The sequence below is a fragment of the Andrographis paniculata genome, unplaced genomic scaffold (genome assembly GCF_009805555.1).
Source record: "Andrographis paniculata isolate CXL003 unplaced genomic scaffold, ASM980555v1 Contig98END, whole genome shotgun sequence".
Classification (NCBI taxonomy): domain Eukaryota; kingdom Viridiplantae; phylum Streptophyta; class Magnoliopsida; order Lamiales; family Acanthaceae; genus Andrographis; species Andrographis paniculata.
In genome coordinates, this window is record NW_026137637.1 from 2,845,774 (window position 1) to 2,917,862 (window position 72,089).

Genomic DNA, 72,089 nt, shown 5'->3' on the forward strand with positions numbered 1-72,089 from the left:
GAACTTCAAAGAGTTACGCATGTCGAAACATCAACTGATGTTTGGTTCTTGGATAACGGAGCCAGCAATCACATGACTGGTGACAAAAATAAATTCTTGGAATTGGATGAAACAATTACCGGGAAGGTTAGGTTCGGTGATGGCTGAACAGTTCAAATTCAATTTTCTAATGCAAAATGGCGACAAGCGGCTACTCGAAGAAGTGTATTATATTCCTCAATTACGAAGTAATATGGTTAGTCTCGGACAACTTATTGAGAAAGGTCACCGGGTGGTGATGGATGAAGAGGAGCTTGAAGTATTTTCCAAAACTCTGTTTCTTATCACGAAGGTGAGACGAACACAAAATCGAGTTTATCAAATCAAGCTCAAATTGGTGACACCGGTTAGCTTTTTGGCTAACCTTGAAGATCCAGCATGGCTTTGGCATGCCCGTCTCGGGCATGTTAATTTTAAGTCTATAAAGTCCCTTGTGAATAAAAGAATGACTGTTGGTGTTCCACAAATCTCATATCCGGAAAAGCTTTGCCGAACATGTCTAATGGCAAAACAGGCGAGTCAACCATTTTCGTCAGTGGCTAAGTTTCTAGCAAAGAATGTGCTGGAACTACTACATATTGACTTATGTGGTCTGATTACGCCAACCACACCGGGAGGTAACTGGTATTTCATATTGATTGTTGATGATTACTCTAGGTGGATGTGGTTCCATTTATTGAAAACGAAGGACGAGGCATGTTCTATGTTCAAGAAGACAAAACAACTGGTAGAGAATGCGACTGGTCTTTGCATCAAAGTTCGAGGAGGGGAATTTCTTTCAAAGGAGTTCGCAGTGCTGTGTGAACAAGAAGGGATTGAATGACATTTCACTGCACCATATTCTCCACAACAAAATAATGTGGTGGAAAGGCGCAACCAAACAATAATGGCGATGGTTCGATCATTACTCAAGAGCATGAATATCCCTACCAAGTATTGGGGGGAGGCCGTTTGTCATGCAGTCTATCTTCTGAATTGATTTCCGATCAAAGCTGTTCGAGATGTGACCCCGTTTGAAGTATGGACTTGAAAGAAGCCACACTTAGCACACCTTCGTGTGTTTGGGTGTGTTGCACATGCTAAGGTGACTAATCCTTACCTAAGAAGCTTGACGATTGAAGCCAGTCATTTGTATACTTGGGCGTCAAAGAATGGAGCAAGGGCTCATTGTTTACTAGAACCATTTCGTGGTAAAATACATGTGAGTTGTGATGTTGTTTTTGAAGAGAATGTGTCATGAAATTGGCTGGATGGAGAAGGAGATCAGCCCTTCGATGTTCTCAAAGAGACTAGTCACGAGGAGACAACGGGGGAGCAGGTCGCAACAGAGGTGATCGAACAGTCTGTTACGAATACACCAAAAATTGAACCAGCTGTTGAAAAAGTTGACAAAAGTGATTGCTTGCTCACTCCATGGTCAGGCGGACTTGTTGAGAGTGACAATGAACCTGTCCGATACAGAAACATGGTTGACATATTGGCAGATTCGCCTCAAGTGACACTTGATTTTGAAGAGGCGATGCTAGCAGAGACGAGGAGCCGTCTTGCTATCCGGAAGCTGTTGACAGCCGCTATGGGAAGAAGCAATGGCCAAAGAAATTGAATCCATCGAGAAGAATGAAACGTGGTCCCTAGTACCATTACCAGTCGGACATAAAACTATCGGACTCAAATGGGTTTTGAAGCTCAAGAAAAACTCAAATGGAGAGGTCATCCAGCTAAGGCCCGTTTGGTTGTGAAGGGCTATGTGCAGCGACAAGGAATTGACTTTGAGGAAGTCTTCGCACCAGTTGCTTGAATGGATACTGTTTGAGTGATTCTTGCCTTGGCAGCAAATCGAAGGTAGGCCTATATATCATCTCGATGTCAAGTCAGCTTTTTGGAATGGCGAACTCGAAGAAGATGTGTATGTATCACAACCGGAGGGATTTAAAATTGCAGGGAATGAACAGATGGTGCTCAAGTTAAAGAAAGCACTCTACAGACTTCGACAAGCTCCTCGATCATGGAACTTAAAGCTCGACAAAAGCCTGAAGCTGATGGGTTTCATAAGGTGTTCACAAGAGCAAGCTGTCTATACAAAAAGGAATGTCTGGTTTCGTGGAACTCACAGAAACAGAAAACAGTGGCTTTTTCTTCTTGCGAATCAGAGTTCATGGCGGCAGCAGTGGCAGCATGTCAAGCACTTTGGTTGAAAGCATTATTATTTGAGATAGGAAGTTCAAGACCGAAAACAGTGAAGCTCTGCATTGATAATAAATCTGCACTTGCGCTCATGAAGAACACGGTGTTTCATGGTCGTAGTAAACATATTTACACGAAGTATCATTTTGTTACGGAATATGTCGAAAGTGGTCAAATCGAAGTAGAGTTTGTTCGAACGGATGAGCAGAAGGCCGACATACTTACAAAAGCTTTACCAGCGGAAAAAGTAGCCACAATCTGACACCTTCTTGGACTAAGGGGGAGAATGTTGTGGACTTACTCCTGGCTTCGGTTACAATATTTACAAAATGAAAGGTTTTGTCAGTTTCGGAGAGTTTAAAGTGATTGAATGATTAGAATTAATTTGGAGTTAATGGTTAGTTAATCATCCTCTCTGGTTCTATAAATTGATGTAATTTGGTGACGTTTACAAGAGCAATTGTGTGAGAGAATTGTGCAGCTGGTTTATAAGAGCAATGGGGTGTGAGAGAATTGTGCAGCTGGTTTTATTTTTAAGAAATTAAATTCCAGTTTCTTCCCCTAAGTGTCGATCACATTTTCTTTGCTTTGTACTTACTTTGTGTGTGATTATAGCTTTGGGACTAACAGATATTCACCCGTCACTTCAATGACTTCGAATTGCTTCACTCCTTGGAACAATTTCATTGAACACATATTTATCTCTTACTTCATTCACTTAATTCGCTTCTTCAATCATTTGAACATTATCTTCTTCATTTACTTCATTAGCTTGTTCAATTATTTGAACACTATCTTTGGCCACATGCCCTTCGCCCACTTCATTGACCAGTTTATTTTCTGTATTTCTATTGGTTTTGATTAATTTATTACGGACATTTTTTATTGCTTTTATTTTTATTTTTATTTTACGAACAATCTTAACTCATAGCATTAATAATGAAACAATAACCTACCTAATTACATAACAAAAACAAATGACTTACAAAAATAATCAAATGTGCTACTGTTCCTATCATTTTTTTATGCCAAGGAAATTAAAATAAACTAGAATAAAATCATCTAAAAAATGATATATCACTATTCTATAAAAACTACTTTGCGCACACAATACGTTCCTAAGTTGCTGCCAATTTTTGTATATTGATACTCAAATTTAATTGGCACCAAAAGCAGTAATAATATATTAAAACTGATAGTAACTTGACACAGAATATCATCGGCACAAAAACAAAAAAAAAGAACTTTTAAAGTAATGTACGAGATGTATAGATAAAAAAGTTGCAAGAATTCTAAAGGCGTTCTTGATGTCTAAACAACATAAAAGATACGCATCATAATTGTAATTCAAAGATAGGTTTGGAATTCCCTAGCTTCTTATACGATAAATGAGTTTACCGAATCATTAGTTATAAAATCTCCAATTTAGCCTCGAATCTGATTGGCACGAACAACAGTAACATGAATGGCTAGTTTGTCTTCTCCCTCCATGAGCTCGCAAATACATCTATCATCTTTCTCTATATTGTTGAAGGTGCATACTTTTCTCCATCCTCCGGATATTGATATCCTTCCGTCTTTCCATTGTTTACATCTTGCCATGAATCTCCTTCCGGTGGGATCTTGAAATGAGCCTTTTTTGAAAAATCTATATCATTATCTTGGATTACATCCCTGGGAACAAACTAAAACAAGAAAAGAAAGATCATGTTGTGCATATGACAATTTCTGAGTATTGAAACAATATTTTAAACATTATTAGGAAGACGAACATTTTGAAACAAAAAAAAACCCTGCAACAATGAAATATTATTCACAAATAATAATAACTAGCTCTTACATGAAATAAATACTTCAATTAAAATGAGATCAATATGCCAAAATAAAATAAATACAAATAAAATAAATAGTTTGTTCTTTTATCTTTCTGACCATTCGTAATAAAAAAAATACCCAAAAGATTCAATAAAGCTACAATCTTTTCTCACAATATATCTAAAAAATAATACAAATTACTTCCCTAAACAATATCAGAATTAACCGAAAAGTTTCCACAATTTTCAATAAAAAGCAACAAAGATCTCAGTATCTATAAAATACTACAAAACACTACCAAATAACTTTAGAGTTAGTAGTATACCGTGCTATATATACATGCCATTGTTCAACTAAATGTATAACAAGTAGTTATAATTAGGTATTGCCTCCCACGACTAGTTTTTCTTAATAAGATTCGTAATGAAAAAAATAGTAACCAACAAACTACCGATCAACTAATAGAAGTATTTTCTTACGATCCAAAGCTCGTCCTATATTTGCTATAAACCGTTGTATGTATCAAAACACAACAATCGGAAATATTATGGCAATCCAAATATTGAAGAACTTCTTAAGTAGAGATACTTACATAAGAAATTGTTTAGAGTATCAAATCTTACCAAATTGCCCTTTCGTTTGTCTATTACACCCGTGATGAAGTATGGGTTTCGAGGTTGTGGAGCTAGACCAGTCCTGAATTAAACAAATATGGGTATTCTTTGAACATCTTTTGTTCTACTTCCCACGTGGCCTCTTCTATTCCATGCCGGGACTACATTACTTTCACCATACGAATATCTTGGTTCCTCATGGTTCAAACCTTTGTTTCCATGATTCAAAGAGGCATTTCCTCATACGAAAGATCCTCATTTAGCTCTAACTCATCCGGAGTTAGGATCTGCGACATACCTATGAAGCTGTGATACATGGAACACATTATGAATTCGTTCAATTGAATTTGGAAGTTCTAACCGATAAGCCTAATCCCCAACTCCATCGATGATTTCATAGGGTCCAACATAACTCGAACTCAATTTTCCTTTAATTCCAAAACTTCTAACACCTTTCATTGGAGATACTTTCACCAGGACGAAATCTCCACTTTGAAATTGAGCCTCACGTCGGGCTTTATCGCCATAACCTTTTTGGCGATCTTGAGTTGTCTTCATCTTCTCTCTGAAAACTCGAATCTTATTTATAGAATCTATCTTGATCAATCTTTTTGGGATGAACACTGCTGACTTGATCAATCTATCTATAATCACCCAAATTGCATTTGTTCCTGACTTCGCCCTTGGAAGTCCTGTCACAAAATCCATTGCAATAGAATCCCATTTCTAGAGTGGAACTTTTAAAGGTTGTAGCAACCCCATTGGTCTATGATGTTCTGCTTTCACCTTTTGGCAGTTTAAACATTGTGCAACAAATTTGGTTACATCCTTCTTCATGCCCTTCCACGAAAAATGCTGACGTAAGTCTTGATACATTTTAATCCCTATTGGATGCACTAAATATGGTGTATTATGAGCCTCACTCATAATTTGCTCCTTCAAATTGCTTCGGTCCTTTGGGATACACCACCTTCCATGGAATCAAAGACTCCCATATGAAGCAATATAAATGTTTTGAGTCTGACCGCACTGAACTTTTATAGCCAACTTGACCATCTTATTATCTTTCATTTGAGCCGCTGTAATGTGATCATAAATTTCAGGCTCAACTTGCATCATTTGAAAATATCCCCGCATCATGCCCCGTCCAAGTATTTCAATTTCCATCCGTACTAAATTTTGACACAGTTCATTGGCAACTGACATAGAACCCAACTTATGTCTTGGTTTTCGACTCAAGGCATCAACTACAACATTTGCTTTGCCTTCATGATACACAATTTCGAGATCATAATCCTTCACCAATTATAACCATCTTCTTTGTCTTAAATTTAATTCTCTTTGGGTCAATATATATTTCAGACGCTGATGGTCAGTAAACATTCTACAATGGGCACCATAAAGATAGTGCCTCCAAATCTTCAAAGCAAACACAACTGCTGCCATCTCCAAGTCATGTGTAGGATAATTCTCTTCGTGAGGTTTTAGTTGTCGTGAAGTATAAAAAATAACTCTTTGATTATGCATTAAGACGCATCCCAATCCTTTTTTCGAAGCATTACTATAAACTTCAAAATCCTCACCCTCTACTGGTAAAGCCAAGACTGGTGCTGAAGTTAATCGATGTTTCAATTCTACAAAAGAGGACTTACACTTATGATCCCAATTAATCATTGTGTTCTTCTTCAGCAAATTAGTTAATGGCTTCGCAACCTTCAAAAAATCAAAAACGAATCTTCGGTAATACCCTGCCAAACCCAAAAAGCTTCTTACTTATGATTGATTGGTAGGTCTTGGCGAATCTGAGATTGCCGCAACTTTAGAAGGATCTAGTGAGATACCCTTACTAGAAACTACATGCCCCAAGAAAACAACATTTTTCAACCAAAACTCACATTTGGATAACTTGGCATATAACTTCCTCCCACGCAGTGTATATAGTGTCACACACAAATGTTTTGCATGTGTCTTTTTATCTGGAGAATATACCAAGATAACATCGCTAAATACCTCCACAAACTGATCGAGGTATGGTTGAAAAATTTGATCCATCAATTCCATAAACGCAGCCGGGGCGTTGGCCAAAGGACATAACCATAAATTCATAATGATCGTATCTAGTACGAAAAGCTGTCTTAGGAATATCATGCTTTGCAATCCTTAGTTGATGATATCCAAACCTCAAGTCAGTCTTTGAGAATATACCTGCACCTCTTAGTTGATCAAATAGATCATCAATCCTCGGAAGATGATATTTATTCTTTATTGTGACTTTATTCAGCCCACAGTAGTCAATACACAACCTCAAACTTCCATCTTTCTTTTTTCACAATAAAACTGTACCTTACATCCAATGTGACATACTTGGATAAATATATCCATTGTCTAACGATTCATGAAATGACAACTTAACCATTGGGAACTCAATGGTACCCTCTGATGTGGGGTTCTTATCACTCCACCACCCTCGAAATTGAATGTCTAAATCTTTTTCTATCTTTTTTTTCTTCCTTATTTCTTCTTCTGTTTTCTCCCTGCATTTTTTATTCTGCTTTCCTTCGCAAGTAAGGTTTGCTTCTTTCTTCCTTAATATATATATATTTATAATATATTATTATTATTATTATTATTATTATTATTATTATTATTAATGTTATTATTATTATAAACATTATCTTCATCGTCATCACCTTTAATATTATTATTATATTTATTATATTTTATATCTATCCTTATCGATATTTATCCGTTTAACAGTCTCTATAATTATAACTACTAAACAAAATAGGAATAAAATTTATTTTAGATATTAATTTCTTGATCTCAAAATATTTATTTTCTATAATAATATTATTTTATACACACAGAAATCGAGGCATTTCATCTTACCTTTGATTTCTACAGTCTTCATTGGCATCTTGCCAAGGGCATGCGTCTTCCAGTAAGCTCCAACCACTTCAAACTAAAGGTCTTTTAGGTCTAGGTTGTATTGAGTCTTTTAATTGTGTCGACTGTAAACTTGGCAAAAAGCTTGCTCTAGTTTTTCAGAGAGTTCATCTGCTGCTATTGAACCTTTTTATTTAGTATATTATGATATTTGAGATCTTTCTCATGTTGCGTCCGTCAGTCGTTTTCAGTATTCTCTTATAGTTATTGATAATTTTTCACGATTTACTTGGATTTATTTTTTCAAAAATCATTATGAATTACCTTGTATATGCTCAGTTTGCTCAGATGATTCACACTCAATTCTCTTGTCCTATTAAAGTCCTTCGTATTGATAATGCTTGTGAGTATAATACGTCATCATTTTTGCAGTTTCTATGTAGTCAAGGTACCTTGGTACAACATTCCTATCCTTATACGTCCCAACATAATGGGCAGAACAGCCTTGACTGCTATTTATAGCATTAATTGTTTACCCACGTCAATTCTCTATGATGTCAGTTCCTTCGAGCATCTATTTGTTTAGTCCCATGATTATAGTTTGTTCCATCCATTTGGTTGTGTGTGCTCTGTCCTCCTCCCTTCCCATGAATGGACATAGTTTCAACCTCAAGCTCGTTTATGTTGTTTTTTGGGTTAGGTCGTCGAATACAAGGGTTATAGATGTTGGGATCCTATCTCTAATTGATTGCGCATATCTCATCATGTCACCTTTTGGGAACGCACCTATTTCTCCACCTTATCTAGGTTTAGCACACCCTCTCACTCATCTTCTCCCTTCTTTTCATCTTCTCTCTCCGGTCTCCTCCCAGACACCTCTTCCTCTTCTTCGCCACAGCTTATTGATTAATCTTTCTTGTCACCGTCTCCTAGAGTTGATTCGTTTGCGCCTCCTGAGCCGACGCCTCCTCTTGCGCCTCTCCCTGTTTATCGTTGCTCCACTCATGTAAGTAAACCTCATTCTCACGTAAATGATTACCAATGTTACTCTGTCATTTTATCTCATCATTAACCTAGGTTCTTTGGTGAGGCAAATGTTGATCCATTATGGTAGCAAGCTATGACTGAGGAATTGTAGGCTCTGGAAACGACTTACACTTGGGATTTAGCGAATTTGATCTTTGGCAAAACCCCTATTGGGTGCAAATGGATTTTTAAAATTAAGACACACTTTGATGGTTCCATTGAGCGCTACAAGGCTCGTCTAGTGGCCAAAGGTTATTCCCAGGAGTTTGGAGTTGACTATGCGGAGATCTCTGCTCCCGTTGCTCGTCTCACTACAATTCGTTGTCTTCTTGCCGTTGCTGTTGTTCGTCAGTGGTCATTTCTTCAGTTAGATGTCAAGAATGCCTTTTAACATGGAACACTCTAAAAAATGTTGTATGACCCCTCCTCAAGGTTTCTCGTATTTTGGAAAATTTTGTCGCTTACGCCGTGCTTTATATGGGTTGAAGCAGGCTCTTTGGGCTTGGTATGCCATATTTAGCACTGCACTATTATATTTTGGTTTTACCACATGTGCTTACGATTCTGTTTTTTTCTTCGTCGTTCTTCATCTCGGATAGTTATACTCTTACTTTATATTGATATATGATCATCATGGGAGATGATGCATGTGGCATTTTTGATCTACAGGCATATCTTAGCCAGCAATTTTAGATGAAGAGCGTGGGTCCCGTTCGTTACTTTTTGGGACTTGAAGTTTCTCATTCTCCCGATGGTTTCTTTCTGTCCCAGGCTAAGTATGCCTCCGTTCTTCTTGCTCCAGCTGGTCTCACAGACTATCAGGTAGCCTTCACAGCACTTGCCTACGACGTTCGACTTACCTCTCATGATGACTCTCTTCTTGATGATCCCACCCTCTATCATCAGCTTGTTGGGAGCTTGATCTATTTGACTGTCACTCAACCAGATATCGCTCATGCGGTCCATATTGTGAGTCAGTTCATGGCAGCTCCGAGGACCTCTCACCACTCTGCCATCTTACATATTCTTTGTTATGTGAAAGGTACTCCTATGCATGGCTTACACTTCTCCTCTCACTCGTCCTTGATTCTCAACGGTTACTCTGATGCTGATTGTACTGGTTTCTGCTTCTTCTTGGGCTTGCTCGATGCCGAGTCAGAGTATCTTGCTCTTGCTGACTCTACTTCAGAACTTTTATGGCTTCAACGACTACTTACTGATCATGGTGCCCCTCAGCCATCTTCTACGGCTCTTAACTGCGATAGTTAGAGTGTTGTGAAAATGGCCCATAATGATACCTTCCATGAGTGCACCAAGCATATTGAACTTGACTGTCAGTTTATTCGACATCATGTTGTCAATAAGGGAGTTCATCTCGTTCCAATATCCTATCCAGATTAGACAACAAATATCTTCACCAGGTCTCTTCTTCCAGACCGTTTCCGATTACTCTTGGACAAACTCAAGTTGGTCTCTACTACCCAATCTTGAGTTTGAAGGGAATGTTCGATTTAGATATTTCTTTGATATTATTTTGTTAGATTTAGATATTTCTTTGATATTATTTTGTTAGATTTAGATATTTTCTTCATGTTATTCTGATAGTTTAGGTCTGAGTCCATTACTATATATATCTTGTAAACTCGAGATATAAAATTTCATAATTTTGTAAACTCGAGATATAAAATTTCATAATTTTCCCCCAAATTCTAACAAATTATTATGTACATTTTTTATTGCTTGTGTTTTTATTTATCTTAACTCATAACATTAATAATGAAATAATAACAGTATCACCAAAACCAAATTTGACTACCTTCTAAAGGATAACCATATTTCGGTCGTAGCACAATCATAAAATCCCGACGCTTAATGCAAAAGCTTATTACAAATGCCATAGCTTGTTCGTACATCAAGTAGAAATTTGTATCGCTTGTAGAAATGCCGGCCAAAAAGGCTTCAAGGAGGGCCATCTTTGGCTGGCCAAAAAACCCGAAATGAAGGTAGATACCGAACCATTCTTTGTACTAATTAATTAATACTGTTGGAGTGCGACCAGGGGTGTCCCTAAGATCTGCTCCAGCTACCGGCAGCAAGGTTAACAAATCTGTGCCGAGGAAAACAGTCTTTGAAAGGCTTGGCCAGACAACAAAAGCTCCTAAGAAACTTTCAGTTTGGGATAGCTTAGCACCCAATAATACTGTGGGCGAAGTTAGCTTCGAAAAGAATTGGAGAGGTATGGCATGTAACTTCAGTAGATCAGATGGTTATTATACCACAACCTACATGCTGACATGGGAAAGCACCCGAAGATGGTTATTTTTACATACCACCTATGAAGTCCAAAAGAGGAGCAGGCAGTGTTGGCCTAGAGTCGAAATGCTTAATTAAGTGGAGATCAAAGCATGTATCCTCGAAAGTAGTGGCGGAGCTAGTGGGGGCCTAAGAGTGTTCGGCCTCTATAATTATTTGAGTTTTGTATTTTTATTATATAGTATTTGTATAGTTTGTAAAATTCAAGTAATTGACCATCCCTATAAATTTAATAAAAATATTTTTATTACATATATTTAACTCAAACATCTAAAAAATTTTATTCAAAACACTCCAAATATATATTTTAAAATTAAAAAGTTGTTTGTATATATATACTTTTTTAGTTTCTATTATATTATATAATTTTAAAATTATTATATATTATTTATATAAAAAAATATCTGCCTGCGCAAAAGGTGACCATTTTTCTGAACAAAGGCCTTCCCAAGAGCTTCGCACTGGCTGCAATTCCTGGGGATGCACCTATCTATGATTGGAGCTCTAGATGACGATGAAGAGTCTGAGGCTAGTCTTGATATTATAGTTGATGACCAAGATTTGGAACTGGCTCTGCTGTATCATAATGATTTCTGAATCAATACCATTGGTTTGTTGCTAAAGGAATTTGGAGCTCCACAGATGCAACCTTCTTATTTACAAGGAGACGTGGCGATAGAAGAAATGATCTGGTTCATTGCTATGAGATCGCCGAAGAAAGTACATGACATTTGAAGACATTGTTATTGACTGTAGCATTGGACAGACGGACAATAAGTAAGGTATTAGTGGATGAAAGTGCTTCCGTCAATATTATAAAATACAGGGAAATTGGAAAGAACATAAACGATCTGGTCGCTACTGAAGACTTCGGACTTCACGGGTCACCCTTTTCTCAATATCAGATGCTCTTTCTATCATCCAAATTTATGTCATATTTTTTTGTAATCCAAAAATATTTTTGTTTTCTTTTTTAGTAAATAGAAAAATCTCTTCTTTTTTTTTCACTTTTTTTCTACTATAAAAGGATTTTTTTTTCTATTTTTACCAAAATTTTTAATATATGTGCGAATCAAATGGACGTAAGTTTAGATGACGGAGGTAGTAACAAAAATAATTGACTTACATTAACAATCAAATGTGTACCTTTTCTTATCACTTTTCTATGCTAAAGAAATTAAAATAAAATAGAATAAAAGCAGCTCAAGAATAATAGTATATCACTTTTTTAGTAAATAGAAAAATCTCTTTTTTTTACTTTTTTTTCTACTATGAAAGGATTTTTTTTTTCTATTTTTACCAAAATTTTTAATATATGTGCGAATCAAATGGACGTAAGTTTAGATGATGAAGGTAGTAACAAAAATAATTGACTTACATTAACAATCAAATGTGTACCTTTTCTTATCACTTTTCTATGCTAAAGAAATTAAAATAAAATAGAATAAAAGCAGCTCAAGAATAATAGTATATCACTATTCTATAAAAACTATTTTGTCGCGTGCTAAGTTAAGTTGCTGCTAATTTAGTATATTTACTTACTTTTTCACACCACAACTTTAATTGACATTAAAAGCTGTGTCAATATACTAAAATCGATATGACACAATATCTTCCGCACAAAACTAACTTTTATAGGTTAATGTATGAGATGTAATCCAAATCCGCCATGACCGAAAAGAATCAAGATTGTCATAACATATATGAAAAGTTTCAAGAATTCTAAAGGAGTTCTTGACGTCTAAAGAAAATAAAACTTACGCATCATAATTATTTTGGCATGCCATAAATGAGTTCGGTGAATCATCGATTATAACATCTCCAACTTAGCCTTGAATGTCATTGCCACGAACAACAGTAACATGGATGGCAAGTTCGTCATCTCCCTCAACCAGCTCGCAAATGCATTTATCATCTTTCTTGATATAGTTGAAGGTGCATACTTTTCTCCATCCACCGGATATTACGATCCTTCCATCCTTCCATTGTTTACATCTTGCCATGAATCTCCTTCCGGTGGGATCTATGAAATGAGCTTTTTTCGAAAAATCTATAACATTATCTTTCACAACATTTTTGGGAACAAACTGAAACAAGAAACGGAATATCATGTTATGTATACAACAACAATATTGAGTACTAAAACAATAATTTAAACATAATACTGATTTATGTACTGAAATATAGGAAAAGATGAACATTTCGAGAAAAAACAAACCATGCAACAATGTAATATTATTCACAAACAATAATAACTAGCTCTTACATAAAATAAATACATAAATTAAAATGAGATCAATATGTCCAAATAAAATAAAAACACAAGTAAAATAAATAGTTTGTTCTTTTATCTTTATCACCATATATTCCTAATAAAAAAAATACCCAAAATTTTCAGTAAACTACAATATTTTTTCACAATATATTTTAAAAAAATAATAAAATTTACTTCACAAAAACAATATCACAATTACCTGAAACTTTTTCACAATTTTCAATGAAAACAATAAAAATCTCACTATTTGTAAAATACTAAAAAAACACAAGCAAATAACTTTAGAGCTAGTAGTATATCGTGCTATATATATGCGATTGTTTGACAAATGTAACAAGTAGTTATCGTTAGGCATCGCCGCCCACGACTAGTTTTTCCTAATAAGATTCAAAATGAAACAGTAATAATCATACAAACTACTATCAACTAGTAGAAGTATTTTTTTACAATCAACATATCGTTTTATATCACTATAAACCATTATATGTATAAAAACAAAACAGTCGAAAATATTATGGCCATCTATATATTGAAGAACTTAATTAATAAGTATATACTTACATAAGAAATTGTTTCGAATATCAAATCTTACCAAATTACCCTGTCGTCTATCCATTACTCCAGTGACAAAGTAAGGGTTACGAGGTTGTGGAGCTAGACCGGCCCTGAAAATGTCTATTCCGTTGCGCTGTACAAGCCGGTCTCTCGACCGTCTTTCTGAATCTTCTTGATCTCTTGCTGCTAGATTTATTTCTAAATTCTCTCCGCCGATACCATCTATGAAACAAGATATATACCATAAATCATGAAATTGTGAATTCATTATAGCAAACATATAGGTTTCTCATATTTCAAAACATAATATATGTAGTGTATAGTTCTCATTATTAATCAACATATTTTGTAGAAATTCATAAATTACACCATAATAAATTCTATGAAACACATAAACAAAATTATGCAAAAAATCTTCGTAACTTGTAAATTACATTCTAAGGACCATTTAAAAATAAAATTAAATTAAAAATCGAATCAATTATTTGTCGTTATAAGAGAGAATATTTTAAAATGATGAAGAAATTTTAACATCACTCAAGAGGTTAGTTTACATGAAAATAGTCAATATTTATTGTAAAATAAAAGGTTTAAATAGCCATGTTTATAACGAAGGATTTTGTTGATAGAATTATTTAATCGCTAAATATTTGAAAAAAATAGCATATAGGACGTACTGATGTTTATCAGCTCAACTTCTTGATTGTTTTGAACATGATTATCTTCATTTGCTTCATGAATTTCTTCAGTCATTTCAACACTATTGATGGGCACAGATTCATTGATCACTTCAACATTATCGATGGACACATATTCATCGGCTCCTTCAACGACTTCATGAACTTCTTTGGTAGCCTGAACAAATCCATTGTACAAATATTCATTGCCTACTTCATTGACTTCATTAGCATCTTCAATCATTAGAATACTATCTTCAGGTACATGCTCCTCGTCCCCTTCATTGATTTCATGACCTTCTCCGTTCACTTGAACATTATTATCCCTTATGACTTGCTCAGGAACTCTTTCTGCCTCGTCTTCATCATAGTTGTTCAAATTTCTTACATTTTTATTATTGTCACATCCATCAGCAACCTTATTGTCCTTATCAGTAATATCCGATAAATCTTTTTCTTTAACCCTTTCCTTTCCAGAAGAGTCGAATGCTTTCACATCAAAAAACCCTTTAATAAAATATTCAAACAACAAAAAGTCTCCGTCTTCAATCTTCATGCCCTCCACAAATTTACTCCATCCTTCAGCAAAACACCACTTATCCTCCTTGTTTCGCACAGACGCAATCCATGGCATATTGTAGTGACCAAGAAGATATACTGCCTTCGCCAGTGGTTGATTCAACTGTTTTATAAATTCATCCGGAATCACCTGTTGCAACATATATGTTCCATGTTAGATTATGCAACTAATCTCTATTTTTTTGTTTTTTGTTTTTTGTTTTTTTGTTAATGCTAGTTCAAAGCAATTTTATGAAATTTATTTTCTTTAAAAGAAAGAATTGTGAAACAGGCTTTTTCCAAATGACCCGAACAATTATGGTAATTCTTTTTTTTTTTAGAAAAGCACAAACAGTATAATAAGTTGAAAAAAAGAAAAAGACCCAAGGAAGATATATACAACTTTGGAAGATATATTTCCCCTGTGTTAATATTAAGTAGATTTAGTTGGGAACAAATACTAAAAAATAATGATATTTTAATATTAAAGTAAGGTAGGTAAAAGTAAAATTAATGTTTCATAGAAATTTTATTAAATGATCGAAAAAATACTTGGTTGAGTAGAAAATTTAATGACAATTTAATTATTATTTGTTAAAGTAAGCGTAATAAAATTATGAGTTATTGAAGTTATTTAGCGGACATCTAAAAAAAATAGTAGCAAAATTTTAATTGACCGATAATATATATATGTATATGTATACATATTTGAAGCTATGGAGTATATATATATGTAGAGGTATAGGTGAAGAAATAAAGGGTTTTAAGGTCATTTTTCCAAAATTATATTGAGAATGTTAAATAAGATTTACATTCACTTACAAAGAAATTTATCTTAAATATCCTTGCTGTTGAAAAGAATGAACGAAAAAAAGAAATAAAATGGGACAAAGGGTTTTATTGTCATTTTGTGAAATAAAATATATCATTTTAAAATAATGTATATTTTCACTAAAGGACAAAATACAGTTGGCATACGAATACCAAAATTTATCTCACTCCAAATAGCATTGACAGTATACATTGAATCTTAAATTCATAGATCTATAGCTTGCTCGCAATAAAAAATAATATATACATTAAAAAAAAAAACAAAATACAGTTGGTATATAGGCTTTTGTAGTCAATTTTTTTTTAATTAAAACATAGTATTTCAAAATAATATATATATTCAATAAAGAACAAAATACAGTTGGTACTCAAAGAGAAAATAAAAGGAGAAAAAGGAAAAAAAATAAGAAAAGAAAGTGACTTAGAAAGTTCTTTCTTGCACAAGGATTGACACAAAAATTATATTTTGAAGGTTAAATTTATGGCGAAAATAATGAAAAGATCCAAATAATAAAAAATAAAACAAAAAAAATATTAACTTCAACAACCAAACAAACGTCAAAACCCTAACTTCATTGAAAAAAATTTCTAGATGCCTAGGTTGAATCTTAGACTCATAGATCTAAAACTTGTTGGGAACAAACAAAATTGAATGAAATAAAATGAGAAATAAACATACCAGTTCCCTATAATTGATTCTCTTATAATAATACTTGAAAAAGGTGGGGTACTTTCTTTTGGTAGACATGGACAAAATTCTCTTATTTCCGCGGGAAGAACAATAAAGAATGTCGAAAACTTCCAAATAAATCGATGGAAACTCAGATTTTCTTAATGTATAACAATTTTAACGAATATTGTTATAGATCTTTTTTATAGGTATGAATACTACTTATATATATATTAAGACAGAAAGTTGCATCTTATATACGGAAGGAAAAAAAATATTACTTTAATTTGATAAAACCAATGTTATTTTTATAAGAAAAAAATATTTATTTAGAAAGTCATATTTTATTTGAAAAGAAAATGCAAATCCAGCCAAATCCAGCCATTAGCATTAAATGAAAAATTCAAATAAGTAAACTTTCAAACTATATTAAAAAAATTGCTACTTACCAATCATTATTTTAACAATAGTACGCAAAATTTGAATATTTATTTTTCTTAAAAAAAAATTTACCCACTTACCAATTATTATTGTTATTTTAAAAATAAATAATTATTATAGAGTAAATTTTGAATATATATTATTAAAAAAATGTTGTTACCAACTATGAATGGATATATTTAATTTAGGTGTATTTTATAATAGAGATGGGTTATTGCGCTGATGATATAAAAATAATATTTTGTATTGATTATTTTTTTTTATTAGTGTATACATATACTTCAGTTTCAACTTAAAATACCTTTTTTATTTTCTATTTATTTTTGTTTGTCCCAATCATAAGTATATTTTTTTATTTTTGTAAAAATAATCATACATTAATATCAAAATACCCTCAATTTTTTTTTAAAATTACAAACATAGCATTACACGTATAATTACTTTGTAAAAATTTCAAAACTTCTTACACACTTTCACTAGCCAATAAAATACAATAGTAATATGTAATACATCTGATTGAAAATATACTCCAATTTAGGATGCTTTAAATTATTATTATGATTAATTTTCCAATTTTAAATTTAATATATATGTCTTTATAATATTTCTGAAATTTAATACATTAATGTAATCATTATAATTTATATAATATTGTTATGATAATATGTAAATAATTAACTATAATTTTATTTATTTAACTTTTATAATTATAAATTATAATAACCATTTTTGATGTTACTTTTCTTAAACAATAATAATTGGATATCCTATGAGATCGAGGTTGAGATTTATTTGGTGTGTTTGTTTGGGAGTTTGAAATTTTGAGTTTGAGATTTAAATAATAAGAATTTTAAATTGAAAAAGCTGCATGATGTGATATAAAAATATATTAATGTGATATTTTAAATGTAAAATTGAATTTTATTATAATATAAAAAATAAAAAATGAGTATTTGATTTAATATTTTTTAGAGAAAAAATCTGGTAAATAGTAGAAATATGAGAAAATCTCCCAAAAAAATACAATCTTCGAAAACTATTTCGGTGTATTAATTTGTAATGATTGTTGGATATGATACAATATATCAAACATATAGACTTCTCAATTTCAAAGCATAATATAAATGCAACATATACTTCTCATTGTTAATAAAAAGTCTCTGTATCTTGTAAATTACTTTCTAAAGACCATTTAAAAAGCAAATCAAATTAAAAATTGAACCAATTATTTTTAGTTATAATAAAAAATAAATAAAAATTTAAAAGATCAAGAAACTATAACATCTCTCAGTAGGTTGGTTGACATGAAAATAGGTACTCTTTATTGAAAAATAAAAGGTCTAAATAGCCATGTTTATTAAGAACGATTATGTAGATAGAATTATTCAATTGCTAAATATTTGAAAAAAAAAAAAACAAATATTGAGTGTACCGATGTTTATCAGCCTAATTTGTTGATTGTTTTAGAAACGATTATCTTCGCTATGCTTTATGAATTTCTTTTGTCATTTCAACATTATTGATGGGCAGATATTCACCGGTCCCTTCAACATTATGAATGGACATATATTCATCAGTCTCATCAAAGACTTCATGAATTGCTTCACTCCCTGGAACGATTTCATTAAACACATATTCATTGCTTACTTCATTCACTTGATTCGGTTCTTCAATCATTTGAACATTATTTTTTTCATTGACTTCATTAGCTTGTTCAATCATTTAAACACTATCTTTGAGCACACGCCCCTCATCCACTTCATCGATCAATTTATTTTCGTATTTCTGTTGGTTTTGATTAATTTATTATGTACATTTTTTATTGCTGCTATTTTTAATTTTTTTTATTTTACGACCAATTTTAGCTCATAGCATTAATAAAGAAACAATAACCTACTAATTAAATAACAAAAACCAATTGGCTTACATTACCAATCAAATGTGTGACTTTTCCTATCTTTTTTCTATTGACGCTCAACTTTAATTGGCACCAAAAACCATAGTAATATATACTAAATTTGATATTAACTTGACATAGAATATTATCCGCACAAAAAAAAAATAAATTAAAACCTATTATACGTTAATGTATGAGATGTAAACTATAGATTTTCAATGAACGAAAAGAAGCAAGATTGTCACAATATAGATAAAAAAAAGTTGTTAGAATTCTAAAGGCATTCGTGTCGTCTAAACAACATAAAACACACACATCATAATTGTAATTCAAAGATAGTTTTGGAATCCTGTAGCTTCTTATACGATAAATGAGTTTGCTGAATCATTAGTTTTAACATCTCCAATTTAGCCTCGAATCTGATTGGCACGGACAACAGTAACATGGATGGCTAGTTTGTCTTTTCCCTCGACAAGCTCTTATATCGTTGAAGGTGCATACTTTACTCCATCATCAGGATATGGCGATCCTTCCATCCCTACATTCTTTACATTTTGCCATGAATCTCCTTCCGGTGGGATCTATGAAATGAGCCTTTTTTGAAAAATCTATAATTATCTTGTACTACATCCCTGGGAACAAACTGAAAAAAGAAAAGAAAGATCATGTTGTGTATATACAACAATACGGAGTATTGAAACAATAATATATACATTATATGTAGTAAAATATAGGAAAAAGATGAACATTTCTAAACAAACAAACCACGCAATAATATAATATTATTCACAAACAATAATAACTAGCTCTTAATAAAATAAATACATATATTAAAATGAAATCAATATGACAAAATAAAATAGAAACACAACCAAAATAAATAGTTTCGTCCTTAATCTTTCTCACCATTCCTAATAAAAAAATACCCAAAATTTTCGTTAAAACTACAATCTTTTCTCACAATATATCTAAAAAATAATAAAAATTACTTCCCTAAAAATATCACAATTACCCGAAACTTTTTCACAATTTTTAATAAAAAACAAAAGAGTTATCAGTATATATAGAATACTAAAAAAACACTACCAAATAACTTTAGAGTTACTAGTATATAGTGCTATACATATGCCATTGTTCAACTAAAGTGTAACAAGCAGTTATAGTTAGGTATCGCCTCCCGCGACATGTTTTTCCTAATAAGATTCGTTATGAAAAAAATTAGTAATCAACAAATTACCTATCAACTAATAGAAGTATTTTCTTACAATCTAAAGCTCATTCTATATTTGCTGTAAACCATTGTATGTATCAAAACACAACAATCGAATATATTGTGGCCTTCCAAATATTGAAGAACTTATAAAGTAGATACTTACATAAGAAATTGTTTTGAATATCAAATCTTACCAAATTACCCTTTCGTTTATCAAATTACTCCAATGAAAAAGCATGGGTATCGAGGTTTTGGAGCTAGACCAACCCTTAAAATGTCTATTTTGTAGTGTTGTTCAATCCGGCCTCTCGACCGTCTCTCTGAATCTTGTTGATCTCTTTTTCCTAGTGTTCTTTCTAAATTCTCACCATCAATATCATCTATGAAATAAGATATATACCATAAATCATGAAATTGTCAATTGTTAATATCAAACATATAGGCTTCTGATATTTCAAAACATAATATAAATGCAACATATATTCTCATTGTTAATCAACATATTTTGGAGAAATTGACAAAGTTCACCATAAGAAATTCTATGAAACAAGGAAAAAGAATTATGCAAAAGATCTTCGTATCTTGTAAATTACCTTCTCTGGACCATTTAAAAAGCAAATCCAATCAAAAATCAAATAAATTATTTGTAGTTATAGCAGCGCCTTATCCTCATTATCTATCTTGGCATCAATATTTTTCAAATCCATAATAATCGAATCAAAGTAATTAAGATAAGAAAGTAATGATGTACCTTCCACCATTTGCAGCATATAAAGGCTTTGTTTTACGTATATACGATTCTCAATAGATTTTTTCATGTACAAAACCTCAAGCTTATCCCACATTGCCTTAACCGAAGTCCTCGTAGCAACCTCCCGCAAATCTTTATCAGAGAGATTTAAGATAATGCTCGAATGTGCTTTCTTATCCATCTCCAAAAATTTGTGCGTCTCCATATCCTTGGGCATTTTTTTCAATACCATGGATAGCCAAATCAACTTCATCTTGTACCAAAACGGCCTCCATCTCGAGCTGCCACATCCCATAGTTGACCTTTCTGTTAAATTTCGCCACTACCATCCTTGTGATTTGTCATTATGTGGTAACAAAGGATTCCCACAAATATAACAAAGACTCTGATACCAATTTCTTAGGAAGATTTGCAGAACCTTAACAATGACAAAAGTAAGAACGAGAAATTTAAAGGACACAAGAATATACATGGTTCAGTCAAGATGACCTACATATACGGGCGAAGGTGAAGCAAACTTTCAGTATTAAGAGAAAATACAAAATAGACTCGAATAGAAATTCTAATGTCCACAATTCTCAATCTCCTAAAAGGTCTCAAAGCAAAACAAATAAGCCACAACTATATATGAAAATGCTACTTGTCTAATTATTTGTGTATACTATAACTCAACCCAAAATCACCAATTTACAGGAAGAGGCTTACGGTTAATTGGCACCACAAGCAATTCGGGACAATGTTGTTGTTCAATTTTTAAAACACTTCAATGTGGAACTAAGCCACATAACAAGTAGTTCAAGTATAATATACTTGTTATCCAAGTATGAGTCAGGAAAGAGATGAATGGCTCGATGTGTGCAAAATTAAAGCACGACATAAGATAGAACATAATTGAATTAATATTCCATTTCAACCTGATGAAACAACTGTCATGCCAGAATTCACCATATTGATAGAAGTGTCATTACTTTATGACTCAGAAGGTATTTCTTAATGTGATTTATTATAATTGATTAGTTAATATGTTGGCTAACTGTATTCTATATTTTATGACTCTAGACGAGATTCAAATGAAATGATTGACAATAAAGAAAATAAAGATAGTAATGTTCTTCGTATGATGACGCTAATGATGATGATGATTATTATTAATGTGACTTTTAATCATGTGCATTAAATGATATTTGCTTGTTGAGGTGATTGACTTTTTTTTTTTTTTTTTTTATTGTTGAAGACATTGTATTGTGAACTTATCTTGATTAGTGGAATTGTTATTGATGCTGTCTATGGATGTAGGAATTTATCCCGAACTAGTAAATATATATTTTTAATTTTTCATATTATTTTTATATTAAAATATCATTATATTTTGTTCTCCAATTTCACAAATATTTAAAATTCTTGTAATGTTTATGTATATAAATATGTAATTTAAAAGTCCATGTATTAAATTAGATGGAATAATATATATATATATATTATAATATTACATGTCATAAAATATATCATACATATCAAATTTATTTTATCTATATTATAAATCTGGAAAATATTTATATGATAATATTTATTTCTATATTTAATAATGACTATTAATATCATTGGATAAAAATAACTATCACAATTTAAATTATTCTTTAACTATATATATTGTTTTTCTTTTAGTTCTTTAATTAATTACATTTATCATAATATATAATTTTACGTTTTGGCACATCATGTATTTATAACTATATATTGATATATTAATAATATTGGTTTTTATGGCTCATTAAGAATAATTTTATCACATAAAATTGTTTTTGCCACAATATTTGGCATGAATATATATATATATGTTTTGATTATCAATATATATATATATATATAACTAAAAGTAAGACAAATTTGGCATAGAAGTATTTTCCAACTAATTTGCTTCAATATTTTTTATGGAAAAAATTTTATTTCTATTTTTGCTATGAAAATAGTTATGGATAAATATATTTTAATGTTGTTTGGTCCCATGATTTTTGTACCAGACTCCTTATCTGTGAGTACCTAACATTTTGACCCATATATTTTATGTATTTTTATTGGTTTTGATTAATCTAATACATACATTTTTAGTTGCTTGTATTTTTATTTGTATTTTAAAATATACCTTAACTCATAACATTAATAATGAAACAATAACCTGCATAATTAGATAACAAAAATAATTGACTTACATTAACAATCAAATGCGTGACTTTTCCTGTCATTTTTCTATGCCAAAGAAATTAAAATAAAATTGAAAAAAAAAAAAACAGCATCTCAAGAATAATATATAACTATTCTATAAAAGTACTTTGTGCATAATATGCCTTGCTAAGTTGCTACCAATTTTAGTATATTTATGCTCCTTTTCACGCCATAACTATAATTGGCATCAAAAGCGGTCGCAATATATTAAAAATGATACTAACTTCACAATAAATATCTTGCGCAAAAAAATAACTTTTATAGGATAATGTACGAGATGTAATCTAAATTTTCGAGGGACAAAGCAAAATCGTCACAATGTAGATATAAAAGTTGTCAGAATTTTAAAGGAGTTCATGATGTCTAAACAAAAAAAACTTACCTATAATAGTTTTGTTTATTCAAAGATTGTTTTGGCGTCCCCTAGATTTTAATACCATAAATGAGTTCACTGAATCTTAATTCTAACATCTCCAACTTAGAGTCGGATATCATTGCCACGAACAACAGTAACATTGATGGTTAGTCCGTCTTCTTCCTCCAGGAGCTCGCAAATGCATCTATCATCTTTCTCTATATAGTTGCAGCTGGAAACGTTTCTCCATACTCCGGATATTGAGATCCTTCAATTCTTCCATTGTTTACATCTTGCCATGAATTTCCTTCCGGTGGGATTTATGAAATGAGCCTTTTTCGAAAAATCTACAACATTATCTTTCACAACATCTTTGGGAACAAATTTAAATAAGAAAAAAAAGATGTTATTCATATAACAATGTCAAGAGTACTCAAACAATAATATAAATACAATATTGATTAATGTACTAATATATATATGAACGATGAACATTTCAAAATTAAACAAACCATGCAACATTAAATTATTCTTGACCAATAAAAATCTTACAAAAAATATATACATAAATTAAACTGAGATAAAAAAACCAAAATAAAATAGAATTTCCAAGTAAAACAAAAGGGTTACTATTCAACCCACCCAAAAGCCGCCAGGGGTATCGCCATCAAGAATACAAGCAAATTTTGCAGGGCCATCATATGTGAACAGCACATTTCCAAGCGCCACAACCTTCAACCGAACAGATAGGGGAAAGACTCCTCTGACTTTCCCAAATAATGTTCCTTTGGGACCAAGGGTTGAAGATGTGCAACCGAACATTGCAAGAGAGGAAAGGCCAAGGGGACATGTGCAGGATCCCATTCTTATTCCTGTGCAAAATCCCATTGATGTTCCTGATCATCAACATTTTTGTTTGGGTGATGAAATTGCTCACGTATTGAGGGTTCAGTTTGGTCTAAATCCTTAGATGGTCAACCAACCTGCTTATCAAAGACCTTTTCCAAAAAGGATTATTAATAAATATCCTCTCTCAAAGAATTACAGGCCACTAGATTTTCATGTTTTTTCTGTGGAGTACCCGAATCAGTGCCTTGAGTAATCAAGTTCCTTCGGGTGTTCGTTAGAGGGGTCGCCCCTAATGTTATTGCAGGTGGGGGAAGAATGATGCCCATCAGGCGATCCTTGTCAGGAGCAATCAAGGCCCAAGTAACCGACCACCACTCGCGAAAGGATTCAACTGAAGTTGGAGAAGATTTGTAAGGAATGTAAGAGTTGGAAGTTATGTAATTTGTGAGTTGGGATATGTACGGGGCGATCGCATCAGGAATAGCTCTCCCATCCGGACTTTGAATTATTAAATGGGGATGAGCAATGGGGCTGGGTAAGCCTTGTTGTTGTTGTTGTTGTGTTAATTTCACAATCATGTACCAAATACGTAAGTAACCATAATATGCTTCTCTATCTTAAACTTTCATTTGAATGTCTTACGTATGAAATTTAAAATTAGGTTAAAAAACCCAAGGTAAAAAGAAAAATGGGCCTAGCAATCGAGTTGATCGAACTGGCCGAGGGGCACCATGGGAAACTCAGGTAAAATAGATATATTTTTAAGGAAATAGCAGGTCGGAAGGTCCTCAGGTCGGGAGGTCCGTAGGTCGGAAGGTCCTCAGGTCGGGAGGTCCGCAGGTCAAAAAGTCCTCAAAGATGGAAAGTGCACAGGTCGGAAGGTCCTCAGGTCTCATGGTCCGCAGGTCGGAAAGTCCGCAGGTCGGAAAGTCCTCAGGTCGGGAGGTCCTCAGGTCGGAAAGTCCTCAGGACGGAAGGTCTGCAGGTCGGAAAGTCTGTAGTTCAGAAGGTCCTCAGGTCGGGAGGTCTGCGGCTGGACTAACAAGTCGGATGGTCTGTAGGTCGGGAGGTCTACGGCTGGACCAATAAGTCGGAGGGTCTTTAAGTCGGGAGGTCTGCGGCTGGACTAACAAGTCGGATGGTCTGTAGGTCGGGAGGTCTGCGGTTGGAGTAACAAGTCGGATGGTCTGTAGGTCGTGAGGTTTGTGACTGGACCAAATAAGTCGGGTGGTCTGCAAGTCGGGAGGCTTGCAATCGGATCAATAAGGCGGAAGATCTGCGGTCGGGCCAAAGGGGCGGAAGGTCTGTGGTCGGTCCAGGGAGTCAGATACTGTTGAGAGTAAGTGAGAATGATACTGTGGTCGGTTGAGGGCACGTGTCAGCAGGAGAAGGGTTAGCAGACGGTTGAAAAAAGAGACGTTGTAACTGTTCGGGCGACGGTTTCCAGTACTGTTTCTCAACGGATATTTAAGGATTTGAATTTTTCTGGAAAGATTATCTTCAATCAACTTCAACAAAGCAAACTCAGATTCGGGGATCACCACTTTAAATTTTCAGCATTTTAATTTCCAGTTAATTTTCTTATGTACCGTACAGTGTTTAGAGATTTCTAATCTCATACGCTAATTAATCAAATTTAAAGATATTTTCCATATTTTTGAATTTTACTTTTTGTTTGTTGAAAAAATGCATCAACAGAATGTCACGTGTTTGATAATATAATGAAAAAACATAATATGAAATATTGAAAATAAGATGAAATAGAAAATTCTTTATCTTGATTCGAAAGATGTAATTTTGAAATTTCCACTGTAATGTATAAGGTTTACTAAAATTTCTCTCTCATATTGATTTGATATATATATATGAATAAATAGTAAGCATTTTTAAATTTTATATTTATTTCTATTTATAATTTCTTAAAATAGTGTGAACGAAGCATTTTCTTTTTAATGGGTTTAGGGTGAATTTTGTAATATGTATCGTTCTATTTTGACAAATCTTGCGTATCAGTCATTGAATTTTAATTATTATTATACACATTCGTTTGATAGATGTCGTATAGTAATATAATCTCTCATTAGAACTTCGTGTAGGGGACCCTATATAATCTCCCATTAGATTCTTCGTGTAGGGGACCCTATCTCTCCTACATTATACATTACATATTATATATATTCATATATTTTTCACTTATAGGATGTTATTTCTCTTTGAAAGAACCTCATCTTTCTTACATATTTCTCCTTTCGTCCACATTGAAATTAGTCCAATTGGGGCTGACACAGAGATTAGAAAAATAAATATTTTATTGAAAAATGATAAAAGTAAAAAGTTAGTTGAGGGTATTTTTGAAAATCTAATTAGAAATTAAAGTAAATGAAGAGGAATAATATAATAAAGTTAGTGGTATTTTTTATAAATAAGTGTTGAAATCTAGTTAGAAATCTTCGTGTATGACTTGTAGTAAGATGGCTGTCATTTTATTTTTTTTTTCCCCTTGAAGTATTTGATTACTATTAACCATTCATACCTCATTGTCATGCAGCACAATCATAAATCAATGGATACTACATCAAGGCTCGAGGAGAAGGACTACTCCACACTGAATGATGACGGAGAAATCGAAAGACATGTTTCTTTTGATGATAAAGTGCCAATAGATTAAGAAAGTTCAGAAAATGAGTTCAATAATTCAATTAGTTCCCACAATTAGATATCGAATGCCTGCTATGAACAATTTATTCAGTAAATATGCATTCGTAATCTTGTATTAAATACTCAAATTGAACTTTCATGGTCTGCAAGTCGATGAAGAGCTTGAAACAGCTCAAACTGAAGGATGCACACCGGAACCATAACATGTCCTGTATGGAGCATCTGAGGAATCGAGCAGATAGTTATACTCAATTATTTGACCCAGAATTGACAGTCCCTGAACTAGACGGCCACTCCTATGGGTACATTGCCGACGTCCCCTCCAGTACGATAGCTCCCGAAAAAGAGTGCGAAGAAGTTGCTCGTTTGAATGGGGATTTGCGGGATAATGTCTGCAAAGGAAATGCCGATGATGGTATTTGGCTACCAAGTGACAATTCTGCCGGGATTGCAGATCGGATTCGATCTCTGAGTAGGACCAATAAATGCCAGTCATAGGAGTTGAGTGACTTTTCTGGCAATGAAATTGGGAGCTCCATGGATGATGAAGACTTCACTATGAGTAGGACACATAAACTGAAGAATCAGAAAAGAATTGAAACTGCAAAGGACAGCACGCCAGTGAAGGCTTCAGGGCAGCGCTGCAATCAAATGCCGAAAAGAAAGGTGGCAGTGAATGTTCCTCAAAGGAAGACAAAGCAGAGGAGGGTCTCGGAAATCTGTGAGGGCTAAGAACACGGTTTGGAGAGGGAGGGTAGCAATGATGTTGTGCGAACAGTCAAGGCAAGGGCGTACGTAGTCTCAGTCTCAAATGCCCAGCGTCGGAAAGACACACGGATTTGCAAAAATGGTGGTGATGGAAAAGACATGCCGTATTGGCTTAAGGAGATGACAAAGTTTATGATGGGGGATAAAGCAAAGAAGCTGAAGCCTAAAATATTTGACATCTCCAAGCTGAGCGGGCGAAGGAGGTGGATGACTTGTTTGAAGAGTTCAAGTTTAGCTGTGCAGTACTTGAGGAAATTGGAACGACTGCCAGCCGTGAGGTAAGTAAATCAGTTCCAGCACTTGTGTAGAATAATTCTATGTTCAACCAATAGACAAGAACTGATTTGACATGGATTGAGAATTAAATTTGCACTATTATTATAATTATTCAGAAACAGATATGATAATTAATGATTAATTCACTACCAAAAAAATGACTACTTCTAGCGGAAGGAAATCCGCTACAAATGACCATTTTTCGTGGCAAAAGGCTATTTGTGACGATTTTGTTGCTGATTTTGGCCGGTATGTTTACTCGAGTAAGAAAGAGCCTGCACTGCCACAAATGTTGTAACAAAAGCCTAGTGGTCAACGCCTGTGGGATGAATTTTTGTTACGATTTTTTGTACGCGACAAAAAGAAAAATTCTTTTTTTAACAACTCATGTCCGTAAAAAACGATGCGGTACAAAAGTTTTCTGACAACTACAATATATTTTTCTATCGATTTTTGTTACAAGTACCTATTCGTGACAAAAATTAAAACTCTATTTGTAACAAGGTGAAGTCGTAACAAATAATGTGTTGCGAATGTTTTATGACATGCACAATAACTTTTAGTAACAGTTTTTGTAACAACTTTTTGTGGCAAAAAATTAATCACCTGTCCATTAGTAAAACATTTTGAAACGACCTAAAGAGACAATATTTAACGATTTTGGTAACAACATCAATTTCGCGACAATTTACATATAAGATTTTTTACCATAATTCCTACAAAAAATGGATCACATGTCCATTATAATAACCTTTTTTTCTACACAATACAAGACTACATAAAGGACAAACAAGCAAAAATTACATACTTATGCGCAACATGATCATCTAATAAGCCGTAGAGAGGTGATAGTTCTACACAATAGTGTTCAATCCATTATATTAAAATATATAAGGCATCAATCCAAGTTCAACACATAAACGTGGAGGGCGGATGCTCATACAACGAAAAAAGTACGGCGGAAGAACTCAGGTGTGGGGAACCAACTGTAATGAATAAGTAGGTTATATGAGTATTTAATTGCAAAAACATAAATTACTACATCAAATAAATTTTCAAAGATAAAATACATACATCTTTGTATGTCCACACGATAGGTTCGACATGGACTACCTCACCGAGGGTAAGTGCTCCAGCAATTGTTGGCAGAATAAGTACAGTCTCTGGAACCGTGGCAGCAGTTACATAGACCTTAACAATTCCTAGTATATCACCTATATATAAATAAACCTTTCTTTCATGAAAATAATATATGATTTCAACGAGTAGTTTACAGAAAAAAAAAAACTAATAATAAGACAAATCATCGACAATATTTTATACATAACGAAGATAGTCGAATATGTTTTTAAAATGCTGGGAAAGGAGAAGATTTTTCATTTACTTAATAAGTACTACAGGTCAAATCATATGAAAGAAAACACAACTACAAGCTAGACAAAAAAGAAAAACCATCAAATATATGTCCAAATAATCTACTAAACGTGCATGTAGTTAACTATGTAACAAAATCGGAAGAGTTCATTGCACTGGTCACCCGCAGTAATCCATTCTAAGTTTTCCTAGGAATAAAATATCTAATAATAATCCAAGACTCACCGAAGTCTCGGATCTTTAGAATAATAATATCGAACCCATGACAGATATATAGAATACGTACAATGAAAATGAAGATGCATTCACGAACATGTTCAATATCAATGACAGCCAAGGTCCACCAACAAGAGTGCCTAGGAAACAATATATAACAACCAAAAGCACTGCATATCCTCTGCATTGAAAATACATTGAATTATGTTTAAAATCCCAACGCAGCCTACTGAACGGATAAATTCTCAATGAAACAAATATTATGGACACAAAAACACAACAATCCTAATAAAACAAGCTAAAATCACCCACAAGAACAAATGGTAACAAAAAAAATTACCTCTCACATCATAACTATGTCAGTCCCCACATTTATATATACTAGAAACGCACCTTAAATATTGCTCAAACTCTTATAAATTCAGAGTCATCACATATTAAATAGCGATAACAAACCTGGAAGGGGGTGAACAACATGATCCCTTCCGAGTTACATGAGAGTATTTGCAACTATCAAGAAAATTGCTAACAAAGTATAAGAAAAATATGATGCCATTTCTAATCTCCTATAAAAGAACTAATGGCACAAACCTGTGAACACAACCATTCAACCAGTCCTTTCGAAACATCATCAATAGTTATGATCTTCTTCTTTGAACCTAATGGCACATTAGCAATGTCATCATCCTGAGCTTTAGGTCTTCCATTGGAAATGGATAAACAAGAATGGTATGTAAGCGATATCTAAAACTAAGTGTTACTAATAAGATATAAAAAGAGGAGCATACCTCACTATCTAAGAAAGTATTTTATCGCTCTTTTCTTGTATAAAACAATTACCTTCAGAGAGCTATCTGCAAAGTAAAAAAGGATGATCATGCAATTGTTATTATATGAAGCAACCGTCTATCCAAGTCGTATGACTCAGGCATTGGAACAAGCCGTAGGCTGTCCTTAAAAGAGGGAGGACCTATGGTTGTTTTATGAGAATAATCTATCTAGAGGATAGAGAAATGTATATTGATTTAATATTTTCTTCTTATCGTATTTTGTTAAACCATCAGCATTGACAAATGACACTAATAAATCCAATTCATCCATAAATCCTTATATCACATACTAATAAAGCATAAATATGATTCGCAATTGCACTACAATACATATAGCATTTGATTGGATTGAACAGAATTAGTAATTCCACACAAAACAAAGAGAAACATTACGTACCAAACTTGATTTAATCTTGCATTCAAGAATGTGTGTATCAGTTAGGATTCAGGTACAGTGGATGCACCAAAATTCAACTCACAAGAACTTAATGATTAATGATTAGATTGAACCCAATGTTATTATTATTACAACAGACTCAGAAAATTATTACATTGCTGAAGTAGATAACCACACACACATGAATGCAAATACAAGATTGATAATTAGTAATATATGTATAAAGAGGTAAATCTTGCAATCACCAAGAAGTTATATTTCATTAAATCTGAAGCTTCCAAACTATCCATGTAATAATAATGTAAGCAAGAAAAGTGTGTACCAATAGGTATAGGTAGAGGAGATGACCTCAGATTTCCTGTCTCTAAAACCCTTTTATATATAATAATGTAAGCAAGAAAAGTGTAACCAATAGGTATAGGTAGAGGAGATGACCTCAGATTTCCTGTCTCCAAAACCCTTTCATATATACACATACCATTCTTGATTTGTTTGAATGGCAAGACTTGCTGAAATGATTACAAGACTATTAGGAGATAGGGAATAGCTACCCAATAAGGCCCAATCTCCAATAAAAGTACTTGTCATTCAGATTACATTACATTTTAGTTTTGCTTGTTCTTACTATTATATTTTTGTTCTTTTGTTGGTCACCAATTTTTTCCATGAATGAATTCTATGTTTCATGCATTCACTGAATATAAAAAAACATAAGATAAGATTTTTGAAATAATATCTTTTTTTTTCCCAAGAAAATGTAAGCAAAGAGCAGAGACCTGTGCAACATGAACATATCCAAATTGGTAGTCCCATAACTAACCTTTTTCTCATTCTATATTAGGACATCAAACTACTAATGTTGCAATTTCAGAACTTACTATTATGCACATCCAAACACATTACTATGCATGACCATACAAACAAATGCATCACAATTTTTACGCTCTGATCATCTCAATAGTTCCTTGATGGCAAGACATATAAGCAATCTCAGCAAGCATATTAGAAAAAAAATTAAGACATGAGTGATCCAAAGAAAACAATCATCGTAAATTTATTTTATTTTATATTTTCATGGGGGTTTGTATGGCATTTCCCAGTTCCAAGGATTGAGTGAGCAATCACTATCTAATCTAATCCCACAACTATGCACGTTGCGCCTAATCTCTCTCTACCTAACATAATGAATTTGAAAATCATGAGAGCGAATGCAACAATGAGGAGTAACCAATTAATCGATACATTTGGCAAAAAATGAACTAAATAAGTCAAAGATTTGTCCATTGAATACAATGGAATAAAGAAACGACAAAGAGAAGGGTGGCTATATGATCTAATGCAATAAATGTTCAACAACTTTATTCTTCCATAAAAAATCCAAGACAAGACAAGACTCTAAGATCAAAGGTGAGCGTGGGAAAGAAAAAAGACTAAGAGAGAATGAGAAATAATAGGATGGGAGGAGGAATCAATCAAGGTTTCAATTAGGTAATGGACGATGTCATCCTATTCAACCCAATCCAAACCCACACACAGGCATTATAAATATAGTATTATCATACTTATATTTGTGCAATGTTAATTTTTCATATCTTGAATCATCCATCAGCTCATCCCTTCCCGCAATTGATCAACACCACTTCACTCTAGTGAAAAACAATAACTATTTCTAATAGCCGCCTCATCCAAAAGATATATTATAATCACATTTCATCACATGTTGTCATCCTTATTGCTGGATCACAGACCTTATATCATTTACTCCAACTTCATTAGCCTGTCTTCCACATAATTTAAGCACCTTTCTCACCGTATACAACTTAGAAAATACTGACTAGAAGAATAAACTCCACCGGTTTCCACTCGGACAGTTTGAGCAATAGCATATAGATGATAGCATGATGGCATATACTATTACTTTTAAGCAGCATATAATATCAATGATAAAATTCATTTAACCGAAAAGCCTATAGTTTACAAATCATAAAAGTTTACCTTTAAGAAATTTTCAATTTATTCAAAAGCCATTACCATAATGCAAGCTAGGTTAATTTAATAAAGAAGATAGCAAACATGAATTGATCAAACTAAACAACTTCTTTTGCATCCACACTTAGTTCCAAGAAACATGCTTAACATTCTATATAAAAATTCTTTAATTACTAAACCTGGGTTTTACAATTCAACCCAAACAAAAAAACATAAGCATTTGCATATGGCATTAGACAATTAAATAAAACCTGTTCAGGTGTTTCACTTCACAAACCCATCAAATTAAAATTTATAATCACTTATACAGTCACCAATGTTTTTTAAATAAAAATGTCTGACCAGCTTACTTCAGAATTTGAGATTTGGTTATGATTTCCAAAGCCTAAATGCAAAACAACAAGTAGCACAAACATACAAGCACATACAAACACTACCAAAAAAATGGCCATTTGTAGCGGTTCAATAACCGCTACAAATGGCCATTTTTTTGTACAAAAAGCTATTTGTAACGATTTTGTACCGGATTTTGACCGGTGCATATACTCGAGTTACAAAAAGTCTCTGTACCGACTTTTTTCACAACAAAAAATGGGTGGTCAACACATTTATTGTAACAGTGTTTGTAACGCTATCATTGTACTTTCGATTTATTTGTAGCGGCCATTTAATAAAAGAATCGTTACAATAAACGCTTATCCACTTGTAACGGCTTTTGTTACGGTAGTAATTCGTTACAATAGTTGGTTTTCAGAAACCTAGTTAATATTTTATGTACCAGTATTTATTTTATGTACCAGTATTTGTAACGAGCAATTTATTGTATCGAAAAATATTTCCTTATTTTTTCAATAATAACCTAAAAAAAATGATTTCGGGACCGAAAAACCTGTACGATGTGAGAAAATACAGCCAAATGACATTACAAAATATGGAAATATTACGGCAATTATGTATCACCATAAGTTGTAGCAAGTACGCACTGTGTAGAAACATAAATATTTCGCAATATAGCTAACATATATGGCAAAGCGTAGCAACAAACACACAAAATGTAGCAGAGACAGCAAGTTCAACCAAAATGTTTGTGCTCCGGAGGTTGTTCGTAGAATAAGCGCAGCCTCCGGAACAGTAGCAGATGTAACAAAAACTCTTACTATGTCAATAGTGTCATCTATGGACATATAAAGAAAACATGTGCAAATCATCGGAAAGAAAATAAGACTCACGTTTTATATAATCAATATAAAATATTAAAGATATTAACTAAAACATTATAGCATACGTAAGAGAAAAAGTCGGAGATGATCGCCTAATTTAACCATCCATACAACAGCGTAATCAAAATTGTAAAATATAGATTAGTATAACTATAATTATAGCATGGATCCTATTTTGATGACATCCGGACCAACATCTGTACAACCCCACAAGTATAAAACAACCAGCAACGTGATCAATTTATTTGATACATGTGAAAAGTTGTTTGTTTAAACAACCAACTTAAACATGTACCAATTTAAAAACAACAATTAATTGAGTACTATTAATGTATCCAAATACCTAACACATAAGTTACATCAAAAATCAAAGCGGTTTGGGGAAAAAAATCAATTTACCCACCAGCCTACAAAAATATTTAATTATAGATTTATATGCTACCCAACAAGGTCATACAGAGCAAACAACCACCCAATTACAGTTCCATATAAATTGCATTGTCACCATATCATGTATTAGTATTTTGACTAACTAATAACCATAGAATATGCTTTACTCAAAATGGCTGCAACCAAAACCGATTTCATATAGATAATATAACTAGGTTGACAACAAACCTGGGGTAGGGTCGGATAGCAACACCCCCTCACCAACAACGCGTTTTTCCAAACCACGAGATATGAGAAGAATACGAGACCCGATCTACATGAAAAACCTACAATTTTTATATGTACGAAAGGACAGACTACCATATAGTTTAACTGGTTGTTATCTCTAAGAATGACTGAACTCAGAAGTTCTCAATAACATGTTAAAACACAATCATAACAATAATAAAAAAACAAGAATCCACGGTTTGCAAGTTCACCCTAACTTTACTTATCATAAACTCTTGCATTCATTATATAGTTACTAAAAAATAGTTACTACTTCAAAAATAGAGGGATAAGCTATTCGTTACCCACTCCAAGCTCCGCAACAGTTCTTTGACTGTCTTTAGGGTCCTTTTTTGTTGCCAACCTATTACACCTCTTAAACTGCACACTAAATACACGAATTAGTATAGTTTGGATGGCACAATAAATGACTATACTAACCAACAGCCTATTCAACCAAGAATGTCACATGTAAGACAGACTTATACCAGAAACACAACTTTTAGTTTCACTTTTAGGCCAATGTGATCAAGATTATAGTATTCAAGTTCTGAACCCTCAAAGTAACAATCACTCAACTTTCAGATTGTATTTCAAAACTACAGGATTGAATAAATCACAACATCAATCCCACTATAATCAAACAAATATGAAACATATCACTTTCAAACAAAAGTTTCGCAAGTAACAATCTTGTTTCAAAAAACATATTTTAGCAAAACTTTGTAACCGATGGCAGTTTAACATCAAACAGTTCAAGTTTTCGCACAAACAGAGAACAAGCAACCTAGATTAAGAATTAGGGGAAAAAAAGTCTCAGTCCTTTTAACAAAACTGAGAACAACTCACGATTTTCAAGATTTGGGAAAAAAACAATGGACAAATCACGATTTCATTTCTTTAACAAACAGAAAACAAAACGAGATTTATCAAATTCAAAAAACAGTGAGTTAGCCACCTAAATGCTCTGATACCACTTGTTATTACTAATCCAAGATCCAATAGGCTATATTCTCTCGAAATCAAATCAACATCGAAGAAAACTTAAAGAAAACTTCGATTTATTACGGAAGCAACAGTTCGGACTCAGTTTACCCTAATATCAAACCAACCGACACCGAACACACATCCAAGACCCAACCACAAATGACACGCCACGGAAACGCAACAAACACGCTAAACCGAAACCCAATCTAAGGAAACATTGCCGAAATTAAAGCCTAAAGAACATCGCAGACAAGTTACACTGCAAACCAACAATAAGGCACAAATCGAGCAATCAAACCTTAGAAAACACCAAGGGGAAGGCACGCATCAAAGGAGAAGAAGAACTTCCAACTCGCCGGACAGATTCACCGGAGAAGGCAGGCGCGACAACGAAGGAATCGCCTAGGGCACGAGAGAAGAATCGAGAGAAAGGTTCTGTTCTGTATTGTTCTCTGAATGAATGAATTAAGGGCTGGATCGGTTTAAGGGCTGCATTATATATATATATATGAAGCAGACCCGGTTCAGACCGGTTCAGCCGGGTTCAAAGTCATAAACCGACGGGTCTCTCAGAGATTGGGTCGGGTAGTGGGTTGCCGGGTCCGGACTTCAATTTTGGGCGGGTCGGTTGTGTGCATTCTAGGCCTCAATAATCACGAGCCAAAATATATAACAATTTTTATAATTAACATTTTTATAATTAAGATTTAACCAATCAAGTCATAAAAAAAAATGCTATATATGTGACAAATGTGATTAGGTGAACCAAATATTAACAACCAAATATACAACAATTTTTTTTATAATTAACATTTTTATAATCACACATTTTTAAATAAATAATTATTTTAATTTAATTTGTATATATTAATATATAAGTATTTAATTTGTATATATTAATATATAAGTATTATGTCTGTATTATATATGACATATATATATATATATGTAAATATGATATATTATTTTAGATTTATTTTGAAATTTAAAATAAAATTATTGTAGTTGTAACGGAAGTATGCCGCAATAAAAGAAAAGGTGTTGACCATACCAAAAATACCATTTGTTACGGTAATATCTGCTACAAAAAATAGCTTTTGTAGCAAGAAAATTGTAGCGACTAAGATTTCGCTACAAATAACCATTTTTTTGGTAGTAAAACATACATTATAATTAATTAGGTGCAGATAGAGCTGTGATTTTTCTATTACTTTACAAACTATTAAAAGATTGCAAAAGAACTCTTTTACCTATGTTATTTATGAAATCATGAATGATAAAATATTAGAAAAATAACGATTTAGAGAACACTGTCACATATTACCTAATATTCGATCTTCGAACAATTATAAGTGAACCTCTGCCACCTCGTCGGTCAATAACTTAATCATGCAAATAGAAGTCGACAAAATGAATATTATTCGACCATGAGACACTCAATTTCGAAAAACCTACTGGTACAAATCTATACTCGTTATTTGTCAAAGAAAATTATAAATCCAAACTAAAAATTTACCCATTAAATATATGAAATAATTTCTACAAGAAGAAAGTATACAAAAACATAGAACACTAAAGAAACTAAAAATCGATTTAACTTACCCTTCGATTTCGTGAGAAAGCCATCGGGGGGAAGAATCACGACACCAATAACTCGGAGAACCATGGGCTTCAACCGGCCACGGTAGGGCAAAGGAAAGGACGGAGTGCAGATCGGGAGGCGATTTCGGATTTGGAAAAAATGGAAATGGAAACAATGTGAATTTTGTCGAGTATTGAGACACATGGTACTATATATTTCTCCAAAGTGTTAAACGCTTTTTAACTTTTTATTTGTCCATCATTTGGAAAGTGTTAAACGCTTTTCAAAATTTATTATATTTGAATTATTTTTTATTATTTATTGATTAATTTTATATAGATTTTATTATTATTATTATTATTATTATTATTATTATTATTATTATTTATAATTATAATATTATTTTTTTGTTATGATTTGACATATGTAAAAAATATATATAGAATCGCATATTGTCATATTTATAGTTGTTACGGACAAACTATCGAAATAAATAAAAAAAAAAGTTGACCAACACAATTTTTTTTGTTCCGACAAAAAGCATAACAAAAATCACTTTTTGTGACAGAATTATTGTAACAGATTCAATTTCGCTAGAAAAAGACATTTTTTTGGTAGTGCAGGTTGTTGGAGTAGACGATGAGGAGGAGGAAGAGACTCAGGAACGCAGATGTGCTCGGGGGCTGCATGAATTGATATTAGAAGACGAACGGGGATTGTTTTGTATCTATTGTCAGCATATGGCGATTTAACTGAAGAATGTAATTCCTAAGGATATACCAATTTCTTCTTTAAAGAACTTAAATCAGAAAATCATTCAACTATTGGAAACATCAAAATTATTCCCTTTAATTTATCCATCCTCCGTAATTTTGTACTAATCTGTTATCTGAAAGTAGGTCAGTGCAATAATAGGTTCATTTAGGTGTTGAAAAGAACTTGGAAGTTCTGAGGTCGATACTTCTTGAGACGACTGGACTGGTGATTCTTGATGAAGGCCATACTCCTCGTAACCGCAAGAGTAAAATTTGGACTTCACTGTTCAATTAAAGACTGAAAAGCAAGTCATATTGTGTGGTGGGACGCTTTTCCAAAACAACTTTAGAGGACTGTTCAACTCACTGAAGACCCTAAGGCATACAGTGACAGAAGCAACTATGCAAGACCATAGTTGTCTCTCAGCATGAGTGGAGCAACTTGAACAATTACTCAGGCCTCTACTTCAAGAGCGCCCATAATATTAAATTTTAGATATATTAAAATTTAATTTAGATCTTACCCTTATTTTTCTCAACATTATTCAATCTAATTTTAATTTTAAAATTAAATTCTTTTCTAAAATTAATCTCATCTTCGTGAATTCATAAATATTTTTAAAGCCCATGATTATTAAATGTATTAAAATTTAATTTAAATTTTATTACATAATTTTTTGTACAATTACCCTGTCCAATTCTAACTCTAAAACTCTATCCAATTCTTTTTCTAAAATTAATTTTAAATCTAATTCTAATTCTAATAAATCCTAACAAAGATTTTTCTATAATAAATCTTATATTCCTTGCCGCTGGAATTTATAGTTATTATTATTGAGCTATTCGTTTTAGCATAGTCAAAACATTGTAAGTTTTATAATTCAAGATATTTATAAAAAATTAGGTCACATATATTTCATTTATTGTATAGATGATGGAATATAATGTTTACTTTTGTAGAATTTAATATTATATTCGTTCGTTGATAGTATAGAAAAAAAAATCATTTATTTATAGGGTCTATCAATTATTTTTTTTGCTCAGGGCCATCAATAAATCGAGACGACCCTGTGCAGGACCCAACATTAACTGAGATTCTGTATTCAGATAGGAAAGCCCAAGAGGCTTTGCTTCCTGAATCCATCAACCGTGTAGTGGAGAGGCTTAAAGTCTCAATGTGGCCGTTTGTGCACGTGCACAAAGGCTGTATCCTGCAAAATTGTATGTTTTTTGTTCTATATCAACCCAGCTATCTTTTTTCTTCTAGCAAAATTGTATGTTTTCTTCGTTTTATGTTTTCTAAATCATCTAGCTTTTATGTCTTTTTTCAGATGAAACAAATGAAAATGTTAAAAGTTAAAATGGGAATGTATTACTTTTGATCAAGTAGACAATGAAATAAAGTTGATAAAAAAAACATGTTTTAATTGAATTATTTTACATTATAGAGGTGACTTGTATTATTTTTTTATTTGAATATTGTGATGAAAAAACTAGGGTTTCAAAATTATAATGTGGAAGGAAACCATTTTTTTTTTTCTTTTTTAGCATAAAGAATAATCATATGTTCATATGCATTGAATCTAGAGATATGATATAGATATAATATTTAAAGATATGATTTGAATATTATTGGCATAGGCTTATCCTATAAATTGACCTAGCTGTCGTGAATAAAATCTGTTCTTCATTCCTGCCCGTTGATGTAGTCAATGGTAGTATAGGTTAATTTAGCCTATAGATTAGCTTCTCATTAATTGTAATTAATCTATTCTCTCATTAATTGTAATTAGCCTATTAATTATATTTAGATTGTCTAGCCATTAAGTTAGCCTATAAATTAGTCTCATTATCTGTAAATTACCTATAATTTAGCATTTCATCGGGATCTTAGCATATAGATCAGCCATTCTTAATCCTATATATACTTTGTACTGTAATCAAAGAAGATGATCAAGTTTTGAGAATGAAACAAATTGTCATGGTATCAGAGCTCTTGGTTTAGAATTGTCTGTTGAGAAATCTTTGGTATTTGTTCGTTTAGTTGGGAAATATTTTGGTATTTTTTTTTGGGTTGGTTTTTTTTTTGGATTACACATGGCTACCAGAAAATCAGATTTTGAATTTTGAGTTAAATTTACGGGAAAGAATTATTCCACATGGGAATTTCAATTCCAGTTGTATGTTACTAGACAAGGGCTATGGGGACATATTGATGGGACTACTCCACCACCTACCGATGTCACTAGAATGGCTCAATGGACGGTCGAGGATGCACGGGTAATGTCTTGGCTTATAAGTTCTTGCGATTCTCAAATCAAACCTAATTGGCATCCATATAAAACTGCTAAAGAAATGTGGGCATATTTCAAGAAAGTTTATTGTCAACGGGATTCAACAAGAAGATTTCATTTGGAATGTGAGATTGCAAATTACATTCAAGGCAGTCTGTCCATTCAGGAGTATTTTTCAGGTTTTCAAATCTTATGGTGTGAACTGTCGGAAAATATTTGTGCTACTGTCTCCAAAGAGGCACTCTCTGATGTAGTGGCGGTTCCTGAAATTAGCAAGCGAGATCAATTTCTGATGAAATTGAGATCTGATTTTGAGAATGCTCGGTCTAATCTTATGCTTCGTCATCCTCCTCCTACGTTGGATGAATGTTTTGGTGAATTGCTTCGCGAGGAGCAACGTCTCCTCACACAAGCCACTCTTGAACATGAGAAGTTGAATCCAACACCATTAGCTTATGTGGCTCAATCAAAAGGGAAGGCTCGAGATATGAGTAAGGTGCAATGTTATTGTTGCAGGAATTATGGACACATCGCTGCAAATTGTAATAAGAAATTCTGCAACTATTGCAAGCGGCAGGGACACATCATCAAAGACTGTTCAATCCGTCCTAAAAATCGGCATACCACTTCTTTTCAAGCAACTATTGGTAACTCCATTGATCAGACTCAAGACGAGTCGTCAAAACACACTCAACATGGAGCCAATGATACTCAGTCGAGTACTCTCACTCCTGAAATGGTGCAACAAACGATAATCTCAGCATTCTCAGCCCTTGGACTTAAAGGTAATTCACATAATTCTTTTTCTCGGCCTTTGTTGGTAGATTCGGGTGCTTCAAATCACATGAAAAGCTCATCTAAGATGCTGGAAAATATCCGTCCCTATCATGGTTCAGAATATATTCAGGTTGCTAATGGGACCAATTTATCCATCAATGGTGTTGGTGATGTTACTCCCATTTTAAAAAATGTCTTTCTTTCATTTGAACTTTCTAATAATCTAATTTTTGTTAGGAAATTGGTTGACAACAACTATGATATGCACTTCACTCGAAATGGTTGTTGTGTGCAGGATCAGGTATCGGGGACAGTGATCGCAAAGGGGCCTAAAGTGGGACGCATGTTTCCTCTCCATATCCCTATTCCTTGTTATGCTTTCTTGGCATGTTATGCTGTTTCTAATAAAAGTAATGTGTGGCATAAGCGTTTAGGACATCCTAACTCATTTGTTTTGTCTCATTTGTTGAAATCTGGTTTATTGGGCAAACATCTCTCCAGTCATTCTCTTGATTGTTCAGCTTGTAAATTAGGAAAAGGTAAAGTTCTCCCTTTTCCTGCGGTTGCTGGTCATGCGAATAAATGCTTTCATGTAATTCACAATGATGTATGGGGCATTACACCTGTTATTTCTCATGCTCACTGTAAGTATTTTGTGACTTTTATTGATGACTACAATCGTTTTACTCGGATTTATTTTCTTCGTTCCAAATCTGATGTCTTTTTGGTATTTCAAAATTTTGTCTCATTTGTTGAAACCCTATTTTGTAATACTATTAAAGTTCTTCGATCGGACTCTGATGGAGAATACATGTCTAATGCATTCCAAGAATTTTTGAAAGACAAAGGAATCCTTTCACAACGCTCTTGTCCATATACTCCGCAACGGAATGGTGTGGTAGAGCGAAAGAATCGTCACCTCTTAGATGTCACTCGTACATTGTTACTTGAGTCTTCTATTCCCGTTAAGTAATGGGTAGAAGCTCTAACCACTGCAATTTACATTATAAATAGATTGCCATCTCATATTCTAGATTTTGAGTCTCCTTATTTCCGTCTTTATAAGCACCGTCCTCAGTATGAGCATCTGCGTATATTTTGTTGTGTTTGTTTCATACATTTACTTGTTAATGAATGTCACAAAATTTCTGCTCAATCTGTTAAATGCGCATTTTTGGGATATAGTACAACTCATAATGGCTTTGTTTGTTATGATTCCTTGTCCCAAAGGATTCGTATTTCTCGTAATGTTGTCTTCTTTGAGAATGAGTTATTCTTTCCAAATTCTGATCATTCAGTGCCAGATATTGCAACTCTTTTGGGTTTCAACAAAATGATTTTTTCTTTTTCACGGTTCAAGCCAGGATATGAATATAATATAGCAGGTGTTCTGCTCCACAGCCCCTTTCAGATCCAAATTGTCACCTGATCCTCCTCCAACCTTGGCAACCGATTTTTCTGAACCTGTGTTACGACGCTCTAGTCGAATTTCTTGGCCTCCTGATAGGTATGGTGATTATCATTCATCACTCAATGCTACGTTATCTGCTATTTTTGTTCCATCCTCTTACTCACAGGTAGTTAAGCATGAGTGTTGGCAAAGGGCTATGAACGACGAACTTCAGGCTCTTCAAGAGAATCACAGTTGGATTATTGTTCCATGTCCACCTACTGTCAAGCCGATCGGATGTAAATGGGTATACTCAGTGAAATTACATTCCAATGGAACTTTGGAATGGTATAAAGCTCGGTTGGTTGCTCTTGGTAACCGGCAAGAATATGGAGTGAACTATGATGAAACATACGCTACTGTGGCTAAAAGGACTACTGTGCGAACAATTCTTGCAATTGCAGCTTCTCGTGGTTCGACGCTTCACCAAATGGATATAAAAAATGCCTTCCTTCATGGTGATCTTAAGGAGGATATCTATATGAAACCTCCTCTAAGTTTGCTCTCATCTTCTTCTAAAGAAGTTTGTAAGTTGAATCGTTCCTTGTATGGCTTAAAGCAAGCCCCCCGTGCATAGTTTGAGAAGTTTCATTCCACATTACTACAATTTCAGTTTGTGCAAAGCCAATATGACTCATCTTTGTTTCTTCATATGACAGCTACGGGGATTGTTCTTCTTTTGGTATATGTTAATGATATTGTGATCACCGGAACAAATTCTGTATTAATTTCTAAACTTCAGCAGCACCTTCACGACTCGTTTTATATGAAAGATCTTGACGCTCTTACATATTTCTTGGGGCTGGAAGTTCACTCTACTTCATATGGTATTTTCTTACATCAGCATAAGTATATTCATTATTTAATTGCTCTAGCAGGACTGCAAGGTTCTTCTGTGGTTAATACTCCCCTAGAGATGAATGTCAAGTATTATAGGGAAGAGGGGGAACTTCTTCCTGATCCTTCTTTGTATCGACAACTCGTGGGGAGCCTTAACTATTTAACTATTACCATACCGGACATCTCCTTTGCTGTCCAAAAAGTGAGTCAATTCACGCACTCCCCTCAATATTTGCATTTTGCTGTAGTTCGTCGCATTCTAAGGTATCTCCATGGAACTTCTTATCGTGGATTATTTTTTCCCGGTGGGTCTTCTATGCGTCTTTCTGCCTACTGCGATGCTGACTGGGCTGCCTGTCCGGATACACGTCGCTCAGTCACAGGTTGGTGTATGTTTCTTGGGGATGCCTTGATCTCTTGCAAGAGTAAGAAACAGGATCGAGTTTCCAAATCTTCTACTAAATCTGAATATCGTGCAATGTCTGATGCTTGCTCTGAAATCACATGGCTTAGAGGGTTGTTGATTGAGCTTGGCTTTCCTCAATCGGCTCCCACACCTCTTCATGCAGATAATACAAGTGCCATTCAGATTGCTACAAATCCGGTCTTTCACGAGCGTACCAAACATATTGAGGTGGATTGTCATTCTATTTGCGAAGCTGTAAATACTGGTGCTATTTCTCTTCCGCATGTGTCTACCGCTTTACAAATTGCTGATGTGCTTACGAAGTCCCTTGCACAGCAGCAACATCAGTTTTTTGTTGGCAAATTGATGCTTCTTGATAATCCGGCATCAATTTGAGGGGGATGTTAGTATATGTTAGTTTAGCCTATAGATTAGCTTCTCATTAATTGTAATTAGTCTATCCTCTCATTAATTGTAATTAACCTATTAATTATAATTAGATTGTCTAGCTATTAAGTTAGCCTATAAATTAGTCTCATTAACTATAAATTACCTATAATTTAGCATTTCATAAGGGTCTTAGCATATAGATCAGCCCTTCTTAATCCTCTATATACTTTGTACTGTAATCAAAGAAGGTGATCAAGTTTTGGGAATGAAACAAATTGTCAGTCAACACGTTGTTGGTGAATCACGTAAATCTCTGTCTTGTTTACATTTTCTGTTTGTTATTCGATCATCAACCATAATCTATCACAACAAACTGGTATTAGAGTTTGGTCGTTTCGATAAGGGTTTTGTTTATTTCGCACTGCTAGGGTTTTGAAAGTTGATCAACAATGTTTACTTTCAACGTAAATGTTGAAAAATCCACCGGGAGGAATTGTTTTGGCTTATGGCAGAGCAAGATGTGAGGGTTTGTGGGCGCCATTATCTGAAAAACCAGGAGGTGCAAAGGTAGATGATGAAGAGTGGGATACCGCAGAGGACAAGGCCCACTCGAAAATCATGTTGTGTCTGTTCGATGATGTAATCATCGAAGTTTGTTGGCCTTTGGTAGAAGTTGAAGAGTTTTTACGTGAAGAATTCTATAACCAATAAATTGCTTTTGAAACAACGTCTGTTTAGGCTACGAATGCGGGAAGAAACTACTGATATGTTCACTAAATCGGTCTCTCATAGCAAGTTTAGAAATTTTTTGGACTTGCTAAATGTCACAAGCTGGTAGTTGCCCGATGAGGGGCAAATTTGAGATAGAATGGAGGAGTCTGTTCATCTGGCATTGTAATGGTGCATCTGGAAGTGAGTTCAAGTCAAACATCTGGAAGTGAGTTCAAGTCAAAGTGGAGATTAGTTGATATGCTTTGAAGTTTGCCACTTGTTCACGTGACATTGTAACGATGCATTTCGAGTGGAATTCAAGTGAAGGTGGAGATTTATTGATATGCCTTGAAACTAATTTGTCACTTGTTCATATGACATTGTAATGATGCATCCGGTGAAATTCAAGTTAAGGTGGAGATTTGTTAATATGCCTTGAATATATTGATACAATATAGATATTAGATATTATATCCTAAATTTAGAGATATAATTTGGATATTTTTGGCATAGTTTTACCCTATAAATAGACATGTATTATCATTCTAATATGCAGCCAAGCGGCAATCCGTTTCAGAGGTAGCGATAACGTTTGTGGGATTCTTTGTGTTATGCAATAAGTCTAGCATGATTTCCCACCGATTTGGGGTCAGTGGCTTGGAAAGTTGCTTCGAAGAAAATTAAGGCATAGCAAGAAACGACTGCACAACTCCAAATATGTACTATCTCCTTGCTCTTGATTCAATGGAACAGATGTACAACCATTCGATCTGATATTTCTTTTTTAAGATTTAGATAGACGGGGTTAAAGAAAAATGACCATCCCACAATGTGTGGCAGGTGACCTGAAGGCGTCGGGGGTTTGAACCCATGACCTCATAGTCATAAGTCCACCCAACACCACTAGGGCATCCCTTACGGGATGAAGGGACAGTGACATTTGCTACTGCAGACATTTGTGTTAAAAATTTGGTTATTAGGCTTTAAGTTTAGGTATATTAACGGGCTTGTTTAATAATTTTAATTTAAGTTATTGGTGTGTAGGCATTGCCACATGGGCATTACAGTTAAATAGGAAATATTTTACGGTAAAAACATATGCACATATACAAGTTTAATGGTAAAACACTTTTGGTCTATTTTGTTCGTGTCTCGATTAGTTTTAATCTATATATACTTCAAATAAGAATTTCGATCACTTATCTATTAATATCGTTCAGATACTCTTTTCGAAACCTAAATTCCGAAGAAACAAACCCAAACAAATAAGAAATCCCATCTCAAATTCAGCTGGACATTTCATCGAAACATTGAATCCAAAACAACAATTTTCCAATAGGATGAATTGAATAAGATATAGCAAATAAGCCGATCCTTTAATGACCATCAGACTTTTCCTGCATTTTAAAACTACTTCTTAATCAATAAACACCGCAATCCTCGCATAGCAATATTTCTTAACTATTTATTACAACAACATTATCAGTAGATACATTAACAAAAAAAAAATGTCTTCTTGTATACATGATCGGCAATATACATCCTAGTAGAAGGCCTACTAGGATGTCCTGGACCTTATACTCTTGCGATATTGTAAGCCAAATACATCTATCAAAATGATCGGCAATACATTGATTATCGAAAACAGCTTTTGCTAGAGTTGTCTTACCAATTCCCCCCGTCCCCACAATAGGGATGATTTGGAGATTCGGTTCATCTCTCGTCAGCACATCCATAATCGCGACCACATGTTCATCAAATCCCACTTTTGTGTTCTTCCCATATGATGGAGTAACCGACGAAGTTTCCCCATGCTCAGAAAGTTTGGGTTGTTTTCTTGGTTGAACATCCTTCGGTACCTCTTCCTCAGCTAAAATCTCATTCTTGATGTATTCAATACTCTCGATCACTTGCTCGATATCTTCTTTGAAAGCTGAAAGGCCGGAATTACCCGTTTCTCCCTGATATCAGAGACAGATTTCACGGACTACGTGGAAATCAATGATCTGCTCTGCAACAAAGACAACCTCACGTAATTGCCTCCATAGATCTTCGTTTACTTCTCCTCTTCCAGAGTTAACTTCAAGGAATTTCAAAAAGAAATTGACACCTTCTTGAAGATATTCAATCTGTTTCATGTCCACATGAAGGCGTCGAAGCTGAGCGCGGCAATGAACGTTGTCGAGGACATGAGTAAGAGAAACCAACGATGCGTAAGCAGCTACAGCCATATCTGAGTTCTCACAAGGGATCTGAAGAACAGAGAAATTGGAGAGGCAGCTGATGGCTTACTTTTGTTTGGATGAAGAGATTAAACTGACGACTTTTAATTCAACAACTTTTACACATAATTTGTTCATTTTCTATGATGGTAGTTTATAGTTTATTGAAATGGTATTTGAGACAGAAGCTTCCCGTGTACAATTGACAAATATATTTTATTATTATGGCATCAACTTGATGATTAATATACATTAAATTCCAACATCAGAGCTGAAAAGGATATCCACAACTCTTAATTTTAATCACAACCGTTAATAATTGCATAAACAATTATCGAAGACAAGTTATACATTCAGCATATGCAATTGAAGAAAACATATGTGCTAATATTACTCAGCATCTTGTATGCTTTCTGTCAACTACTAATATTTAGGTGTTTAACATACTGCATAATTATAATTAATAAATAAATATATGAGCATGAACTTGGTTGTGTGGTGTTGTAAAATTACGCATGAATATTATATTTATTATGAAAGTGGCATGCTCTAATATAAGAACTCAGTATATTTAACCAGAGAACAATATAGAAAATTCAATATGATGCTAATTAAAAAATATTTCATCAATACTGAAATAATAGTCACTTGGGATTAATTCATTTGTATTTTGATTTATTTTTGCAATATTTATTATATAAGAAAACAAATAATTATATAAGAAAACATATAGTTACACATGACATTCAACAAATTAAACACAAATAAATTTAAAAGCCAAATTCTATAAATAAAAACAAAACACTTATGCTGCCAGCTTTAGTGGCTCTCTCTCTCTCTATATATATATGCTGCCAGCATTAGTGTATCTCTCTCTATATATATAAATATTGCAAAGGAAAAAAAGCAAATTTTTTGTTTTTTTCACTTTCATAGCTGTTAAATTTACTTCAGTCTCACAACATAACAAGGAAGTCTAAGTTTCAAATTACTCTATTTTTGTTCTCTTTTATTCTTTTTCATTTTTTTCCAGTACAAATCTAAAAAATGTCATAGTCAAGTATACTTTCAAGAATGAAAATTCATTTTCAAAAATGAAATTGAAACTCAATAAATTAAAATTGTGAATTAAAAAAAAAACGGACCTCAATCCTGGCAACATCGTCAGATCTGGAATCGGCAACAGTGGTTATGCTCTTCTTTCTCTTGCCGCCAGACTTTTGGCTGTTGGAATCTGCACTACATTGCTGATCCTTGAATTTTTTCTTCATTTCACTAATCTCTCTGTCAAGTTGAACTAATTCGCCAACGAGTCTGATCTTTTTCTTTTCCCTAACATCGTCATCGTTGCTGTATTCTAGGCCGGATGGAGAAGGTTCACAAATCTTAGGTTGGCGCCGATTCCGCCTTGTTTACTTAACTGCGCCTTCTCTTTGGCCATGCGTTCAGTACAAGAAGACCATGTACGATGCCACCAAATATCTGCAAGAAATTGAGTTAGAAAACAAAGATGAATAAAATTAATCATTGATTCAAATGAAGAAAAAAGGAGATGAAACTCAAAAAAGTACATCCATGACCATGTTGAGAAATAAACTTAATCTAAAAAAGTAAAAGTTGGAGGACTATAGCAATCACTGTCTAAAATAAATAAATAAATAAATAAATTACAAAAAAGTAACCCCATGCAAGAAATTAGCCTATATGATGTCATTAGTTTGGATTTGTCTAAGAGACATTCATGGCTAAACATTAGCTCTATGAAAAAATCATACTTGCATTTGTTTAGGAGAAATTGTGTTAATTTACCTTTCTTAGCCTTTTCTTTTGTGTATAAATAGGCGTTGTAATTTCTTTTTTAATCATCAATCAAAATATCTTCTTCTCTTCTCTTCTACAAAGAGTTTTGTGTTCTTCCTCTTTTCTTCCAACAGACCACTTGGAAAGTAGATACACATGAACATATATATATATGCATACGTTTCTGCACCGGCTGCAAACTTTCTTTTGACAAATTGTTGATTTGAAGGAGGGCTCCTAAAAGGTTTTTCGGTGAGAATAAGAGGGTGGAAGGGAGAGGGACTAAGACGAAGAAAGTTTTTCGAATTTTGTCCAAAACATGACCAAAACCGAAATTGGGTCGAAATCAATGAATTTGATTGGGGTATGATATGGAGATCAAAGTTTTTGGGGGTGAAAAAAGTGTTTGCAGAGGAAGCTAAGGGTTAAGAAATGGCTTGCTGGTTTCGCCTGCTTAGGAAGGATGCTCAGGTTCAGGTTCCTCTTCGATTGTACCTACGTTTGATGGCTCTTGTCGATGAAATTTGCATTTTTGTTTGGTCTTTTCGATCAAGCTTGTCTTGATGTGCTGACAGTATGAAGCCAAAGTCAAATGCGAGTAAGAGAGGTAACTGATATTGGATGCGGTATCTTCTCCAGGTGTTTCTCGTTTTTGTTTTTGCTATTTTTGTGTGTCATAGTGTTTACAAATTTCATTCTGCATGAGTATATTAGTATTTGTGGCAATCATGTTTTGCTATTCATAAAAGTATTTTCTAATTATATTTTTAATCATGTAATGTTCATGTGAAGAATTAATGATCATGTGAAAATTGATATTTATACTAGAGTATGTGAAATGGTTAAAGAAAATTGATATCTACATTGAAGGAGACTCGGAGAGGGAGAGGGAGAGGGAGAACAAGAAGGAGAGAGTTCTGACGAGAAAATTTGAACGGTGATTTTGAGATTTTGAGAGGGAGAAAAGATGATTTCTTGATGAAAAGATAAAAGTCGGGATTAATGGTATCATTGAACAATATTAATTCTTCAGGTGTTTTTTGCTTGGGTTTTGTTGGTAATTATTTTTTAAAGTTCATTAATATTATTGTAATGAATAACATCTGCCTTGTCTTGTAGTGTCTAAATCATTGGGATTGAGGTATAACAATTAATGTGCTACCATTGTCTTGATGATGTTTTGCTCTATTTCTATTTTATTTTTGAAAAAAAAAAATAGATTTCTTCCATTAGCAATTATCGTTTTTCTTTCTTCTTTTTTAAATGTTTATAAAAATTATTACTGTAAATTCAAAATCATATATTAACTAATTACACAGAAATAAAACTAGAAGAATAAGAAGAGAAGAAGAACAAAATCATTGCTTTGCTTCTGGAAATTTAGAGATATTTATTATCTTTACACTTTCTTAAGTTTCTTTTTCTTCGTATATTATAATAAAATTAAAATTTGATAGAAACCTCAAAAATCAGTTTATTAGGAGAAAAAAAAAGACTTAAAATTGTAGCAAAGATTGTTTATTATCTTTATTATGCCATTTATATCTTCTCCCTTTTTTTTTCCACTTTTTTTTAGATCTAAAATTCTAAATTAATGTGATATTCATGTTAAGTGTTACCATGAAAATTAAAGTATGGTTACTTATAAATCCTGAAAATTGTTGTTTTGCAAAATTAAAATGTGACAATCAAAATAAATAAATATTGTTGTACACAATAATCTAAAATAATATCATATTTATGTACCATTTGATCAAAACAGTTAAGTAAACATTGTGTAATTAAGTTTTTAAAAATAAAAATATTAGGACTTTAGTCGGTCATATTTCTACTTTCTTCGTAAATAGTAAGCACATAAATTAACCAACAACATACCCCAAGAAATCAAGCGAAAAGTAAATATAACAAACTGAAAAATAAAGCAAATGATATGCAAAAACAAAATAAAATTTTTCTCAAGTGTAACACATACTTTTGGTACCACAGTAACAAGGTGAACAAGACCTAAAAAATGAGACCCGAATGATATATGTAGTGTATGGTACTCAAACCATAAAATCTTCACACAAAACCAATGACACCAAGCTCACCGATGTGAACTCTCAGTTTACACACCTTTCATTGGTTCATAGGATCACACCACTCGGAAATACACAGGGAAACACTTGTTTGTCAACATAGGTAATTGAAACATTACCGGAAAGCACCTAAACCACCACTCAGGATGAAAACACAAGGAAGAGAGAGAGAAAACACCTAAACCTAAAATGAAGGGCTCAGATCACCTAAACACAAGAATAGTCATGATCAAAATCTTATTAGATGCATTAAAAACTAGAGAACCTGGAACTGGAAAAACTAAAGAATTAGAATGATGAGTAAAAAAAGATATTAATAACTAAAAAATGTGACTAACTTTCTATATTTTTATGCAAAATGACCGTGAATAGGAAATACTCAGGACAACATTATTATTTCAAGGATCCTACATTTACTTTAAAATGAATAACTATTCCAAGTCTTGCCACTCTTTACTTATTTATTTAACCTTTTCTCCTTGAGCTTGAAACCAAACGAAATTTATTAAAGAGACATGAAAGGACTCAAACTCATAGTTTTGCATGATGAACAACTTTTTTTGGCCATACCAAATATGATGAATAGTGAGACCCTAAGCTAACCCTTGTATATCTAAAGAAGTAAACTATGTGATGCATTTAATTTACAAAAATAAAATATCATTCTTATTGCATTTAACTTCCTCATAACAGTCATAATCAGCCCAAATCAAATAACTGCAAATGAAGACAAACCAGAAGAATTCAATAGCCCTAAACCAATTTATGATGATCTTAATTGCATAGATGACAAGTTGGAAGAAATAAATAGCTCTAAACCAATTTATGATAGATAGATACTTTACTGGTGTTGTTACTGCTGTATGAGGATCAACTTCCTATACAATGTTTTGTGGTTAATATTTTTCGGAATGGAATCCCGCGTATATAGGTTTGATACTGAACTTGGCCAACAAACTTTGTATATTTAATTTTTTTGGTTTTTATTCGGCACTTGACCAGCCATATGTTAATATTATACTATCTTAGATGCACTCACTCGTCATAAGCATGAAACAATAGCTCAGTTCATAGTCGTGCAAATCCATTGTGGTTTCATATTTCCCCTTACATTAGACTACGAGGAGTTGATGTCTTAATAATATTCCACAATTCTATTATTTTCTAACAACGTTTGTACTTATAGTTTTGTATACATCTATCACTTTTACATGTTGCCAAACTTAAATTAAAATAATCGTTGAAGGAAGAAAATATATCCAGTAGCTTCCCCCGGTGCTCACCAAGAAGCTGCCGCTGTCACCTGGAGCAACTCAGCATTTAGAATTTGCGACGTAATTTCATTCCATCTCAAATTTCGTTGCTAATTGGAGATGGAATATATTTTTGTCCCTAATTGGCGACGTAATTTTATTCCATCTCAAGTTTCAATAACACCATTGTTAGAATATGAAACTAAAATTATATATTCCAATCATAAGAATAGGTACATATTTATAGTGATATACAAATTGTCTCAATAAGGCAAGAATCTACAAATCTTTTAAATAAGACAATTACCATAAATATAATATATTGTTTCTAAATATATTTTAATAACCATTGCAACGGTGTCCCATGAAACAGGTCATTTGTTTCTTTTAAAAAGATTGTGTCCATCTCTATTACATTTGGTTGTCTTAATTCCTAATTGATTTTCATTGAGACATAATTTGGTTTCGCTATGATATCAATTGCATATGTACAGAGTTCCAATTTGCAAAACTTTACTCTGCCTGGACCAATTCTATGCATGGAAGGGTTTCTTACTATTGAACTCTTAAGACGATGGGGAGAGACTCAATGAACAGCTCATAGGTAAATTAATCTTATCTACAACTTTGAGTCTTTCTTTCCTAGTAAGGGTGTGTTTGTTTGGGGGTTTGGATTTTGGATTGGGATTTGAATAGTAAAAATTATGAATTTGAATAGTTGTATGATGTGATATAAATAGGGTTTGATGTGATGTTTTGAATGTAAAATTGATTTTTAGTATAATATAAAAAATGAAAAATAGGTGTTTGATTTGATGTTTTTGGGGGAAAAAAATTGGATGAATAGTGAAAATCCTCCAAAATCCTTCAAACAAACACACCCTAAACTGATTTCTAAGATTTCATCAAATTTTAATTCTATTATAATATAAAATGGACAAAAACATTTAAAAATAACAAAAACAATAAAGATATCGGAATCTCCAAAATCAAAACAATGATTTTCTTTTCTTCTCTTCTTTTTATTCTTACTTTAGAAAGAAATATATTATAGAGGGTAAAAGAAATTTAATTTAATTTTATTTCTTAGTTTTTTTAAGGAATTAGAGTGAAACATCATCAATATGGTGCAACACATTATTTAAATTATCTCAATCCCAATGTTGATTTAGACCTATTATATTCATTGTAATAATGTTAATGAACTTAAAAAAACGATTATAAGTAAACTCAAACCAGAAAACACCATTACCATCGAAAATCCCAAATTTTCTCTATTGGACAACATCTCTCTCCCTCTCCCCTAATATTCAAATCGCTTTTCTCGTTCAGAAGAACATTGATATATCTACAAAAATTTGCTATGAAATAATTATATGTCAAAACTGTCGTATAATTTGCCACAAAATATAATAAAAAATAGATAAAAGCATATTTATCCATAACTATTTTCGTAGCAAAATTTGTTATGAATTTTTTTCATTGATAATATTGAAGCAAATTAGCCACATTTTATTTTTTTATGACAAATTTATGTTACATTTATTTACAAATATATAAGTAAATAAAAATATAAAAATATTTGTATCAAATATTGTGGCAAAATATATGTATGATAAATTATTATAACTAATCATTCAAATAAAATGATAATAATTTTTATTATAAATATACATATAATTTATCTATACTTGTAATTATATCTTATTTTAAAATAAATTTACATTGTACAATTTAGTAAACTATAATATTTATGGATAAATTATTTGTAAAATTTATCTACCTTTTATTATATCTTATTTTAAAATAAACTAATATTTTACAATTTATTAAAATATAATATTCATGGATAAATTATCTATAAAACTAAAATTAATATCATTGAAATAGTGAAATATCTATCTATATCTATTATATTATTATATATCAATAGACTTATTATATAATAAATTAAAAATATATAATATATTAAGTTATAATATTTATATAATATAATTATATGATTAAAAATAAAATTAAAATTGTCAAAGTTTATCTATATAATTAATAACTCATATAAATATTGTATATATAGTAAAAACATTCACACGTTTACACGAATTCTTGACTATAGATATAGTTTTTTATTGTCATTCTTTGTTCTCTGCGTTTTTTTTGTTTTTTGTTTTTTATTTTTTTTCTGATTAAAGTTTATTTTCTTTTTTTTTTTCTCATAAAGTTTTGTTTCTATTCTTCTATACTTTTAGTTTTTTCAATAATATAGATCATCTTTTTCTATGTTATCTGTGCTTTTTTTTTTTTTTATTCTGATTAAAGTTTATTTTCTTTTCGTTTCCTATAAAGGTTTATTTCTCTTCTTCTATACTTTTAGTCTTTTCAATAATATAGATCATTATTCAATCATCTTCGTTGTTGCTAAATAACAAGTATTCGTGTTCATGAATTTGAAGGTAGAATTTAAACCTTTGTATATATTTTTTTTATTTGAATATTTAGTTATTTTTATTTTGTTGATATAATAATATTTTATTTGTTTTATTTCAAGGAATACTTATACCCAATCATCGTATAGTTTTTGTTCTTTTTATCATATTTTTAACTAATATTTTGTAAAAAGTATTTCTTGTTGTTTCTCTATTTTTTAAAACTTATATTAAGTATGTTTTTTTTTTTCAATTTTTTATCTCGTTTAATTTTCTAAAAATAAAAAATATAAATAATTGTTTGTACTTTTTTTTTTTCATATTTTTTTCGTTTTCTTACTAATTTTTCTTACTATTTTGTTTTTGTGTTCAAATTAGTAATATTTGTTCTATTTATATTATTAGTTTTTTTTTATTAAATTAGCATTTTATAAGTCACTAATGATTTATTTTCTAATTTTTTTCATTATTATTATTTTTTAGGACGTAATAGAAGAAAATGAAGAAGCTATTGGATACAAGAAAGAAAAAAAATTTCAAGGCGCCAAGAGCATATATATCAAAACTTTAATAATCCAAAATTTGGAAGATTTAGTTTCATGTATATTTTTAGTGTATTATGTAAATATATATGATTAAATATTGTATTGATGTTACTGTATGTATTTAAAAATATTAATTTTATTAACAATATTTGTTTATAGTAGTGTTTAGAAAATATAATGTTGTATTAATTTTTTTTATTGTTAATTTTTATAATATTGAATTCTACAATTTAAATCTTACATCAATTTTTGAATTGCTATGCACATGAAAAATTAATATTTTTTAATTGTTTAAATATTAATTATTCATGACAAAATTTATTCAAATAAATCGTGGAAATTTGTGTAGAAACATTTTGTAAAATAATTAATTATTTAGATGTGACAAAATATATATTAAACTTATTGTTGTGGCAAAATATATATCAAACTTATTGTTGTGCCAATTAGTGTGTCAAATAAGTTGCAGCAAACTACATTGCAAATTGTCATGACAATTGCAAAATTAGCTACACTGCTTATAGCCACTACATACATTTTTATGGCTAATTTTGTAACAAATTCATTAGCTACATATATTTCTGAAAATTTACATAGCTAATTTCTTAGAAATATGAATGTTTTGTTGTAGTATAAGTAAACCCAAAGCAGAAAACACCATTACCATCGAAAATCCCAAATTTTCTCTTTTCGTCAACATCTCTCTCCCTCTCCCCAAATATCCAAATCGCTTTTCTCGTTCGACGGTCGGAACTCTCTCTCTCCCTCCCCCTCTCCTTCTCCTGCAGGTAGAGGTATGTATATATATACATATATATATATATATTTTGTATCTCTCTACCTTACAAGCTGTTATCGTGGCACGTTTATGGAGCTTCATCTCCATTTCTCTAAATCAGAATAAATGATTAACATCTTTCATTTTTAGTTTAATCTTTTGCAAATTTTTGGTCGCCCTTGGTTCTTCTTCTTTGATTTGATTAATCTACCTAGTACTACGGACCTATGTCGGTTTATTTGATTTCTATATTCCACAAACTAAAATTAGGGTTTATGTAGATAACATCTTTGTGTTTTATTTTTTTTAAAAGAAAACTCTTTCTGCTCTACTTCATATTATTTCCTCAAACCAAGTCCCTTGTGGTATAAAATTTGGTAATTCTTTTAAATATCTTACATCTATTTACACTATGGATTTTGACATGGACTACTTTTGCACTGAATATAATATTACATGGCAGAGGCAGAAGCCTAGAGCCCTAGAGCGCCAGCCTTCAAAGCATACAACAGTCCTAAATATGGATTCCATCATTTGCTTATGCATTTCAATATATGATATTGTATTTAATTTGAGTAATGCATACTAATTATGTATTATTTAATTAGTCTCACTTTATTGGTTTTTATATAAATTTTATTTAAAAATAAAGTAATAAAAAATTTGCAGTAATAAAAGAAAATGTAATAATGGGAATATATAAATTTGAATTTATGATTATTCAATGTAAATACATATTAAAATTGTTTATAATTTTTTGACTTTCAACAAAATCTACAAATTTCACAATAAATATTAAGCAATAATAAATTTGATGGTAATTCTCCACAACAAATATTCAAAATAATATCTAGTTATATATATATTTCTTATTTAATAAAAAAAATGATCCGGCCATGCACACACATACAGAGAAAACCAGTTATTATTTAGCTATAAAATTCATGGACTTTAAAAAAATAATAAAATAAGAAATTATTGGATTTTTTTATCCAATTAGATCCACCCCAATATAAGATACACACTTAATTATTAGCCCGCTTTAAACCCTGGCCCTGACCGCGACCCGCACCTGCCTAGGACCTGTGACCCGCCACCCTGAACCGCGTTCTTACTTACCTGACCGTGACCGCGACCCGCGACCCGCCCCGGCTAGGATCCGCCTCTTTTGATGAGACGCGATCATGGCCGTTCATTCTGGATCTTCATCCTGGCCGTCCGTTGCTTTTACCTTGAGTATATATACACAGAGAGAGCTCACCTTTCATTATCACTCTCATACTTCCTCTCTCTGTACGCTCACCTTCTCTAGCTCTCCTCTCTCTCTCGACCTCTCTATTTGCCTTTTCGGTGACTTTTTCCTGCGGTTTCACAGGGTTCTTGGTGGCGCCTTCCTCCTGCAACTTGTGGAGTTCCTTTGGCGCGGTGTTTCACCCCTTGGTTTGTTGTTCGTAGCCACAAATGGCTCGTTCAACCTTTAGGCATTTTTATTTTTGTTTGTTTCGCCTCGTATGTTCTTGAGGGGGTTGATTTTTGCGTGAGTTGTAGGTTTCGGGCCAGTTTAAAGTGTGTAGTCGCTAGTTAAGTGGATTTTGTGTGTTGATTTACTGTTTTGAGTGGTTAGGGGCTGAGCCTAACCAAAACTAGTCTAATATTTGTGTTTTTACTCGATTTGTTAATAAACCTTTAGATATTGTTTGTATTTTTCTATTAGAAGTGGTATGAAAGCTATTTGGTGTTTTTTGTCTTTGAAATCGAGTAATATTTTCAGTTTTAAGGTTTTTTGGTTGTAAGTCTTTAGATCTACGAAAGGATCTGGTTGAATCGAACATTTTTTGGTATTTCGATTTTTTTCCTAGTAGATCTATTATATACCGGCCAAAATCCAACTCGATCTGTGCTTTTTAGCGCCGGTCGTGTGCGATTTGTGTTGAACGTGACTTAATCGCTACAAATCTATGTAGTTGGTTAAGTTTGACACTAGATTTGGTTAGTTTGTTACAAAACCGTTTTACTTTTAAAAAACGAGTTTTGTATTTCAAACCTTTTTTAAATAGAAGGTGTAAATCGTGTGAAGTGTCTCTGTTTTTGTATAGATCTGTTCTAGCGGAGTCAAAATACAAAAGGTTTTGTAAACCTTAAAAATTGGTAAACAATTTTTTTTAAAGATCTTTATATTTTTCAAACTAAAATCTCGTTTGAAATCTTTAAATCTTTAAGCCTTGTCAGTTTGTGTTTGTTCTTGAGTCGACATTGTGAAATACACAATTTGTTTCGGTGATTCTAACAATTTGTTAGAAGAGAAATAAATTTTGAGTTCGGTTTCTGTTTTTGTGATTTTTCTTTAGATTGGCTAACCCCTATTTTCTACAAAAGAGAATAGGTTTTTTTACTATGTATTTCCTACTGCTTTGTAAGAATATAAATTTTTTGTTGTTGTGCTACAAGGAGGTAATCCCTTAAACTCACATTATTTACGGTTTTTTTTATGATTGTTTTAATTTCTGCATTTAATTTTTGCGCCCAAAAATAAATTGTAAAGGCTATTGTGAAACCAAGGTTACTAAACTCCGATCCTCACTTTGTGAGTGATTTTTGAGTACCTCGGTTGAATAGTCACGAGTGTAAGTTGTAATAGTTAGGTTATATATTTTTTGATTGCCTAAATTGCTTGTTGTGATTGTCTGATTGTATGCGAGAATCTGTGATTGTTTCTTTCGTGTGATTTACTTGAAAAATAATTTGTTTCTGTGTGAAAATTAAAATAAATAATTTTCTGGAATTTTTTTAAAAAACAGAACTCGTCGTTTTTAAAAAATTAAATAAATCTGTTTTTATTAAAAACAAAAAAAAATGGCTCGTAGCTCTAGTTTTAATATACTGCCTTTTGATGGAAAAATGGATTTTGCAATTTGAAAAAAAAAATGAGAAGCATTTTAGTCACTCAAAGAATAATTAGAGCAATTGTGCCGGACCATGTAGCTGAAGTTCCTCCAGAGAGGAGAGCTGAGTTAGATGAAATGGCTTACTCTATTATAATATTCAATTTAGCATATCATGTAATTAGGAAAGTAGGTAAGCAAGAATCTACTTTGGAAATATGGAATAAATTGGATGAACTATACACTCAAACTTCACTTCCTAGTAGGTTATACTTGTTAGAATAAAATTTTAGTTTTAAACTTGATTTGTCAAAATCAATTGATGAAAATCCGGACAGTCTTTAAAATTAATACAAGATATAAAACTTATTGATGATAAAAATATTGACAATTATAGTGCTATAGTTTTGTTAAATGCAATTCCTAATTCATACATGGATGTGAAATATGCTATTAAATATGGACGTGATTTTGTAACATTAGATGTAGTCATTAATGGGTTATCTAAAGAATTAAATTTACAAATTCATAATTCCAATAAGGGTGAACCATGTATAGTAGAGGTAGGTCTCCTTTCAGATCAAATAAAAAGAGTAATTTTGGAAATAATAATAATAGTAATAAAAACCAGAATAATAGAAATAAATATAGATCTAAAAGTAGAGGAAACAATAGATCTAGAACTCCAAATAAAGGGGGTAAAATATATTATAATTGTGGTGATCCTAACCATTTTATACGCGAGTGTCCTAAAAAGAAGATTAATAACATTACAAACAGTAATAATAATGGTAGCCAACAACATGTTAATGAGTTAGCCAATATGACATTATTTGATCGAAATTCTGGTGATGTGTTTACTGTTATTGTCGACTGCTTAAATGTGAACAATGTATGTATGAATGAATGGCTTATTGATTCTGGATGCACTTACCATATGACTCGATTAAAATCGATTTTCTGTGAATATAAAACTTTAGAAAATTGCACTGTTTCCATAGTTGATAATAGTGTTTCTAATGTGCTTGGAATTGGTCGTGTAAATTTGAAATTTAACACTGGTTTTGTGCTAAAATTAAATAATGTGAGGCATGTACATGGTTTATCAAATAATATGTTTTCTTGTGTTGCTTTATCAGATTTAGAATTAGAGGAAAAATGGGGAAATGATTGTATGAAAATTACTAGATCTTTAGTTGTGTTTAAAGCTGTAAAACGTAATAATCTACACGTTACTTGTGCTGAACCAAATAATATGCCTGTAAACACAATAAATTCTGTTAAAGAAAATAGTGATTTGTGGCATAAGATATTAGGACATTAAGTAATAAATGATTAGAAATTTCACATAAAAAGGGATCCTTAGGAAATGTAAAATTTAATCCAGTGTCCTTTTATGATAATTGTGTGTATGGTAAACACCATAGGGTCCAATTTCCCCATCCCCCTAGTGAAAAACGTGATTTGTCTAAATTTGTGTTGGATTATTTACATGCTGATGTGTGGGGCCCAGCTAGTAAGCCCACACATGGTGGGACTAGATATTTTTTATCCATTATTGATGATTTGTTTTATAAAAACTTGGGTATTTCTTATGAAGAATAAATCTGATGTGCTTGATGTTTTAAAAAATTGGAAAATTAAAATTGAAAATCAAATTGGAATGAAAATTAAATATCTTAGAACTGATAATGGTTTAGAATTTTGCAACTCCTGGATTCATTTTTTTGTCAAGAAAATGGTATAAATAGACATAGAAATGTCCCCTATACACCCTAGCAAAATGGGGTTGCTGAAAGGATGAACCGGACTCTCTTGGAGTGAGTTCGAAGCCTTTTGGCTTCATCCGGTTTGTCTAAAAAATTCTGGGGGGAAGCTGTTATGACAGCAGCTTATATTGTCAATAGATCACCCTCAATTTCTTTGAACGGTGCTTGTCCCGAATTTAAGTGGACTGGTAGGAAAATTGATTTTTCAAATATTTGGGTGTTTGGGTGTTCTGCTTTTATACGTATTAATAATGACAAATTAGACCCTAGAGCTTAAAAATGTGTTTTCTTGGGTTATTTGGAAGGAGTTAAGGGCTATTGATTATGGTTAAAGTCTAGATCTGGTTTTAAAACTGTTATTAGTAGAGATGTTGTTTTCAAAACGAGTCTGTTTTCGAAAATAATAATCAAAATGAATCTGATTTTGATAATGATAATTAAAATGAGTTAGAAAATTACCAATTGACTAGACATAGGGGTAGAAGAATCCCTAGGTTGCCTACTAGACTTGGTGATTTTGATTTGTCTTCTTTGGCTTTTAGTGTATTTGAGAATTTAGATGGTAATGAACTTAAGACATTTAGGGAGACCATAAATTTTGAAAATAAAAATCAGTGGTTAAAAGCAATGAAAGAAGAAATGGATTCATTGTATGATAATAAAACTTGGTGTTTGGTTCCTAAACCTTCTAATTGTTCTCTTGTTGATTGTAAGTGGATTTATAAAGTTAAACAAGAAGATAATGGAATTAGGTTTAAGGCTAGATAAGTACCTAAGGGTTTTACCCAAAAAGAAGGAAAAAATTATAATGAAATTTTTTCCCCGTTGTCAAATTTACCACTGTTAGAGTAATGTTAGCTCTAGTTGCATTTTATGATTGAGAGCTAAAACAATTAGATGTTAAAACAACCTTTTTATATGGTGAATTATATGAGAAGATTTATATGAAACAACCTGAAGGTTTTGTTGATAAAAATAAAATGAATCATGTTTGTTTGTTAAATAAATCTTTGTATGGTTTAAAACAGTCACCTAGACAATAGAATATTAAATTTGATAATTGTATGAAAAATCTTGATTTTATTAAAAGCAAATTTGATTATTGTTTGTATTTCAAGAGTGTTAAAAACCAAACTATTTTTCTTCTCATTTATGCTGATGATATGTTGATCATTAGTCCATGTGTAAAGCTTATTGATCACATGATTAAGTGCTTATGTGATAATTTTGACTTGAAACTGTTGGGTGATGCCAAAGTAATTTTGGGCATGTGTATCACTAGGAATAGAAAAAATTCAAGACTGTTTTTTAATCAGTCTACTTATATTTCGAAAATAATTAAAAAAATTTCTATGAGTGATGCTAAATCTGTTTCTGTTCCTATGGCTTCTAATTTTGTGTTAAGTAGCGATCAATGTCCCAAATCCGAATATGATTTTGAGTATATGAAACATGTACCATATTCTAATGCAATAGGTTCCATAATGTACTTAATGGTTAGTACTAGGCCAGATTTAGCTTATGCTATTAGTTGTTTAAGTAGGTATATGTCGAATCTTGGTTTAGAACATTGGCATACATTGAACTAAGTTTCTAGATACTTAATTGATACAATAAATGTTGGTCTTGTGTTTGGAAAATATACTGAAAATATTAAACTAGAGGGTTTTGTGGATTCAAATTATGCAAATGATATGGATAGTAGGAAAAGTACTACTTCCTATGTTTTTACTTTGTGTGGAACTTGTATAAGTTGGAAATCTCAATTGGCAAAATATATCCCGTACCTTTTACAAAACTCGCCATTTATGTCCTCCCGTCGCGCGTCATTGTCACGTGGCAGTTGAACCACGCGCTCTCGTGTACGAAATCCACGCGGCATTGTTTGATTGGATGATTATATTAAGATATTAAATTATATATATATTAAATTGCAATTTCACACAGGGGATTAGATTGCAAACTCACCACAAAACCCTTACCTAACTCATTGATGGTGGACTTCTGAAAATCGATCGCATTCAGGTGGAGGAAGTTCATCCAAAATCGATTGCATTCATCTGGGGAGTTTATCTCGCTCGCCAATCTTCCAAAAAAAGGTCTGACTTTGAGACTTTTGTTGTCGGAGGAACAAACATAGCTTCATTCCCGTGCTTTTTTTTTTTGTTCTTGGTGATATGAGTAACGACGAGGATAAGGGCAAAGGCAAGATCGAGGGAAAAAGAATCGACTTTGGGGCACATCATTTATATGGTAAGTATTTTTTGCTTTAATGTCATATAATATTCTTCTTGTGGGGTACCGTTGTCAGAAAACTCCAAATGTTTCGATTCAAACCATGGTCCTACATTAGAAATATTTTATTGTTCTATTTTGGTCCCCCATTCCTTGATTCCGTCGATTTGATACAAATTTGGTCCCCCACTCCATTGTCATATGAAAGTTTCATGCTGATTTTTGTGTTATGCAGAACCCGAAAGTACACATTTGACAGTGTGCTTACATTTCGATGGAGTCTTGTACCACACTCCAATAGCAAAGTAAGTTGGGGGATCCATCAAGAATTTTGATTTCGTGCTAGCTGGAACACTTACTAAGGACTTGACGGAGTTGTTTGGGAGAAATATTAAGATTAACGTTTTGGAGTATAGTAAGTATTACACTATAATTGGTAACAATTTAAAGCTATTAGAGAGTGATGAGGAGTTCCAAGATACAGCTTATGAATCTTTTATTAGTAGAAAATTAGATATTTACGTAGATCTTGGTTGTAATGGGATTGGTCTTGATGATGATGAAGATGGTGAGGATAGTGACTTTACAATGGGTAGTGGAAGTAACGGTAGTGATGATGACATACTTGAGGAGTTTGTGGATATGGACTGTGATGACCTTGGGGATGAATCTGTTCCTGGAGTTGGGGAGACAGTGTTGGGAGAGAACGAGCTTGGAAGTTTGGGAGGGATAACTATTGAGGGTAAAGGAGATGAATTCCCCAGTTTAGATGATGATGGGAAATATAGTGACTTTACAGTGGGCAGTGGAAGTAACGGTAGTGATGATGACATATTTGAGGAGTTTGTGGATATGGACTGTGATGATGAGGGTGAAGGTTATGTTCTTGGAGTTGGGGAGACAGTGTTGGGAGAGGACGAGCTTGGCAACTTGGGAGGGATGACTATTGAGGGTGAAAGAGATGAATTCCCCAGGTTAGATGATTATGGGAAGGATAGCGACTTTACAGTGGGCAGTGGAAGTCATTGTAGTGATGATGACTTATTTGAGGAGTTTGTGGATATGGACTGTGATGACGAGGGTGAAGGAGATGAATTTCCAGGTTTAGATGATTACGATATAGGCCAAGATATGACTAATGAAGTAGTTACTGAAGAGGTAGCGGATTGTGGGGTTAGTGTAGGAGGGAGCGGGCAGCAAAACACTTGTGGATTTGACGTTGGGAATGAAGGATTAGGGGCTGAGAATGATGAAGAGGATACACCAGAGAAGAATCTGGTAGTTGGAAGTGATGAGGAGTAGGAGGAGTTACTTGACTCAGAGGATGAAGGGACTGTGCGTAGGCGGGGCGTGAGCACAACTTTTCCAAAGTTCAATCCACTCGATGTGTACGCACCGAGGTTTGATATAGGGATGATATTTGCAACGAGGGACGAGGTTAAAAGAGCAATACAATCTCATGCAATTGCAGAAAGAAGAAGTGTGGCTTTTACAAAGATTGAGAAGCGCCGGTTGTATGCGAGGTGCAAAGAACCAAATTGTGAGTCGAAAATCAACGCAGTGAAGATGAAGGATGACACTGCTTTCCAAGTAAGTCTATTGCATGCTAAGCATTCGCAGTCATGTCTTCCTTCTTTTAATGTTGCGAATGTTAAGACTTCTTGAGTGAAAAGTTTGCTCATAAATTTAAATGTGATCCGAAGCGCGAGGTACGAGGTTTTAGGAAGGAGATAATGAGAGAATTAAACGTGAGTGTGTCTAAAGATCAGGCCTATAGGGCAAAGAGGCGTGCTTTGGAAAGGATAAGTGGAGATCCTGTTTACCAATACAGTCGTTTTTGGGATTACGTACATGAGTTAAGAAAGAGTAATCCAGGGACCACAGTTGTGTTAGGTGTTGAGACTGATGATGAAGAATCTGTTTTTGACCGTATTTATGTGTGCTATGGAGCTTTAAAAGAAGGATTTAGTGTTGGTTGCAGACCCATAATTGGTGTGGATGGATGCCACTTGAAGGGTATTTACGCTGGTGTCTTACTTACCGCTGTTGGAATTGATCCGAATAATAATCTGTTCTCAATTGCCTTTGCAGTGGTTAGTAGAGAGAATGGTGAAACATGGAGATGGTTCTTGACTTTGTTGAAGAAAGATTTAAGGATCGGGGGTGACAAACAGGTTACATTCATGTCTGATAAGCAAAAAGGGCTGATACAGGCGTTCGATGTTGTATTCCCATGATATGATCACAGATTTTGTGTTAGACACATGCATAACAACTTTGTTAATGCCGGGTTTAAAGAAACTGCACTGAAAAATGCAGTTTGGCGTGCCGCTTTGGCTTCTACGCCGGGAGAATTTCGTCGTCGAATGGATGAGTTGAAAGATCTTGAAAGCGAGACACACAAATGGTTCGACGATAAGCTTGTAGCGCAGTGGAGTCGGAGTCACTTCAAAGTTTATTTGAAGTGTGACATGTTGTTAAACAATGTATGTGAAAGCTTTAATAGTGCGATCCTAGATGCACGAGAGCAACCGATTTTGTCGATGTTGGAGTCAATAAGACAATATCTTATGAAAAGGCTGCAAACGAACAGAGATATGGCTGCGTGTAAATGGAAAAACTTGCGGTTCTGTCCAAATGCATTGAAGCTGCTGGAGAGAAATGTTCGGAGGGTATCTGACTGTATTCCTATAAGTCTGATAATACGCATTATGAAATTTCTTGCTTCGATGTGAGCCAACATGCTATTAATCTTCGGGAAAGAACTTGCGCATGCAGACAATGGCAGCTAAGTGGAATTCCTTGCAAACATGCCATCTCTGCCATCTCTAACCAACGAGAAGAAATTCAAGACTACATCGATGAGTACTACTCCGTACAGACATACATTAAGGTCTATGCTCCTGCCATAATGGCTGTCACCAGTACATATTTTGGGAGGTAACAGGTTTTAATCCACCTAAACCCCCAACAGAAATGAGGTCGGTTGGGAGACCTACCTCATCCAAGCGAAGGGAACGGGATGAACCTGTGAGAAAAATAAGAAAGAAGGCTGGAACTTTAATGTTAAAGAAAAATCAAATGACTGTTCGTTGCAGAGGATGTGGAAACTCTGGACACAATGTTAGAAAATGTCCACAGTCAGTTGAAAACCGTCGGCTTGAAGAATCATCACCACTAATACGAACTATAGCAGTGTGTAGTTATTGTATTATATTTGTGATATACAATCATGCATTGCCTCTTCTTTGTACATATAGGTGGCTGGACAAGACCCTACGACAACATCGGTACAACATAGGCCACGACGGATGTCTGTAAGTACAACCTAACACAATACATAATATATATCATTTCTCTTACAAAGTAAGTTTGAATCTATATTGCATTATTCGAAGACGCGAATTCAAAAAGCTCCAGCAAAGAATGCCGCCAGATCAAGCACCACTGTTCCAGTTAGTCAACCTGAGGTAATTTCCACACAAGAATCCATGATTACGACTCAACCAAAACCTCGAGGCAGACCACGAAAGGAAAAAGCCTTGGAGGCTACAACAGGGACAACAGGGACTCAAAGCCAACAGGTATATACATTTATTAATAAATTTTTACACTCTAACATTGCTAATTACCCAATGATTGTGTAGGGACCATCTATGTGGGAGCAACTGCACGACAAGGGAGCAACCTGCATCCTCCCAACCGTCTCAGCACCAGAACCACCACCACCACGTGTGGATAGGGTCCCAAAACGTGGTAAACAACCAATGTTTACAAGACGGCCATCGACTCGATCGCAAGTTGGGAAGCTATGGATTAAGGGCAGCGGTTCGTGAGCGTGGAGGAGCTCAGTACAGTCCTTTCGACAGAGACAAATGTGAAGTTGTAGTAATGACAAGAATTCTACATTGCAGTGCTTGTTTCTGAACTATGTTTTGGATGACATAGCTCCTTTTTGTTGCATTGCGTTGTGCTACATGTTTTGAATTATGTTAAGGATAGCACACCTTTTGTGAATTGGTGGACAATTTAAGTTTGTGGAATGATATTGTGCTAGCTCTTTTCGATTATACGTAGTAATGCACACGTTATGCATACGTTATGATTTAATTTTTGTTGAAGGAATGCACAGGTGTGTAGGAAAGCACACGTTGTATTGTAGTGATGCAAATGTGTGTAGGAATGCACATGTTGTATTGTAGCAATGCACAAGTTGTATTAATATGATTGAAGTTTAATTACATAACACAAAATATGTAAAAAAACACTTCCACATAAATATATGTTCATAACATACAACAAAATAAAATAGACTTACACTTCCACATAAAGATATGTCCACAACATACAAAAAAATAAAATAGAATTCCACATGCTCCGAACATTAACGGCTCTCGGGATTCCATACAAATACATTCTCTTCGTTCTACCATCCATCAACTGTAATATAAATCAATCCATCAACAAAGCATGTTACTCGATCATCAAAACGCCTGGGCAACCTTTCGCACCATTGTTACGCAGTAGGTAGACGATGAATACCATTCCAACAACAACAGCACTAACTGAATATGCAACATAGAGCCCTCTGTTATTTTTATTTATGAGAAGCACAATCTCCTTCTCTTTTGCATCTAATTTCTTCAATAGCCCAGGAATAACGACCTTACTCCGTAGACAAATTGGAGGGTCTTCCCACTAGAAGTAACCACATCCCCCTCCACCATTTTGAATTAAAAAAAAATTAAATTATCATCTACGAATGTTCATATATGCTTAATTAAACACAAATTTGGAATTATCTTATAATATCTACAAGAGTGGAATCGACGACATGAGTTATCATTGGTCCAAGAACACCTCAATTTTGCCTTCACCCCGCAATGACATTCGACAGATCTAGTAACATCAGAGAAATTGGCGGTGGTTTGAGACATTGGTGTATTTTCCCTTGATATGCCCGCGACGGAAAATAAGGAAGACGGCGATGTCAGTCGGCTTGGAGGAATTGAGGTGGAACACCAAAAAAAATTGAAAAAAATTTGATTACGCTGAAGACGAAGAAGAAGAAGACGCTGAATGAGATTGATATTGTATATATAAGATTTGTAATTTAATCCTTTGGGTTAAATTGCAAATATCCAGGGATCAATCAGCAATTTGTATTTTATAAAATTTAAATAATTAAATATTTATTAAAATTTCAAATACAGGCCACTTACAAAGTGCCACGTGTTACTGGGTCCCGGGTGCGCGTAGAATTGCATGTCACGTGACTGTCATGCGCGACGGGAGGACGTAAATGGCGAGTTTTGTAAAAAGTGCGGGATATATTTTGCCAGGGTAATAGATTGGGGACAAAAGTGATAATGGGGTATAGGTGCGAGATATTTATTGCAATTTTCCTTGTTTATATGTATCTATCTACCTTTCAACCTGCCATGGATGAACTTTTTCAAGCTTCGTCACTTTTTTTTTCAAATCTGAATGAATATTACTTTATTCATCTTTGTTGTGAAACTTAATTTCTTGCAATTATTTGGTAGCTTGTGTTCTTTTTATTTGATTTGGCTAATCTAAGCATATACGAAGATCTGTTCTTTTTTAATGTCTCTAGATTTCCACAATTTAAAACTAGGGTTTAAATAGATGTAATCCTTATTTCTTTACTTTTACTTATATATTTATGAAAAAAAAAAAAAAAACTTATCTTCCTTTGCTTGATATTATTTCCTTTTTTATTTTTTTTATTTTTATTTTTCACTATGTGATATTTTGGCAAATTGGTCTTTACACTTCTTCCAACATAACTGAATTTACTTCTAAAACAATCATCAAATTCGATTTTTACCCTAAGGATATTTACACTATTGATTGATACCCTAGATATGATCCCAATATGTGCTCTTAGTCGCACTTGGTCCATTACAAGAAATTATCAATTTTGTAACGAGATTTTTTCGTTTCTAAATTCACTTCTTCTGTTACTAATGATATTAGAGACGGAACTAGAGATGGAATTACGTTAGCTACGTAAACTTTAGGAACGGAATTCCGTTACAAATATACTATTTTTTTGTAGTGGTCCATTATTATGAATTATTTAAATGCATGCGTTTAATTTTATTAAAGTTCCCATTGAATAGAATCTTTTATATGCTACATACGATATCTTTGTCTACTAGCTGGTAATCAAGTTTATTAGAGGCTGGAGATTGAGGATAGGATTCTCGAAGAGATGGTCTAGCATGCAAAGACAAAAGGTATATTTTAAAAGATCATCCACCAGCCGAAGAAAGCCGACTTGATCCAGTCCTTTGGGCATCAGAGGTTGAGAATATTCCCGGAAATATTAAAATACGTAATGAATGAATTGGAAATAACATATTGAATTGATTGATTCATTTTTGTTTGTGAATTGTTTGGTTGATTTGCCAAAAGAAACATAATGTGAATGGTTGTATAGTTCCCAAAGAAAGTTTGAAATTTTTCATTTTTTTTTTCCACGAAAAAAATAGAATATGGTGGATTATAGTTCATATAGATTTCTTATGAATGTTTATTGTTTTCCGACCAATTGTTAGTTTGAGATTGTAATATTGCATACATATACATAAAATTGTTAATTCAAGATTGCTCTAGGTTTGCACTAATTAATGTGTGTGTTTGGATAGATTATAGGTATATTAGAATTGTAAGAATATTCTGGTAAGATTTTAATAGTGATCATTTACAACTATGACTGAAAGTTTGCGGACAGATTTATGTATAACCAGTAGTCATTACCAATTTTCATGGACGATCGGAAGTTTCACAACTAATTAAATAATGTCTGTGGATATAAATATTGCTGAATACAATCCATATAGTTTCGAGTTGTAAGTACGTATCTGAGGATTATGAAGCAACACACAATTTACTCGGGCCTACTTGATATTCATTCAAAAGAAATCATGAAACATTATAAAAAAAAAAAAAAAAAAAGAAGAAATCATGAATCCAAAGGAGTGCATTGAGTATGTCAATAAAGCATTTTCTATAAAAAAAAAAAAAAAAAAAAAAAAAAAAAAAGACTATGAAGAAAGGAGGTGCTGGGAATAATGACAAAATAACATCTCCGAAATTGAATCTTTGAAGCAATAAGGTGAGTTTATTTATAATCTCCAAACACTCTCCCATTTCCTTCCAAATGGTTTAAGTAAGGGTTGTGATCGTCATTTTCGGAGTAGATTTACTGAAAAAAGAATAAATCAATGTCAATGATAATTTTTTTTTTATTATAAATCGAGGAAAAACTTATTGTAAAATCAAGAATTAATATTTTCTGCCAAGTTCCGTAATAAACTTTTTACAACAATTATTTTAAATAGTTTTGTGCTTTGTTAAAAAAACTATTGGCCCATGCACATATAGATAAAAAGTACAGTGTTTATTTAACTGTATAAAATGATGGGCTTTTATCAATAATAAAATTGTCAATAAAACCAAAAATAAAACAAAAAAACACAAGGAGAATAATCCGCATTCCTACCACCCAATTTCTTGTTTGGTTAATTTCTGGACAATCATCGAAGAGACTGTTCTAGATTTCCTCCCTCTCACTCTCTCGGTCTCACACAGAAAACCCTTTCAGGAGGCGTTGTTCAACTCGACAGTTTACTGAAGGAAGGTTTGCAGCCAGTGTCGACAGGTATGTACGTGTATGTTCATTTGTATCTATCTATCCTAATTTATATTATTAAATAATAAAATTACTAAAATTATATATATTCAACAGACGACCCATACTAACTACCAGAAATTTGACCATTTGTAGCAGTGGAAAAATCCCATACAAATGTTCATTTTTTGACACAATAAGCCTTTTGTGTCGACTTCGTAATGGATTTTGACTGCTACGAAAAATCGAATAACAAAAAGTTCATGTAAGGGCACTTTTCGTAACAAAAGATTGATGGTCAACGCTCGTATTAAGCATGTGCTAAATTTATTTGTAACAAATCAATACATTTTTTTTAACAAAATTATCCGTTACAAAAAAAAATCGGTATTATTGTCCTTCGTCGTGATAATAACCTTTTGTTACCAAATTTTCCATAAAAAAAAGGACATAACAAATCCCTACGTCTCTCTACCTCTCCCCTAATCGCATTAGCATTTTCTCGATCTAGACTGTCGGAACTCTCTCACTCTCGCTTCCCCTCTCCTTCTCCTCCAGCAAGTGTAGAGGTATGTATATATATGTTTTTGTGTATCTAACTATGTTTCAAGTAGTTATGGAGGCACTTTATCGAGCTACGCCTCCTTTTTTCTCTAAATATAAAAGAATGATTAATTTATTGTTTTGTAGTTTAATTTCTTGAAGATATTTGGTCGAATTGTGTTCTTCTTGTTGAATTTGGGTAATATAAACACATACACAGGTGGGTTTTTATTTTTTTTAATATATAGATTTCCACAAATCAAAACTAGGGTTTCAACATATGATCTTTTTACAAGTTAGTTTTTACACTTCTACCGATACATTTAAATTTATTTCTAAAATAATTGTCAAATTTGACTTTTACCCTAAAGATATTCAATTACACTATTGATTGATCCCTGTACACGATAATTCCCAACGTTCGCTCTTGTCGCACTTGCTCTATAATTTTGAGTTTGAGTTATTTATAAAAAGTTTTCATCAAATAGAATGATTTTTATGCTTCGATCTTTTTGTCTGGTAGCCGGTAGTTTTGACACGTTTCATTTATGTTTGACTTTTTTTTATTCTCATACTAGGAATTTTTTTCTTAAAAAAAATCTAACTTTTAGCAACATAATTATCTCATTGATCTTACATAATCCTGTGAATTAAGTAAATAATTATGGTGTAGGTTGCAGTTATGACCCGCTTATGTTTCATGTCTTGTTCTCTTTATCCAACACCTACCCAATGTTTTGACAATCTTTGATCGAATATTACACATTTTGGAAGTATTTTAATCTTTTATGGACTATAAACATTTGTTATGTAGTGTAAAGGTTCAATTATCACAGACTCATTAATTTTTCACAATCACGTTCCAGATACGTAAATAACCCTAATATGGTTCTCTATATTAAACCTTCATTTGAATTTCACGTGTTTAAGAATATAATAATAAAATATAGTTGTAATATTGAAATATACAAGATCAAAGAGAAAAATCTTAATCTTTATTTGGAAGATGTAAGTTTAAAAATTTTCCATTGTTATGTATAAGGTTTACGAATATTCCATCGTCTCATTAGCAAACTATTTTTTTATTTCATAGATAAACAGTAAGCCTTTTTAAATTTTATATTTATTCCCATTTACATTTCTTAAAAGAGT

The 72,089-nt window shown here is 32.9% G+C and overlaps 3 protein-coding genes across 8 annotated transcripts; 1 reads left to right on the forward strand and 2 right to left on the reverse strand.

Annotated features, from left to right (window-relative positions):
* Positions 1-12,703: 12,703 nt before the first annotated feature.
* LOC127243783 (B3 domain-containing protein At4g34400-like) lies at positions 12,704-21,040 on the reverse strand. The gene is made up of 5 exons (XM_051263945.1): positions 20,746-21,040; positions 20,262-20,374; positions 14,385-15,093; positions 13,745-13,929; positions 12,704-12,964 (listed from the first exon to the last, which is right to left on the reverse strand). The coding sequence occupies exons 1-5, from the start codon at positions 21,038-21,040 to the stop codon at positions 12,704-12,706; spliced, it is 1,563 nt and encodes a 520-aa protein (XP_051119902.1).
* Positions 21,041-28,600: 7,560 nt separating this feature from the next.
* Positions 28,601-37,293, reverse strand: LOC127243890 (uncharacterized). 6 transcript variants are annotated; one of them, XR_007837046.1, is made up of 7 exons: positions 37,147-37,293; positions 34,863-34,938; positions 34,519-34,603; positions 30,253-30,318; positions 30,056-30,123; positions 28,949-29,088; positions 28,601-28,860 (listed from the first exon to the last, which is right to left on the reverse strand). XR_007837046.1 is itself a non-coding variant. In XM_051264111.1 (7 exons), exons 1-6 carry the CDS (start codon positions 37,208-37,210, stop codon positions 29,077-29,079), a joined length of 438 nt encoding a protein of 145 aa, XP_051120068.1. In that variant the 5' UTR covers positions 37,211-37,293; the 3' UTR covers positions 28,601-28,860; positions 28,949-29,076. The 6 variants fall into 6 exon arrangements, 2 of the variants coding, with proteins under 2 accessions (XP_051120068.1, XP_051120069.1); XR_007837047.1 differs by lacking the exon at positions 37,147-37,293 and adding an exon at positions 29,535-29,645 and having other exon boundaries at positions 34,863-35,547; XM_051264111.1 differs by lacking the exon at positions 30,056-30,123 and adding an exon at positions 35,843-36,033 and having other exon boundaries at positions 30,305-30,318; positions 34,867-34,938.
* Positions 37,294-64,147: 26,854 nt separating this feature from the next.
* Positions 64,148-64,971, forward strand: LOC127243784 (uncharacterized). The gene is made up of 2 exons (XM_051263946.1): positions 64,148-64,324; positions 64,438-64,971. The coding sequence occupies exons 1-2, from the start codon at positions 64,148-64,150 to the stop codon at positions 64,969-64,971; spliced, it is 711 nt and encodes a 236-aa protein (XP_051119903.1).
* The last annotated feature ends 7,118 nt before the right edge of the window (positions 64,972-72,089 follow it).

Bases quoted from the DNA above. Each gene is read 5' to 3' on its own strand.
- LOC127243783 (XM_051263945.1), bottom strand. From the start codon at position 21,040: ATGGGATGTGGCAGCTCGAGATGGAGGCCGTTTTGGTACAAGATGAAG. The intron at 15,094-20,261 runs GTTGGTCTAGCT...ATGTTGCAACAG, and splicing joins ACAAAATAGACATTTTAAGG to GTGATTCCGGATGAATTTAT. The intron at 13,930-14,384 runs GTACGTCCTATA...CTTGTTTCATAG, and splicing joins AGTTGAGCTGATAAACATCA to ATGGTATCGGCGGAGAGAAT.
- LOC127243890 (XM_051264111.1), bottom strand. From the start codon at position 37,210: ATGGTTCTCCGAGTTATTGGTGTCGTGATTCTTCCCCCCGATGGCTTT. The intron at 34,939-35,842 runs GTTTGATTGCTC...TTTAGTGTGCAG, and splicing joins TCCCCTTGGTGTTTTCTAAG to TTTAAGAGGTGTAATAGGTT. The intron at 34,604-34,866 runs GTGGGTAACGAA...TTTTTCATGTAG, and splicing joins GAACTGTTGCGGAGCTTGGA to ATCGGGTCTCGTATTCTTCT.
- LOC127243784 (XM_051263946.1), top strand. From the start codon at position 64,148: ATGATATTTGCAACGAGGGACGAGGTTAAAAGAGCAATACAATCTCAT. The intron at 64,325-64,437 runs GTAAGTCTATTG...TGTGATCCGAAG, and splicing joins AGGATGACACTGCTTTCCAA to CGCGAGGTACGAGGTTTTAG.